Source organism: Esox lucius, chromosome 17 (assembly GCF_011004845.1).
Source record: "Esox lucius isolate fEsoLuc1 chromosome 17, fEsoLuc1.pri, whole genome shotgun sequence".
Lineage (NCBI taxonomy): Eukaryota > Metazoa > Chordata > Actinopteri > Esociformes > Esocidae > Esox > Esox lucius.
This window is the reverse complement of record NC_047585.1, coordinates 69,341-135,151: the sequence shown is the minus strand read 5'-3', so window position 1 is coordinate 135,151 and position 65,811 is coordinate 69,341. Positions and strand designations below refer to the sequence as shown.

Sequence of the window (65,811 nt, the reverse complement as noted above, 5' to 3'; positions counted from 1 at the left end):
AGCAGCGCACCCATCACTTACACACAGTTTTGAGTTAGTTATTATGATGTCTATATTAGCTTGTGGTTTTCACCTGCACCTCATGGGTTATTGTGTCAGTGTGTTGGACCATGTGGTGCCGCATTTATCAACGGCTTTATTAAAAGAGAACTAAAGTTTTTTCTGTTTTGTTTTATTACTTTTTGCCTAGCCTTTTATGCACTCGCTTTCCTCGCACCTCACAGAATAACATGTCACCACATAGAGGCACCTTTTTTACCCCATTTTGATCAGTTTGTTTGTTTTCAGGTTTTCTTTTCGTTTTCCCTGCACTGCCTAGTTCGAGATGAGTCAGAGTGGGCACAGGGATGGGGCTTGAGCCTCGGTTCATGAATCGGAGCTAGAGGATAGACAGCGTGCCATGAAGGAACAGATCGTCGGATTAGTTTCATCACCCAGTTTTGTGCCCTAGGCAGGGAACGGGCGCGGCCTTTGAGTATCAATCAATCAATCAATCAAATTTTATTTGTAAAGCGCCTTACAACAGCCAAAAGGTGCACAAGGCGCTTTCCATTAAAAGCTTCAGTAGACACCAGAATATAAAAAATATTAAAACATATAAAAATATAAGATAAATAAAGAAAATGTATATATACATATATATACACATACACCCGCATACACATATACACACACATACACACACATACACATAAAATATATAAAATGAGCAGTCGAGTCAGAGATTACGTGTTAAAAGCCTGTCTGAACAGATGTGTTTTCAACTGCGATTTAAAAACACTGAACACGGTAATGTTACGCAGGGATGGTGGTAAAGCGTTCCACAGAGTTGGGCCCTGAACTGCAAATGATCGGCCTCCAAACTTTTTGTATTTGAATTTGGGAACAACCAGTGAGGTGTGTTCAGAGGAGCGGAGAGCTCTAGCAGGTTGGTAGACCGTTACTAATTCGGCGAGGTAGGCCGGGGCCAGACCATTGATGGCCTTGAATGCAAACAGCAGGACCTTGTACTCCACCCTAAACCGCACCGGAAGCCAATGGAGCGAGCAGAGGACTGGGGTGATGTGTGAGCGTTTGGAGGTGTTTGAGAGGAGACGTGCTGCTGCATTTTGTCGATTGAGGAGTGATTTATTAAATCCAGTGTAGAGGGCATTACAGTAGTCAATCCTCGAGCTGATGAAGGCATGAATGGCTTTTTCAAGGTCAGCTTGGGACAAGAATGTTTTGACCTTACTAAGAAGCCTTAGCTGGTAAAAGCTCGCCTTAACAACCGCACTAATCTGTTTATCAAATTGCATACTTTTGTCAAAAATAACACCCAGGTTACGCACAGTGGGTGCAAACTGGGGTGTGAGAGGGCCAAAACTTGGAGAACTGCAGGGTGAATCCGGGCTAAACAGAATGTATTCAGTCTTACCTTCATTCAAGTGAAGGAAATTCTGAGAAAGCCACAGTTTAATGTCCTGAATGGAGTTATGGAGAGGGTCCAGCGCAGAACGATTGTTCAGAACCACAGGAAGGTAGATCTGAAGGTCGTCTGCATAGAAATGGAATTGAACGTTATGATTGGAGATGAGTTGACCAAGAGGCAGCATATAGAGTGAGAACAGAATAGGACCGAGAATGGAACCCTGAGGCACACCGGATGACAAAGGGGCAGCTGAGGAGGAAAAATCATTTAGCATAACTGAAAAAGTTCTGTCAATAAGATATGAAGAGAACCAATTGAGCACTGTGCCCTGCAGACCGACAACATGTTGAAGACGGGAGATGAGGATGGCATGATCCACAGTGTCAAATGCAGCGGTAAGGTCCAGTAACACCAAAACCACTGAGCTTTTACTGTCCAGGGCTCCGAGAATGTCATTATGGACCCTCAGTAACGCTGATTCGGTGCGATGTCTAGACCTGAAACCAGACTGAAATTTTTCCCCATGCCGTGCAGTTGGAGGTGAGACTGAAGCTGGGTGAAAACAAGCTTCTCCATCAGCTTGGACAGAAATGACAGGTGGGATATTGGGCGGAAATTGGACAGTATGGAGGGATCAAGGTTGGGTTTCTTGAGTATGTGCTGTCTTTCCGGACAGTGGCGGCGTCCAGTGGCTGGAATGAGCCGGCTCTACGGATCGCTTTTTGCCCGGGACTGCGGACTGATGTCAAAATGGAGCTGGCATGTGTCAGCAATTCCATGCCGCTGGACGTCTGCATTGCCCGGGCAATTGCTATCAACAGGCAGCTTTGGGACCGTGACCGTTGGGTGTGCTTTGCCTAAGCGCAGACACTGTGAAATTGAAATTTGCCTTTTAGTGTTATGGTGGTGGCTGGCACACTTGGAGGTATTCGCCTGATAACTTAGGATTGTATACGAGAATAATGTCCTACATTTACTCCGAGGGATAGATTGGCGATTGGTAATATAATGCTTTACTAAATTGGTAAAAATGGCCTCGTGGTTTCATTATAGCAGGTTGAAATATTGTGTTTCTCTCTCCTTGTATGGAGTAGAATGAAGAACCACATGGCGATAACATTAAGAACACGCGCTGTTTCCCATGAAGACTGGATTTGCATTCAATATAGTCATGGCCTGCAACAGTGTGCAAAATAGCCACGGCCCGTTTATTCTCCAAATAGCCAAAGCCCGTAAAATTAGACTGCATATTTTAAATGTTGAATTGGGTTTGGTTGAGTAATGTAGTTTGACTTTGTTTGTATTTACAATGATGAATGGGATGGCCTCTATCAACCTTTCCTATTACTACGGGTTCAATTAGGGTGTTCTGGCTGTTCTCACCTGTGGTAATTTCCCGACAGGAGTATATTCAGTTTTGGGTTGATCAAACGTTAAGTGCAAAGTAACTGTGTTTTCCTCTCAATAGCTTTCATGTCGAAATGTATGGTTTTGAAACATACTTGTAGTGAGTGTAGAGACCTAAAGTCATCCCCATTGTTACTGACTAGAACAATCTTGGTGTCGCTGCATGGAATATGCATGGAGGTTGTGATTTTGGTTTTGACTGATCACCACTATTTTGAATAACATGGACATGCATCAAAGTTGAGAAAATTCCCTAAACTTTAGGTGGTTAATTGAGTCATGATGTTTATTTTGTCATGACTTAGTTTGGCTTAGTCTGGGTGAGACAACTTAGTCCATAGGTTATATAGGTTATAATTCCTTCACACAGGCGACCATGTGGTACATTTCTTGTTTTTGGATTTTGTTTGTGGATGTTTTTATAATTTTCACATTTGTTTTTGATGGATATTCAGTTTGCGCCTCTTTACTGAATTAATGTTAGATTCTTCCCAACTGTTGGTTTTTCATGTCCCTCCTGTAATGGTTCTGCTTTCACGCATGGAGTCATTTTCCGTTGACTCTGTCATGAAAGCAGGGGGGGAATGTATGAAATTATTATCTATAATGAAAAAGAGTTGAACTTAGAGTTCAAAGTGAATTAAATAGGTATTTAAACATAAAGAATTTAGTTTTTCTGTTTCCATAGTTTTAACAGAAAATTGGCATCTGTTAAAATCAGCATCCCTTAGTGTCCAATCAGTGTTAGTCTAATTTAGGTTTTGTCACGTACCAGGTTGTGGTAGGACACAGGCGCAGAGTCCATGTTCCCAGTAGTCCATGTTTAATGAAAACAAAACTCAAACAAAACAAAAAGCAACCAGTGACGTGGGTTATCTCAAACAGGGACAAAACCAAAATGAACCACATACCATGGCCAACTCAATGAACTTAAATAGGGTCCCCAATTGGAGGCAATGACCAACACCTGCCTCCAATTGGGGAGACCAAAAAGGATTAGAGGTGGCTAGAAGCCACCTCCTGTCCTGTCCTGGCTATGCCCCGAGCCCAGCGCAGAGATGGCTAGGGGCAGACCCAGGATGTGACAGGTTTTTGGAAACTGTTTGATACAAAATCTAACATGGTTATGGTTGAGTAGAATACATCTTACCATTTTGATTTGATTTAGCTAAGAAATAACTAATTTCGTGGGATGAATAGTGACTATGGGATTGTTACTGTTCAGTTTGTTTGATATTTCATTAGAAGTAATATTAATCTCATGCATGGAATAAGTGTGTAAAAGGTGCAGGGAGCACATTTGGTTATTCCTTACATGTTGACTAAGTTTTGCTATGTTTAACTGAAACTGAGTAAGCAATTCTGCATCAAGTTATATTCTAGAAAACCAAGTTGAGAATCTTTACATTATCTAATTTGTAAAGAGAGGTGCAGACCCCATGGAGTGCACTACTCACTCACACAAATACCAGTGTGAGGTGGGGGGCTGTTTGAAATGGGTTTTTGACTTGTTTGAACTCTTTAGAAGAGAAACTTACTGGTGACATTATCAAAATTGGGTATTCTATTTCGGCTACATTGAATACTTGAAGGAATCGGGAATGTCAAGTCCATGTTCATCTCATCTCATCTTCATCCGCTTGAGATGAGATGAACATGGACTTGACATTCTCAAGTCCATGTTTATTTATATATTCAATGACTCTTCATAATTTTATACACATGTCCTAGTAGACAGAAATGCGGTTAACAGATGTTTCTTTAAGGTGTTTGCTGAGACAAAAAGGTTTGCTTGCTATTGCCTTGCTGAGTTGTTTCTCAAGATACCACCAATGTGTCCCTAAGGGGGTCCATTCATCAAGACTAGGGTCCGTTATCCTTAGGTCAGTAAACCAGCCCCCATACTCCAGGGTGAGCTCTGGGGAGATAGGGCATGAAGGGTGGGGGTCATGATTTATGACAGGATTACAGAGTGTCTTGATGTGTTAGGATAAATAAGAAGAGACTTGGAAAATGTCACACTGGGTTTCATCTTGTAGAGAAATTAGGCTAAATAACAGTTATGTTAGCTGACCTTCAAGATGGTGTGAAATGTTTTGATTTGCAATAAGGTATTTGATCATTTATGTGAAACAATGGTGAATTTGATTGTAGTTCCAAGACAACACAATCAGATGTAATTATATATCAACTGAGATCTGGTTAGGTGACCTGAGAATTGTTCATGATCTACTCTTTGAGAGTGATACTTCAGTGATACTTAAGTAAACTTAAATCTTAACTGATGATGAGTAATTGTGTTCTTCTGTTCTTTTTGTAGTTTTGTTAATTGTTGGTTGTTAAACCAACTATAGAAAAGAGTGGAATTGTTATTTTTCTACACTAACAGAACAGAAGCACCAGGGGCCCGTTCTTCGAACGTTGCTAACTCAGTTAGCTGGATTTGATTGTTGACGATTTGGCACGTTTGGTTCTTCGAAGCTCATCCTATACTTGCTGTCATAGCAACAGGTCCGTAAGCTTAAACCTGCTTGGGAGCAGGCTTATTTCATGTAAACAGGATTAGATTGAGGCTTTATAAGCGGAGGAGATAGGGTCTGTCGCAGCCATGTCTTGTCCGTTTTTACGCGAGCAACCTGTTGCAGAGAGTGCGAGAATAATTCGCAGAGCTTTTCAAATTAATCGGGTATTGCGGGATAGACAGGATCCTTTAGCCCAGCGCGAAAGTGTAATTGTTGAGAGATACCGTTTTTCTCGTTAGGGTGTCATTTACATCATTAATTTGTTGGAACCACACATTAAGTGTTCAACACGGAGGAGTCGGGCTTTAACAACTGCACAGACTGTGTGCATTGCCCTGAGATTCTTTGCGAGTGGCACTTTCCTTTATACTATTGGAGACGCAGAGAACTTGGTGAAAAGTGCTGTCTGTCGTGCCATTCGCAACGTTTACCTGGCACTCAAGCAGTTTTTAGGGGTTTTTGTGGTATTCCCAAGCCACTCAAGACCCCATGTTGTAAAGCAGATTTTTTTTGCTATTGCAGGTACATTTATAATTGTTAATGACATGCAATCATGACCATGCCAAAAAGTATGACTAACAGTATGTGTCATTCAGGCTTCCCTAACGTGATTGGTGCCATAGACTGCACACACATCCCCATCAAGGCCCCACCTGGCCCAAATGAAGGAGATTTTGTGAACCGAAAGGGGGTTCACAGTGTAAATGTGCAGGTATGTTACTATTACAATTTATAATATTCCAGATTAGTAATATATTACATTTAAAAAAAGGAATGAAATCAAAAAGTATGCAGTTGACTGACTAAAATCTCTCGGATGGTGTGTGACTCTATGTTCCATATTACAAATGTGGAAGCAAAATGGCCAGGATCAGTGCATGACTCAAGAGTCACATTTATGCACATTATTTGAACGTGGTAAGGGAACATAAATGTCAAGCTCACAGTATTACACACAGTTATGCTGAGCCTAACAAAACTGCATTTTTCCCTTATCCAGGGGATTTTGATGGGATCCTGCTTGGAGACAGGGGCTATGCCTGCAGGCAGTATTTTATGACGCCCTTCCCTGACCCAAACCCTGGACCACAAACCCGTTACAATGCAGCTCTAGCCAGGACAAGGGCACGCATTCAAATGACCTTTGGGCAACTAAAGGAAAGATTTCAGTGTCTGAAAAGTCTGAGGGTTGCACCTGACAGGGCCTGTGACATAAATGTTGCATGTACACAAGAAGGCTATATACAAATTAGTGTAAAGTCATTTATGCACTTACAGGTTCTTCCTCCAAAGGACAGTCTTCTGAGAGGGTTTCTTCGCTGTCCTGTGCAATGGAAATAAATGGGTATTACAGAGTGTTGCACTTTCTTCCCTTTATGCAAGTTTGAAAAAGTACACAACTTACTGCATATGCTTCAGCCACCACTTGCATGGGAACAGGTAAAAGTGTTGGTGTATTATGTAAAACTGCACAAAAGAGGGGAAGGATTGTCATTACAATTAACTACACTGTAAAAAATTTAATGTGATCAATAACTCATGGCAACATATTTTGTATTAACTAAAAGTTTAGAAGTTTTCACTTTCACAAAGAGTTGAAATGACTGTACCAGCCATTTGGATTATACTTCATTTAATGCAGCAACAAATAATTTTACAGTGTACTAAGAGAATTGAAAGCTCATTTAGCCTACCAGTAATGAAGGTGTTGCTGCTACTGGTCCCTGTCTTTGGGTCTGAGGAAGAGCTGCCCCCAAGGATGCCCTCCACAATGGTTCGGTTTTCATTCAATCCAAGGGCCAGCTCCTCTGCTGGGGTATATTGTGGTGGTGCAGGACCACCACCTGTTTTTTTTTTTTTTCAGCCTTTTTCTTGGTGGCTGTTATAAACAGACAAACACATTATTTAACAGTGGCTTTTAAAAAGAAGGAAAAAAAAGTGGCTTTTTAAAATGGAGACAGTATGAATTAAAGGCTACCATTTTGTAGAATATTCTTGTATTTCACTTTTACTTGTTCCCATGTTCTAGTGGGTCCAGTGGTGGCTCTGACATTACAGAGAGTAAATATTAAATTATTAAAATGCAAAAATACATACTGTAGAAAATGATAGAAACATCTACTATGGACAGCACTTACGCATTTAATTTGTCTGTTACTTTTTGCCAGCCCTCTCTCTCTCCCGGATCATGATTAGCACGATGATATCATCTTGGATGTGTCATTTGATCTCGGATCTAATAAGCAACGTACAAAGAACGGGCCCCAGGAGCTTACTGATGCCTTGATCCAGGTCTGGGAGATCCCCAAAGGACACCATCCACCGTCTCATCAGGAGCATGCCCAGACATTGTTGGGAGTGCATACAGGCAGGTGAGGGCCATACACACTATTGAGTTACATTATGAGTTGTCGTGATGAAATTCAGAAGTTGGAACAGCATGTGATTTCAATTGTTTACATAGATTTTCGGTGTGAGTTTGAATCCAGCCCTCAATCGGTTGGTGATTTTGGTTTCCATTGACCGTTGTCATTTAATTCACAACGAATTACACAAGATTTGTATCTATATTTAGTTCATGTGTGATTTTAGTGTTCCCTTAATTTTTTTGAGCAGTGTATTTAGGGGAGAAGCAGTCAGCTGGTATTCTGTCTATAATGGAGGAGCCATCACAGTCACCAGATCTCAACCCTATTGAGCTGTGGTGGGAGCAGCTTATCCGTATGGTACGTAAGAAGTGCCGATTAAGCCAATTCAACTTGTGGGAGGTGCTTCAGGAAGCATGGGATGAAATCTCTTCGGATTACCTCAACAAATTGACAACTAGAATGCGAAAGGTCTGCAAGGCTGTAATTTTAATTGAAAATGGAGGATACTTTGGTGAAAGCAAAGTTGGAAGGACAATTTTTATATCAATTAAAAATTATTTCTAACCTTGTCAATGACAACATTTTCATGGAAAACTAGGACATTTCTAAGTGACTCCAAACTTTTGAACAGTAGTGTACATGCACATATTAGACTGCTGTACTTCTTCAATGATGAAAATTGCTATAGACATTTTACAAATTATTACAGGTAGCGCCTATAAAAACATGCAACCAGATTTTAATGTTTTGTATTATTTCACAGTAGGCTATGACAAATCTATATGACAACAAATGTATAGTTCTGATACTGTGCCATGTTAACCCATGACTTGATATTCATGGGTTAACATGGCCACTTTCAGATATTGCAGCAATCAAAGAGTGGTCTTTGTTGGCTAAACTGTCATTATGTAACCTATTTCTTTTTTTACAATGTATTGTACTTGAGAAGTACAATACATTGTAATAGAAGTGTACCCTATTACTGTACATTGTGCCTTGATATGCACAAAGATGTAGACATAACCTTAATGTGTAGAATAATTAAATGAATAACATATTGCCTTAGCTGGTACAAGATTGTTCCTGGAAATTACATCATATACTGATCCGCACAGGAGTAAACAATGTAATCAGGCACATTTAGCTACCTCCAATGCATGCTCACCACACAAATATAACCCACCAGCATGGACCTTACTTACAATAATGACTTGTGAAATTTCTATCTACTATTAACCCCCAAAAAAGTAATTACTGTATTATTTACGCAAAATAAAATCAATCACGAGCTTGCAGATTGTTAGGAAACAATTTCAACTGATAAAGTTGAAAAAAAGTTTTGCTTTTACTTTTATTGTCCTTACAAGGTACCAACATAACTTAAAGTATTGGTGTTACACAGTGCACCCTGTTAAAAACTATTGGAGATTTAAACAATTAAGACTGAATTCACAGGCTCTTTAACTCACTAGTCTAGAACAAAAAATAAAACCAAAATCTAGCTCAATGGAGTTGTCCCAGTTGATTTTGGCCTATAGTGTTGTTTTAAAAGCTTCAAGGACATACTCAAATGACAGTCAAACATTCCTCTATGATGTTAAGTGACTAAAAATAACATTTCAGACAGGTGAGATAAAACTGAAATAATTATTAAACATGAACAAACCCATTACAATCTGTCACCAGGATTATATGAATCTAGCTTCCAAGAGCTTATAGTACAACTTATCACTTCGCTAATACAATAAATATTTGGCCATTAAAACAAAAATGTCAAAAATAGCAACCAAATAGTGCACGTGATCTTCTTAGTCTGAAGGGTTCTGAATGACGATGAGGAAATAGTCTTTATCTGTGGGGGAAAATAAAGAGTATTATTCTTAAGAGAAATAGATTACTGGGAAGAGATGACTACAGACAGAACCCATTGCCATACCCATTGGTAACACACCAGTGTGGTGTGCTACCCATTTACCAATGGTTATGGAAACTGCAATAGGCTGTACAGAAGCTGGTGCCAGACAGGAAGAGCAAAAGGTCTAACTCAAGCAAACATATATGTTGTAAAATACAGTCCTTCGATAAATCTCAGGTAGAAGCTTGTAAGATGTATGAAAAAGTTTGATGGAGCTTTGTATGTAAGGAGAGAGCAACGTTTTCTCGCTCAGTTACACTCCTACAGAAATGTACAGAATATCTTAATTAAATCAAGTTAATTACAATAAAATACAGCATTGAGAACACAGGACTAGATACGGTAGTACTACGTAAGCGAAAATCTGATATCAACTTTGGAGGGCACAAACACCAAAAGTAGTGCTGTAACACATAGCCTACGTTGTAAAGAGTTTAGTTCTGTTAAGTTTATCGCTAAACTTATCTTAGGGACTTCGAAGCACTACAGCTGCATCCTGACCTTGAAATAAATTGACAATGACAAAGATTCCATTTTTGACAATGCCACATAAATGGAATAGGTGCTAGGTAGCTTGGTAGCTAATGTATGCTTTAGTTTGCTCCATCAGTTTGCTTGCTAGCTCTGCAATTTCAGCTATTGTGTATGTGAACCCTGCAAACATAAAACAAAATCACTATGGCGCGTTTGACTCGATTAACCTTATGTTAGCAATATGCATTGAGTCCCTTTCAGACGGGAGACATGAACACTGTAACCTTGCCTGCTAAGGAACACTACATTGCATTGCTATCTTCTCTCAGTGACTCTAATTCAAACAGCCGCAAACACTGATGTTACTGTAGCTTGCTAGCAAACATCTGCTAACTGCTAAATAGTGACCTGTAATTCAATGTAGCAAAAATGAAGACTGTTGATTGTTATAAATGTGTTTTATTGTATTAAGTGATAGAATTAAAGAAATGTCTTTCATATCCTTTGAACTACTCACTGGAGGTCAGCCACCAACGACAGATGGTCAGATCCCAACACATGCACTATACCCAGTGTTGCCAGGATAACGCAAGAGAAACAAGCAACCGGGCACGGTCAAAAGAAGCCTAAAACAAGCCACTTGGGGCTGCAGACTTGGTGCTTTTACACACACCTAACACTAGAACCGGCAAGCCTTCAGACGAACATTAACAACCAGAACCGAACGCCGTTTGTCGTCATTTGTCTGCGAATCGGCCATATTAGCATACACATTCTCCTCCGCAGCATCAACATCCAGCCAGAGCATCAGTTCAGCTACTGGGTCGTCATCAAACTATTAGACTATTCTAAAAGATAATGAAAAGAATGAATTACAGAACTTGTTTGTTTTAAATGGTTACTGAAGTTGAAAAAAATACAAGAATGTGTTTGTATTGAAGGTCTCTCCCGGGGGTTTCTAGTGGGACTATTGAGTTGATTTCAACGCCAATGCATAGGTCTAGTGGTAAAGAATATCACTGGTATTTGGTTTTGTGAATAATTATTTAGCCTAATAGACATGTAGAATATTCATCTTCAGTAAAATAAGTTGAGATAATTCAAAGAGAGATGATAGGATGTGTGTGCGACAAAGTTTCTCTTTCTCTCCTAATATAAAAACAGTAACGTGTAGCCTTATACATTTGTTGAACTGGCAATTGGTTTTACATTTTAGATTTTACATTTGATGAATTAGCCTACAGAAGAATTGTGATGGCAATTTCAAAGGACAGTTTACAAAAATCCAACTTTATTACTTGGAAGGAGAGAGTACACAGTCATGAAGTAACCGTGGAGAGTCTCTAAATTAATACAGGACAATCAATCAATATTTACACAGAAAGAGGAGTGTGGTAAGATGTCCTATGTCAACAATACAGAAACTGTCACAATATAACCGTATACAGTTTAAGTTAAGGCTTACTATAACGTAACTACTGTATGTTGTAGGCAGCAAATGTGTTTGTCTATCCTGACCCAAAACGCATGAAAGGTTGCGTACTTCGAAAATTCACCAGAAACAGTCGCAATATAACCGTAAACTATTTGATTTCAGGCTTACTAAAATGTAGATATTGAAGGTTTTAACCAGCAAAGTTTTAGTCTATACGGAATAATTCATAATGCGTACTTCGCTTCGCCTGCCATCTTCAATGCTCTTCCCTCAGTAAGAGCATTGAAGATGGGTCATGGCTGGGTCTTCCAGCATGAAATTGGCCTGAAACACACAACCAGGGCAACTAAGGAGTGGCTCCGTAAGAAGCATCTCAAGGTCCTGGAGTGGCCTAGCCAGTCTCCAGACCTGAACCCAATAGAAAATCTTTGGAGGGAGCTGAAAGTCCATATTGCCCAGCAACAGCCCTGAAACCTGACAGATCTGGAGACGGTCGGTATGGAGGAGTGGGCCAAAATCCCTGCTGCAGTGTGTGCAAACCTGGTCAAGAACTACAGGAAACGTATGATATCTGTAATTACAAACAAAGGTTTCTGTACCTCACAGTTGAAGAGTACCTATGATCAAAATTACAGACATGCTTTGTAAGTGGGAAAAACTGTAAAATCGGAGGTGTATCAAATACTTGTTCTCCCCACTGTTGTTCACCACAAACGCAACATACATCCACAGATTTCAATGGGATTTTATTTTGTGATTTTTCTGCTATCTTCACTTAGCTACTGTTGCACTTAAGGCATTATTCTCATGGGCACCTGTATAAGCCCCTCACAAGCAATGCATTTGACTGGGTTAATGTGTTTTGAGGCATTATCCCAAGCAATGAATTTGACTGGGTTAACATGTTTTGAAACGTTACTCACAAAAACGTTTATCCCACCCCTTTGCAACAAAAGTCCTATAAGTATTCCCTAGCACTAGCGACATTCCAGGGCTGGTTTTAGAGGCACGGAAGGGAAAACAATCACAACTACTAGTAGCCCATAGATTTTCAGTAGGGAGCAGGGCTAGACAATAGATTAAAAAATTTAAGATTTTATTTGAACTTCAGGTCATGGTCAAAACAATACACAAGCCTGAAAAAAACACAACCCACTACAATATTTCCACGCAGCTTTCTGGGAAAAAAACAAGCCAAAAGTCAAATATAATAAGCAGACATTGCAACACCTGCATCATATTGCCACTGCTAAGGGCTCAGGGGTGGGAGGCAGTGGATCAAACCATTGCAAGGCAAAAGGGGGGTGGGGGGCGCAATCTTTTGATAAACAAAAATGCACTATTCAGTGTCTATATACAGAACAAGTTCTTTCATTGCGAATTATTAATATCATTAACATTACACAGATATGTTTAGTGATATATTTAGGGTGCAAAAAATATTTTTATAAAACCAGCTATTATTTTATGGCCTGCAAAAGTGGAATATGTTACGAAACATATCAGGCTTGAATGCCATGTGAGTTTGAAAACTCAAAGCGTTTTCAATGTGATCACAATGAACAAAAGTAAATCAATTTAGAGGTAGGACACCATTTTTGAAAGGCCATGTGGCTGTGAGACAGTAATAGAAGTTACCTGGAGCAATCATAATCTCATTCTTCTTGGAGCGGATTCTGAGGAAGGTGAGATCATTCTGAGGGTCAATATCCCTAACTGTGCTACGTGCCTTCATCACTAACTGATGAATGAGTCCAGCATATTGTACTGTGCTGCTGTTGTCCAGAGTGGTTTTGATCGGGATACCTGGTGGAGAATAACAACAGTGAATGCAAAAGGTCATTGTGCATAGTCTTTGGGAGATCATTGTAGTTAAATAATGAATTTCACCATGATTTAGCAAAAAAATAAAGTAAAAAGTAATAACAATAATAGCATAGTTAACCAGTTAAGAAATTAATAGTTGTAAAATAATTTCTAGTTTTGACTGTGGTTCTGAAACTAGCCATTTAAGCACCTTCAGCATTGACAATGATGATTCCTTGTACGCCTTTCTGACTTTGAATTCTCTTCAGTGTTTCCTCTACTTCAGCCTAAAAGAACAATTATTTTCAATATAATTGAATTATCATTTTGTCACAGTACTTATTGGAAGAAAACATCAATCAAGATTCCTATTATTAGACAGCACAACAAAACCACGAAGGTTAATGACCTAACTAGCTTGCTGAATTCAGCAGGCCAACTTAGCTAGTTCGAAAGTGAACGTTGGGCTAGGTCCATGGTGGCTAAACAGTTAATCGTTTGTAAATTTAAACAGATAAACGACTCATAATATCATGTCGTTACAGTACAAGTTGAAGGGTTAACATCATTAGCGAGCAGCAACCTAAGTTAGCTATGGCAACGCCCAGCTGGTCGCTAACGTTACTATTATATTTTGCAATACAATACTACTAACTAAACAGAGAATCTAAGCAGAGAATGTAATCGACAACAATATGAATTTAAGGACTGCACTTGCCATTTTGACAGCGTAGTTTGAGTCCAAGAAATGTAGCAAGAAAGCTAACTGACTAAACAGAAAACAATCAGATCTGATCACAAGATCAGCGTCTTGTGAGCAACATTAAAGAAACACTTCCGGGTCAAGAAAATCTGGAATTTTTCAAAATAAAAGAGACCAACGTATTACTTTAAAACTGCTAAATGGAGTTTATTCATTGTTTAAGAAAATGTACCTCTCAAAACATTGACAACAATTCAAATATGATCATATTTAAGAGTAATTTCGTTAAAAAGTGGGTATCAAAACACATTCCAAGAGCAGAATTAAGACAATGCCATGACTGAATATGGAATACATATTGCTTCATAGCTCATAAACTATTAAATATTCCACAGAGAAAGCAATGTAGGAAATGTTCAGGAGAATGCGTAGAGTAAGACAAACCTGTCTAATCATGGGAAATGGTGTGCTACTTCAAGCAACACAATATTTCCACACCCTCTTTTTCCACAATGTAACTCAATGGATATGAAATACATATTGACTCATACAGAAAAAACTATTCTATAAGCCACAGTGAAGGTATTGTAGGAAAGGTCAAGGAGACTATATACAGTGATTATATGCAAAATAATTAAGGGGCAATGTGTATTTGCAATTGTTGCTGATGTTTTACCCCGCCCATCCCATTGGCCACAATGTAACTCAATGGAAATGAAATACATATTGACTCATACAGAAAAAACTATTCTATATGCCGCTGTAAATGTATCGTAGAAAATGTTCAAGAGTGGATCGTGTGACTATATGCAAAAAAATCAAGGGCCACTGTGTATTTGCAATTGTTGCTGGCAATTTCGTCCGCCCATCCCATTGACCACATTCCAGATTGCTGAATAGTCTTCAATTTAGATCCATTATTCCTTTTGTTAATGGAGGTGATAATCCCCACTTGGTGATTACTTAAGAATTCAGCCAACGATCTAATGTAGTTGACTTATATTAACTGGTCATTAGCCTGTTGTACCACCTTTAGAGATGTAGATGTAGTATTTTATCTGTAAAAATATAAAATGTATCTTTAATGTGGGAATGTGATACTGAAAAGGACTGTTTGCATACTTTCTTTGTAAGAAATGTTGTTGTTACAGTTTTTTTTTTTCAGAACAGTACCAAAATGCCTTAACTACTGAAAACACCAACATGTAATTATATTGCAACTACCAAAGTACCAAGCAATTCTGCAATATGTAGTGTAATTACCAGTTGAACTAAATTATGCAAAATCTAGCTCACTGCTCAGCATTTTTCTACATTTCTTATTAAATGTAAATTGTTATTCAGCTTCATTTGAGGTTTCACTTCTTTATCAGGTTGGCAATTTCTTTTCAATTTGTTGGTGTTGCTGTGTGATTCATGTTGGTATGCATGTGTTGTTAATTTAATTTGTTTGGGCAATATTCTGACTGATTGAATGACTTGTATTGCCAAAATGTAGAGACTGAAAAGGAATACACACAGCTTCCCCTTACTGGCTAATTTAGATGATTTACAATAAAACTCTTAAAAAGTATTCACAGCAAATATTTGCCACATGGAGTAAAATGCCAGCAACATTTGCAAATACACAGTGCCCCTTGAATGTTCTGCATATAATCAATTTATAGAGTCTCCTGAACATTTCCTACAATACATTCACTGCGGCGTATAGTATAGTTTTTTGTATTGTAGGAAATGTTCAGGAGACTCTATAGCAGGGGTGGGCAATATTTTTCACTTGGTGGCCACACTGAAAATGCCAGAGTGCTTTGTGGGCCAGATTACATTTTTAACCAACATGCCTAAAAATCACACAACATAGCTAACTGTGTTAACTTGCATATTAAATGTATGCATATTCATTTTCCATGCAACACCATTTTCATAATTGAACTTAATTTACTTTAACAATGTTTTTACTATTATTTTCTGTTATTATGGCAGGCAAATACCTAAAAAATCCCTTTTTAGGGTTATTACTCAACAGAAATGTTGCAACACATATTTGCCTTAAAAAAACTTTCAACGCAACAGAGGAAGCTACATTACATAATGTATAGTGTATAACCGTTATATAGGTATAATAGTTATTAGGGCATGAAATCACTCAAATGTTGATATAATTGCGGTCATCTAACTTCATACAGTATATTTTTGTACTAAGTGCTTTTAACGACAGCGATTCAAGCAGCCCAGACCCAAGAAATCAACTTTTAGGGCTACTCACTCAATATGAACTCGTATGGGCATTGATGTGAAGTCAGGAGTAATTTCTGTTGAAGCAGGGTGCGATACTGCTGCAAGATGTTCATCAGTGAGGCTGCGTCTGCGCTTGGACTTGTTGAATTGTAGCATTGGGTGACATTTTTTGTATTTCGCTGCATGCTTGCTCTGGAAGTGCCTCTGCAAATTGTACTCTTTAAAAACTGTGACGTTAGCTTAACATATTAAGCAAGTTGTTTTACCTGCGACATCTCCAAATAAATATTTTCCTGTCAATAGTTTTTTAAATACCCTACTTTTGTAATCAACTTTTCTTAGGCTCATTTCCAGATATAGCTAGCCATCAATTGCGTATAGTACGGATTTTGGTGCTGGTATATAAAGTAATGTAACCTGCGGACCTCGTCAGGTATTTTTTATTATTTTAAAAGTTTTGGATGTATCGTGGGCCAGATAGAATGACTCAACGGGCCAGATCAGGCCCGGGGGCCTTATCTTGCAAAGGTCTGCTCTATAGAGTGATTGTATGCAAAGGGGCACAGTGTGTTTGCAATAGTTGCTGGCATTTTCATCCGCCCATACCATTGGCCACATTCCAAATTGCTGAATTGCCTTAAATTTGGATCCATTATTCCTTTTGTTAATGGAGGTGATTACTTGATGATTACTTAACACCTAATGAAGTTGTCATTGACTTACATTAACTGATCAGGTTATTTTATGTGAAAAAATATAAACATTTTCAATGTGTGAATGGGATACTGAAAAGAAAGGGAATGTTTGCATTCTTTCTTTGTAAGAAATATTGTTGTTGTTCCAGTTTTTAGCTACATCAGAACATTGCCAAAATTACTTAACTACTGAAAACACTAACATGTTATTATATTCCAACTACTAAAGTACCAATCTATTCTGCAAAATTACCAGTTGAACTAAATTATGCAAAATCTTGTTCAGCATTTGTCCAAATTGTAATTTCTTAGAAAATTCTAAATGTTGTTACTTCAGCTTCATGACTGGGTTTCTGTTTGCAGTTCTATACATACAAAACATTCGGATGACTTTTGCACTTTTTATCAGTTTTATACTTAATTTGACTATAAAATTAACTTGTGCTAGTTATCCCAATCGTCCTTTCAATTGCCACGTAGCATCTCGTTCACAAATCTCTAATTTGATAGGCATGTAAAATGGGAGGGTTTGTCCAGATGACCAGGTTATTAGGACAAACCAAAATTTGGAGACAATCCTTGCTTGGATCAGCTTACATTTGTACTGAATCACTGTTAATAAATTTCCTCAGTGACTTTTGAAGAGGCTTTGATTCTTTGTCATCATCATCATTTTCTTCCGCTTATCCGGGGCCAGGTCGCGGGGGCAGCAGTCTAAGCAGAGATGCCCAGACTTCCCTCTCCCTAAACACTTCCTCCTGCTCTTCCGGGGGGACACCGAGGCGTTCCGGAGGCATCCGAAACAGATGCCTGTTATGGAGCTTTTTGACTAAGGTGCATTTGAGAAATGTCTGTCTTTCCATTGGCTGGTATGTAGATCTTTACTTTGATTGTGACACACATGTCTGTATAATATCAGAGGATTATTAGGTATTTGGGCCATGTCCTCCTGCCTAGACAAAGAAGGGTGTCAGTCTTTTGATCCTCAGGAATGTGGTCCTTGGGGGGATCTTTAGGTAAACACAACAGTAAACATTATGGCCGGAAGGATAAGGTGGGGGAGGAAAGCATTTGACTTGTGTGACAGAACAAAGGGAATGTGTTTTATTGACAGGACAGATGGCAGCATCTTACCACACCCCTTTTTCTATGTGATATATACGGTTGAATGAGCTATATGGAGTTAGAAACTCCTCGGATGATTATGTATGTAAGCATTTGTCTCTTATTTGCAAATAATAAATGAACTGTTAGAATGTGCCAAGAGTATTTCGTCTCTGTACTTCCTTCTTAAAGAGTTCTGATCGATAAAATTACCATCAAATGCCCAAGCCACCTCAGCTGACCCCTCTCGATGTGGAGGAGCAGCGGATCTACTTTGAGCTCCTCCCTTATAACACTGTGCAAAAGCCTGCAGCTGTTCCTGAATCAACGGCGGAAAAGCCACCGAAGCTGTCTCAAAACAGTCCCCCTCCTGCCCGGAAGTTTTATCCTTCACTCGTGGCCGACCTTGGTGCGACATCCCCAATTGCTGGGAGGACCAGGAGCGTCACGACATCTGGGAAGCCTGAAGGTCATTTCCCGATGGTAGAAGTTGCGAATCCGGCCGCAGGAGCTGAAGGCAACACGCCCCCAACTATTTTAGTCTACCGCCCATGGTCTCCTGCCGACCTGAGAGACATAGCCGGTTCGCTGCCCAACCCGGAGAAAGAAGGTGGAGAGGAATTCAATCGTGTTTTCCTCCAGATGCTTGACCAATATAAACCAAATATAGTTGAAGTAGAAATGGTAATGATGAAAGCATTACAGTTACGGTGGGGTAGGGTGAAAGGAGACTGGCCCGTGCATAATGGCCAGTATAATTGGGCCGTTGGTTCTCAATACAGGCTGATAATCATGGCGCTGTGTGGACGGATAGGTGTTTTTTTCCCTAGACGGATGAACTGGGAGAAAATTTCTGACTGCAAACAGAAACAGGGAGAAAAAGTTACAGACTATCGTAATAGATTTGAGAAAGAATTCGAAATTCACAGTGGAATGGGCCGCAAGCCAGATGGAGGTAATGATTCTCCCTGGGAACAACAGTGTAAGATGAGACTGTTTGCGGGTCTGCTCCCAACATTACAGAAACATGTAAAGGAGCACTGTGTGGCCTTGGACGAGGGCCACATGGAAATCGTTTGGCCATATATCAAGCATGCTGAAAAAGTCTGCGAGGACCAAGAGGACAAGAGACAAACCGATAAAGGGAAACATGAAACAAAATTACAGATGGCCCAACTAGGTTTTTACAGCGGCTATGACCAAAGAGGCCGAGGACGGGGCAGAGCGAGAGGACGAACACAGACTAGAGGCAGAGGACGAGGGTCTGCTAACCGAAACAACTATGACAAAGGTTGCCATCGGTGTGGCTCGATTAAACATTGGGTACGCGATTGTCCTGAAAAAGACACAAGGGAAGATGGACAAAACAATAGAGACAATTTTAATTCCAGTGGATTTACAGTGAACAATCCAAGGGGAACTCGGAGAAACAAAGGCTACCAGGAGGAGGGGTTTTGACGCTCGGAGGGGGCAGGACATGACCCATCTACCGGTAGGATCAATCCATTACATGACCCCGCATATATTGATGTTATGCAGACACTTAATGTACAAGCATTTAGAGAACACGTAGAGTACCAAGTTAAACCCACAATGTTTCTTACAATTAATGGTAAACAGATAGAATTTTTGGTTGATTCTGGAGCTGGATATTCTGTCCTTAGAGCCCAGGAATGGGATCCGCTTCCGAAATTGAGTGGTAGAACTATAATTACGGTAGGGGCTAGTGGAGGACAGACTACGGAGCGATTTACTACCCCTCTGTCGGTTGTAGACGACGAGGGCCAGCGTTATCCGAGACATTCATTTTTGTTTTCCAATTGTTGTCCAGTTAATTTGTTAGCTAGGGACTTGGTGAGCAGCCTGTTGATTATTGTTATTCATGGGATTTAGGGAAACCAACATGAGTTTGTAAATAAGGCGATGAATAGAGTAGAGATGGGTTCAGCTCTGTTTATGGATATGGGCGACTTGCGTTGCTCAGTGAAAGTTTCAGAAAGTCAGGATGTTGGTTTTGAGAATGTGTGGTTTGGTGATGGTAAAAGTGATTTTTTGACGGGTGAATATATCCAAATTATTTAGGCTAACCTACACCAAGCGAGTAGGAGCACGCGGCTTCATTGTAAGGATGCAAATGATCCTGGTGCAGACAGACTGTCGCACTGAGGAGGATGAAGTCAGATCAGGTATGACCTGTACTCCCTTACCTTCAGGTTTCTCTATTCGTATTGACGCGGTGGTTAACTATATCCCATGGGAGAGATATATGAATTTAGATTCAATGACCATCAATTTACATAATTGTTCTACTCCAGCTATACCTGAGAAACTCAGGTTGCGTGATTGTGCTCAGATTTGGTCATGTTGAAGTCTAACACTTCCCCGAGTTGGTTTGTTGGAAAGGAGAATAAAACATCAGGAGTCAGGTCAATTACCGTATCATATGTCCATTTATTACAGAAGCTTCTGGAGACACGTGTCGCCGCACAATGTCTAAGGATCAACATTCAACAGATCATTTTATACTTCTACTATGCCCAAAAAGATAGAGTCGTTAAATTCACAGAACAAGTGTGCTATTGGTCCAGTTCCAATTCTATTCCTTATAAGGATAAACACAAACATCTTCTTGTCTCCTCCTGGTTTCTGTCTGGCCTGTCAGACTATGTGTGTGTGTCTCTAACCTGTGTCCTGTTTCTCAAAAGACAGACATACTAAATCTTTCTCTCCCCGGCAACTGCTTAAACAGGGTTTCCTATTCTCCTACTTGCTCCTTCAGTTTCGGTTCATATTACAAACATTTAATATTTTGTTTCATTGGTTACAACAGCTTATAACAGTTCACTAACTTATACAATCAATACATCTACAATTCCCCCTTTTGATCTCTCCCCAGAGAGATCACCCCTATTCGCCAAGCTCCAGTTCTCCCAGGTCATGCTGCTCCAGTAGAGGCATCAGCATCCCTGATGGCGATCCTGGAGCCTTCTCAATGGCTGTAGAGATCACTCTCATGGCAAGCCCTCTTATGCATGGGATACAACAACACCCACAAGTAACCATTATAGCACCAAATGTAGAAAGCGATAAAAGAACAGACATTATCAAACCTCTCCACTGGCCGAACATCGAGATCATCCATTCCTCCAGCGGATTATCTATCCCAGAATGCTCGTATGCGACCCCTTGACATAGTCCAATTCAATCCCCCAAATTTCCTAAAACAGGTGTCCTCAGGTGGGGTCGCGAACCTCTTCGCTGGGGGAATGAAGACCCGATGCCAACCTGGGAAACCTGTAACAACACACAACACACATATCATTATTCCACCAATTCCCATATACCATTTTATTCTACTATCATCTCCCCGGACCTTTCTCTGTAACCCTGTCATCTTGGTACGAGTGGTAGCCACTCGGTGTCCTATAACCCCTTTTGTTACAGTATTCTTCAGTTCTTTCCCCTAAGAGTCTATTCCCCTGACGCCGTCCTTTGTCTCCTTCACTCGCTCGTAGTCCCGCCGTGTCCTGGGGTCCGCTCCTGGCACCGGTCCGGCTGGTGTCGGTCCTTCTTCCGTCCACGCGGGGGAAAGCTCCTCCTTTCCGGTTTGGATGAGGTCCGTTAACGACTTTCCTGGCTCCTGCGCTGGTGTACAATGACTCCAACGGTACCACGTCTCTCCTTTGTTCCTCAGGCGGACCGCATGACTCGTTCTCTCCACCACCTGATGAGGACCCGTCCACCTTGGCTCCGACCACTTTCGCTTGATGACCTTCAGCAACACCCACTCCGCCTGGGGCAGGTTCTGGTCCAGCGGGTGCAGGTCCCTCCGTTCTCCGACTCTATTGGTGAATTCTGAAACGAGAGCTCGCAATTCATCAAAATACACTTTATGGTCTTTGGGCCACTTTTCCCCTTCCGGGACCGCAGGCCCCGCGGCTGATCCTGGAAACTGTCTCCCTGTCAGCAGCTCGTATGGGGTGAACCCAGTGGTCTGATTTAACGAGCACCGAATCGTCGTGAGTGCCAGTGGCAGTGCATCCACCCAGTTCAATTTAGTCTGTGCACATATCTTAGCCAACTTGTTTTTTAAGTTTTGGTTCATCCTTTCTACCTTTCCCTGGGACTGTGGGTGGTACACAGTGCCAAAAGCATGTTTTAGGCCCAATAATCTCTCTACCTTCTGTAAATCACTGTTCTTAAAGTGAGTCCCATTGTCTGACCTAATTTTCTCTGGGAAGCCGTGTCTGGGAATGTACTGGTTCACTAAACACTTGATCACTGTCTGACTGTCCTCCCTTCTTGCCGGCCAGGCTTCTGGCCACCCTGTGAACTTGTCCACACACACTAACCCCCGTATAGTTTCCCCCATGTCCGTATAGTCTATCACTATATCTTGTCCAGGTCTCGTCATCATGGGGAACGCCCCCATCTCAGGTTTAATCGTTGGTTTTGGATTGTGGTGAGTGCAGATGGTGCATGTCCTAGTGTAGTTGCGTACCATGCCTACCATAAACGGGCGCCACCAGTGGCACAAGTTTCTTCAAATTTGAGCCGGCCCTACATGGCCCAGCCCATGGGCTTCTGCAAATGTATCTCCTTGCATAGCTGGTGGAAGTATTACTCTACCGTCTGGCCCTCTACAGAGCCCTCGCGTCTCTGTTGCTCCTCTCTGTCGCCAAATTGTTTTCTCTTGTGGGGAAGCCCCCTTTTGATGTCTCACTAGCTCGTCTCTCTCAGGGACTTCTCCCCACCCCACTTCCTCTTCTGCTCTTACCACCATCACTCGCGGAGTGTACCCTGCTGCCTGTTTTGCTGCTGTGTCTGCCGCTTAATTTCCCTGAGCTACTGCACTATTTGAGTTATCGTGTCCTTTGCATTTTATGACGGCTACCTTTTCGGGCAGGTCCAGGGCCTCGGCTAGTTCTCTCATCTCCGTCTTATGTTTAATCGGTTTGTCCCCTGCTGTTCTAAACCCAGCTTTTAACCACTGTCCGAATTCCACGTGCACTGCGCCTACCGCGTATGCCGAATCTGTGTAAATGTTTACTCTCTTCCCCTTGGCCTGCCTGAGTGCCTCTATCACTGCTCTCACTTCTGCTCTCTGATCTGACTGCAGCCCCTGGAGCCTCTCTGCTTTCACTGTGACTAAACCCTCTGGTGTTAGTTTCACTACCGCAAAGGCCGCCCTCAGCCCATCTCATTCATGTCTGAAACAGCACCCATTTATGAAGAGGTCTTCTGCCCCTAGGAGGGGTTCTGCCTCCAGATCGGTTCGTGTCTTACTCTCCCTCACTACCTCTTGCGCGCACTCATGTGGCAGCCCCGTCCCCATCCGGTCTGCCATATTTATCCCCTCGTGTGTGAAAGTCAAATTTGGAGCCCTGAGAATTTTACTTAGGTGTTGTTGCCTGAGGGAAGTCATGGTGAAAATCTGTGAGTTTACATACGCCACTACACTGTGTGTTGTGAGTATCTGTAGTTGATGTCCCATCACTATGTGTGCGCATTTTTGAATGAGTCTCGCTACCCCTGCGGCGTGCTGTCTACAGGTGGGGTGCCTTTTTCGGTTTTATCAAATCCTACGCTTATGTACAAGATGATGTTCCTATCTCCCCCTTTTTTCTGAAACAGGACCCCGTTCATGACTGGACCTGTTTCAGAAACATCTAGAAAAAAGGGTTTTGTGTAGTCAGGTATGGCCAGATCAGCTGCGGTGGCTAGTTGTTGTTTCAGCAAAATGAAGGCCTGGTCGGCCGGGCAAGTTCAATTGATAGTGGCTTTAAGTTTACGCATTCCCTGCTCCTTAACTAGCACTCTAAGTGGCTCTTTGAGCCCTGAATAGTTTGGGATGTAATTGCGGCTGTACCCCGTGAGCCCCAGGAATGATAGCATTTCCTGAACAGTAGTGGGTTTAGGATGGTGGAGGATGGTTGTGCGGTGAGCTGGGGAAAGCCCCGCTCCCTTCTGCGAGATTACTCTGCCCAGAAAGGAGACCTGCGTCCTTACCAGCTGTAGCTTTTCTTTCGACACCTTGAACCCTTTCTCAGCCAGTCTGGTGAGGACCGTCATTGTAGCTTGGAAGCAGGCGGCCACTGTCGGGGCCGCCAGCAGCAGGTCGTCTACATACTGGACCAAAGTTACCCCTGTCGGCAGGCAGCATCCCTGCAGCGCTTCTCTCAGTACCTGGGGTACTGAGAGAATATACCAGGGGAAAGCGCGAACCCCAGTGGTAGTCTCGTGTACCGCCATTGCCGACCCCTATGTGTGAAAGAAAAAATATCACGAAGTTCCTCTGCTAGTGGGAGACAGAAAAAAGCGTTAGCCAGGTCAATGCAGGTGAACCATTTTTGATCCGGGGTCAAATTAGTGAGTGCTACATACGGGTTAGGTACCGGTATAATGGGTGTGAGTAAAATGTTGTTTTTAGCTCTGAGATCATGGGCCATACGGTAGTTCCCTGTCCCTTTCTTTTCTACCGGGAGGATAGGTGTGTTCCACGCGGAACCTGACTCCTCTAACACCCCTGTGGGCCACAAACCATTCAATGTCACATCTAACCCTTCCTCTGCCTCTGGTTTGTGTGGGTATTGGGGCAGCCATATGGGCTCTCCCGGTCCGATTTTAAAGGTGACCGGTGGGCAATCGGTGAGCCCCACATCCGTGGGGCCCTTGGACCACAGTGAGTCAGGTAACTCATTAAGTCTGGCTGTGGCTACAGGGTGATCCATCTTCTCCCTCCCATGATCCCGAGTTATCTCCCTTCGCTCTAAATATACCCAATCTGTCCCTGGTGCCTCTAACCGATACGTCTTACAGCTGGGTGAGTACCATACGTTTGGCGCCTGAGTGAGTGTCCAATCAGTGCATTCAACCGCCCTTTTAACCATGGGCCCCAGGTCTTTTGCTTGGTGTTTAGGATGCAGTGCCAGTGACACATGTGGGACGGACTCCTCCGCCATCATGTACCACTGATCCTGCTCCTCTGTCAACTGTACATCTGCCGCTACCCCTTCAGGGCCTACATATATGAATTTAGACCCGACCTGCCACGTGTCCCCACACACTACATCCCCAAACCCCTCTCTATACACCTCATCGCCCTGCCGATCATAAAATAGGGTTACATGTGGGGGGTCTGGCGGAGGAAAGTACGGCTCGAGGAGGGAGATCCACGGCCTCCATTTAAAGTACTGGGACAAAATACCCTGTTTGTCCGGCTTTTCCGGTGTCAATAGTCCCCAGTATATCTCTGCTATTTCACCCTTCACCGGTTGTACCAGGTACTGCCCTTTGCGTGTGGTTTCAGGTCCGCACACCGCCGATGTCCCGTCTGGTAACGTGACAGTTAGTCCATCTGGAGAACATAAGATATTAGCCCCCAGTTTTATCAACAAGTCTCTCCCCAATAAGTTCACTGGTGTGTTTGTCGACACCACATACGGATGGCTGAGGGCCTGTTTACCCAGTATCGTTTTAAGAGGAAATGTCACTGGCAAAGTCTGTCCCACTCCTTCAAACCCCACAACTTCCACTGTCTTGGAGGATAGTAGTCCTGTGACGGGGGGGGGCGGTGATGGTGGAAAAAGTGGCACCTGTGTCGACCAGAAAGGGGAAGTCCTTCCTGTCGACATTCAGGGACAGCATAGGGTCTGCCCTTCCCCCGCTGTCCCCTCCCCTCCCTGTAGACCGTCATGCCTGGTCCCACCCTCCCTCATAAGAGAGTGGGTATTGTCCAGGTGCGCTAGGTGGTGGGACGGCGTGTGGGTTGGGAACTGGAGCTGCCCCTTGGTTTGGGTATCCTCTGCCCCCTGCAGTGTTCTGTGGACACTCTCTGGACCAGTGGTTTGGGTCACCACACGTAAAGCAGGCTCCGTATGGGACTTGGGCTCCTGGAGCCCCTCTGCCTCTACCCCGCCCCCTCCCCCTACCATAACCTCCCCTCTGATTCCCTGGTCGATAGGGCGCGGTGAATGCCCCCCGGCTACCGTGAGGTTGGGGTGCCCATGTGGGAACAGGGTATAAATCGGGTGTGTCAGGTTCTCCTGAGCCTAGGGCTGCCATCTGTCTGTGTTTCTTTTTCCCTTCATTGAGCCTCCCTTTGGCTTCACCCAGCTGTAAGTGCAACAGGTTCTCTTTCAGTCCCTGTATCTGTTTGTCTTTCTCTGTCTCCACATCTTTAGCCCTCTGTAAATGATGCACTTTGGGTCTTTCCCATACGTGTGATTCACTACCCGGCAAGTCAGGATTTGCCATCATTGCCTCTTTTATTTTCTCTGGAAGTCCCTCTAAGACCGCCCTTCTAAACCACTCCTGCTGCAGACCCCCCTTCCCCGGGTGGTGCCCTGTGTGTTTGGCCCATGTGTCCTTACATGCTTCTAGATACTGTCTAGGGTGTTGCTCTTTTTCCCAAGGTAACTTGGGCATCGGGGCCCCAGTGGGCAAGGGAAATCATTCCCTCAGGGCCGTGGCTATTCGCCCGACCACCTGACTGAAAGGAGTGTCGTCAGGGCTCCGCCTAGTGGCGGCCCCTTTTTCTATCTCAGTCATAGCCTGGGCGGACACGGCTCGGGCGGCTACTGCCCTCCAGTCCCCCAGTGCCAACATTTGACCAGCTGTGAGTTTATCAAATTGTGACAACCATAGTCCACCTCCCTCTCCCATCGGGGGTAATTTATCTACCAGTGCCTGTGCGTCTCCCAGCCCCAATGGTTTATATCGCGGTTCGCCGCCTCCCACTCTAAAGAGAGGCAGCTGAAACCCCATTACAACCAGCTTCCCCTGCTTGTGACCGCGTATACATTTTATTTTGAGTCTTTTGAATTGATTCTACTGCGTCATGGTGTAGTTTATGTTCTGGTGGGGGCGTACGCGGCAGAGGGTATACGTCTACGTCTCCCTTACTCCCGTCTCCACTACTGTCTGTGTCGGGGTCTTCGTCTGAGTCAGTCCATCTCCCTACTGCATTGCCCGTGAGTACCACCCGTCCTCTATGTGAATTTCTTTTTTTTCTGCCTAGTTCTGGTCCTTCTCACTGTGTCACTATCGTCCGACCCTGACCTTGAGTCCTCACCTACCCTGCCTTTAGTACGGCCTGACCTTCTCTTTATGGCCCCTGTAATCTCATCTTGTTTATTCTTTCCTAGTCGTCTCCTCTCATCGTATATTCCGTACTCTCTCACGGCCCTTGCCTTGAACGGTTTCACCTCCCCCTCAGTGTCTGTTTCGCTCTGTGACTCCGCCTTCCTACTCAAATTTCTCTTATCTTGCTTTCCTGTGACTTGAGTTATGGGCTTGCTATTCTGTGTGTTGTGATGGCAATTTCTAAAATCCAAATAGTTGTATGAAAATGGTAGGTAAGACAGGAGAAATCAATTGCGCAATAAACGGTTTTAATCTTGCTTGCAAGGAGAAAGTATACAGGTTACAAAGTAACAGTGGATAGTCATACCATACCATACCATACCATCTCCTTCCGCTTATCCGGGGCCGGGTCGCGGTGGCAGCAGTCTAAGCAGGGATGCCCAGACTTCCCTCTCCCCAGACACTTCCTCTAGCTCTTCCGGGGCGACACCGATGCGTTCCCAGGCCAGCCGGGAGACATAGTCCCTCCAGCGTGTCCTAGGTCTTCCCCGGGGTCTCCTCCCGGTGGGACGGGACCGGAACACCTTCCCAGGAAGGCGTTCCGGAGGCATCCGAAAAAGATGCCCAAGCCATCTCAGCTGACCCCTCTCGATGTGGAGGAGCAGCGGCTCTACTCTGAGCTCCTCCCGGGTGACCGAGCTTCTCACCCTATCTCTAAGGGATCGCCCGGCCACCCTGCGGAGAAAGCTCATTTCGGCCGCCTGTATCCGGGATCTTGTCCTTTCGGTCATGACCCAAAGCTCATGACCATAGGTGAGAGTAGGAACGTAGATTGACTGGTAAATCGAGAGCTTCGCCTTGAGGCTCAGCTCTTTCTTCACCACGACAGACCGATACATCGACTGCATTACTGCAGAAGCTGCACCGATCCGTCTGTCAATCTCCCGTTCCATCCTTCCCTCACTCGTGAACAAGACCCCTAGATACTTAAACTCCTCCACTTGAGGCAGGCACTCTCCACCAACCTGAAGTGGGCAAGCCACCCTTTTCCGACTGAGGACCATGGCCTCGGATTTGGAGGTACTGATTTTCATCCCCACCGCTTCACACTCGGCTGCAAACCGTCCCAGTGGATAGTCTCTAAATAAAAACATCATTTCGACAGTATTTATTACATAGGAAAAGGGGTGTGGTAAGATGCTGCCATCTGTTTCATGTCAATCAAACACCTTTCCCTTTGTTCTATCACACAAGTCAAATGCTATCTTCCCCCACCTTATCCTTCCTGCCATAATGTTTACTGTAGTGTTTACCCAAAGGGGCAAACTGACCTTACTCCCCCTGTTGTGTATCTTCTCCTATCCTGTCCTAAAACCCATTGATCTCCATCTGGACAGACAATAGATGCCCCCTATGCAAATACCAGATCCCACACATTCCTGTACCTAGAATACATTGTATATAGAAATTTCCACAACAGTGTCTAAAGACAATATACCACTCTGTAAACGTAACACTGGATATAATGGTGCCCGGTCCGTACCAAGCCCCAAGTCATCTTCATATGCTGGGGGTTCTATCTCTCCTCCCTCTTTTTCCTCCTTAATTTTCTGTCCCTTTTTCTCTTTGTTCAAATGGTCTACGCCCTGACACCACACTGCTAATTTACACCATTCTTTTCTGTGCATTTCCCATTCCTTCTCCTTTTCTCTATATCTCCCTCTCTTGACCAAATTTGCTATTTCCTTCTTGTCTCTAACTCTATCTCGATTTTTGGAACACTCCTTCTCCTTATTCCACAAAATAATGGTCTCCTTTCCTCCATCCTTAATCCTGCCTCACTCACCACTTGTCGCAATTTCTCTTCTATCCCTTCTTTTTCTTTCTGAATTGGGTCCATCCTGCCTACAACAGTCATTACATTTGCCACCTGTATCCCCAATTGTTTCCACTTTCCCGTGCCTGGACCCCACCCATCGTCATCAACTTCTCTCTCAAACTCCCCGTCCATTTCAACCTGACTTACGTTACTGTGAGTCCCAGACTCAGAATAATTAACAAATGATTTAACGGGTCCCTGACCCAACACTTTTTGGGACTTAAACCCAGTTCTCTTATAAAAATTCTGGGAGTTCAGAACTCCCTGGGCCTCTAACCCAGCAGAACCTTTACACACAATAAGTATTTCGAGGTGCCCCTAAGTCCTCGGACCTCTAACCCGACTGGTTGCCAAGACTCTAACTCGCAACTCTCCACCGTCCCCGTCGGGAAGTGGCGTAGGGTAGTCAACCCTAGAACGATTAACGGGCCTCTAACCCGACTTACAGTGAGACTCTAACTCACACACCGGTAACGGGCCTCTAACCCGACTTATAGTGAGACTCTAACTCACAGACCGTTCCTCTGACCCCCTGAATTTAAACCAGTCCCACTACGTTTTTCACAGGTCCACAATTTAGTTCATAGCCAATATGCAGATTTAGATATAACAGGCTCTGCTTACCTTTATCATGAGCTGGCTCTGAACCTGTGAATCTCGCGTAGGTTGTGTGGACCAGATCGAATTCCTTCTCCTCTTTCCAATCCTGGACGAGCCCCCAAAATTGTTGAAGTCTAACACTTCCCCGAGTTGGTTTGTTGGAAAGGAGAATAAAACACCAGGAGTCAGGTCAATTACCGTATCATATGTCCATTTATTACAGAAGCTTCTGGAGACACGTGTCGCCGCACAATGTCTAAGGATCAACATTCAACAGATCATTTTATACTTCTACTACGCCCAAAAAGATAGATTCTTTAAATTCACAGAACAAGTGTGCTATTGGTCCAGTTCCAATTCTATTCCTTATAAGGATAAACGCAAAGATCTTCTTGTCTCCTCCTGGTTTCTGTCTGGCCTGTCAGACTATGTGTGTGTGTCTCTAACCTGTGTCCTGTTTCTCAAAAGACAGACATACTGCTTAAACAGGGTTTCCTATTCTCCTACTTGCTCCTTCAGTTTCGGTTCATTTTACAAACATTTAATATTTTGTTTCATTGGTTACAACAGCTCATAACAGTTCACTAACTTATACAATCAATACATCTACAATTACCAATACCTGTTTATGAATTGCATAATGTCTCACTCTGTATTACAGGTGCTTCAGGAGCCACACAGAGTTTAGGATAAAGTGATCGCTCCACCACAACTCAAACCAACTTCACGACTCTAGGGGCTTTGCCGGAGCAGGTCTACATAGTCTGTGGAGGGAAAGCATACAGTTGCATTCCTAGAGACGCAGGTGGAGTATGCTATATGGCGTACTTGGTCCCTTTGATTAGGCAAGCAGATCACAGGGAAATGGCAGCCTTATATCAGTCCCAATTTCGCCATAAGAGAACACTTACTAGAACTCAACGTATATTTAGTGTTCTGATCCCAGGATATGGTACATACACCTCACAGGAAGAGATAATGGCTCTGTCCAAAGTGTTGGAGAAACACATGAATTTGACAACTGACACAATTGCGGCAATAGGCACGGAGCTGAGTGAAACCTGTTCAGTTGCTCTGCAGAACAGAATGGCCCTAGATATGATTTTGGCTTCTCAGGGCGGTGTCTGTAAGGTGGTGGGATCTGAATGTTGTACATACATTTCAGATGCATCAGAAAAAGGTAATTAATTTAGTCCAAGAAACTAATAAAGGAATAGAAGAGCTTCATACAGTTCATGGGTGGGACCCATTCTCAGGACTTTCCTCTATGGTTGGTCCCTGGGGGATGACAATATACAAGTTATTGACTACTGCTTTAGCCGCCATTGCCTTTTTGTTAGTTTGTGGTATATTTTTGTCTTGTTTAATAAAAGTGTGTGTTTCTAAGTTTGCAACACAGGTAATGGTCCAGCAGCATGTAAATGAGGATTCCGATGTTTCAGAGATGTTCCAGTTCCCAAATTACTGGGATGATGATGATGATATCATAAAAGATCATGTTGTTCAAGAGCATTGTTTGTTGTAGTCTGAAGCTTAATGAATAGATGTAAATGGTCTGATTGGTTAAACGTTGCATGTTTGTATTACATGACATTTTATGATATAGGGCGGATTGTCAGGGAAATTTCTTACACTGATGTGTTCTTACTGATTAAAGGACTGAGTCCCCATGTTTAGATAAGTAAAGGAATGTAGGTAGAGTGGGGTCTGGTGTTTGACTCAGGGAGACATCCTTGAACAGCATCCTTGACCGGCACTAGTGGATTAGTTACTCGTAAATGAGTTAATCTGTATAACACTTTTAGGGTCTATCCTTGGGTGTCCAGACATTGTGACTCCTAAAAGGTTGAAAAGGTTTACCATGTGAATGTGTTACCACACCTCTTTTTACTCTTCTTTAAATGATGATGCTTGTCCTGTTTTACTTTAGAGATTATTCATTGTTACTTTGTAACCTGTGTATTCTCTCCTTGCAAGAATAAACTGATTATTGTGCATTTGAGTTTTCCTCTGTCTTACCTACCATTTTCGTAAATAGTTTGGACTTTAGAAATTGCCATCACACTGTGGCTAGAAATTCTGTCCATAAAAATTACGAACAGAACCGGCGACAAAGAGCAGCCCTGCCGGAGTCCAACATGCACTGGGAACAAGTCTGACTTACTGCCGGCAATGCGGACCAAGCTCCTGCTTCGGTCGTACAGGGACCTGACAGCCCTTAGCAAAGGACCCAGGACCCCATATTCCCGAAGAACTCTCCACAGGATGCCGCGAGGGACATAGTCGAATGCCTTCTCCAAATCCCCAAAACACATGTGGATTGGTTGGGAGAACTCCCATGAACCCTCCAGCACCCCATAGAGGGTATAGAGCTGGTCCAGTGTTCCACGGCCCGGACGAAAACCACACTGTTCCTCCTGAATCTGAGGTTCTACTATCGGCCGTATTCTCCTCTCTAGTACCCTAGCATAGACATTCCCGGGGAGGCTGAGAAGTGTGATCCCCCTATAGTTGGAACACACCCTCCGGTCCCCCTTCTTAAAAAGAGGGACCACCACCCCGGTCTGCCATCCCAGAGGCACTGTCCCCGACTGCCACTCGATGTTGCACAGGCGTGTCAACCAAGACAGCCCCACAACATTCAGAGACTTGAGGTACTCAAGTCTCTGGACTTGCCACCGAGGAGTTTCTAGACTACCTCTGTGACTTCAGCCCGGGTGATGGATGAGTCCACCTCTGAGCCCTCATCCTCTGCTTCCCTGACAGCGGGATTGAGGAGATCCTCGAAGTACTCCTTCCACCGCCCGACGACATCCCCAGTTGAGGTCAACAGCTGCCCACCTCTACTGTAAACAGCGTTGGTAGGGCACTGTTTCCCTCTCCTGAGGTGCCGGACGGTTTGCCAGAATCTCTTCGAGGCCAGCCGATAGTACTTCTCCATGGTTTCACCGAACTCCTCCCAGGCCCGAGTTTTTGCCTCCACAACCACCCGGGCTGCAGTCCGCTTGGCCTGCCGGTACCCGTCAGCTGCCTCAGGAGCCCCACAAGCCAACCAGGCCTGATAAGACTCCTTCAGCTTGACGGCATCCCTTACTTTCGGTGTCCACCACCGGGTTCGGGGATTGCTGCCTCGACAGGCACCGGAGATCTTACGGCCACAGCTCAGAGCGGCCGCTTCGACAATGGCGGTGGAGAACATGGTCCACTCGGACTCAATATCTCCAGCCTCCCTCGTGATCCAGTCGAAGCTCTGCCAGAGGTGGGAGTTAAAGATCTCTCTGACAGGAGACTTGGCCAGACGTTCCCAGCAGACCCTTACAGTATGCTTGTGGCTGCCGAGTCTGTCCAGCTTCCTCCACCACCATCGGATCCAACTCACCACCAGGTGGTGATCAGTTGACAGCTCCGCCCCTCTCTTCACCCGTTTCCAAGACATACGGCCGCAGGTCAGATGAAACGACAACAAAATCGATCCTCGACCTAGGGCCTAGGGTGTCCTGGTGCCACGTGCACTGATGGACACCCTTATGCTTGAACATGGTGTTCATTATGGACAAACTGTGACTAGCACAGAAGTCCAATAACTGAACACTTTTCGGGTTCAGATCAGGGGGGCCGTTCCTCCCAATCACGCCCCTCCAGGTGTCACTGTCGTTGCCCACGTGGGCGTTGAAGTCCCCCAGTAGAACGATAGAGTCCCCAGTCGGAGCACTTTCCAGCACCCCTCCCAGATACTCCAAGAAGGGCGGGTACACTGCACTGCCGTTCGGCCCGTAGGCACAAACAACAGTGAGAGACATATCCCCGACCCGTAGGCGCAGGGAAACGACCCTCTCGTTCACCGGTGTAAACTCCAACACATGGCGGCAGAGCTGGGGAGCTATAAGCAAACCCACACCAGCCTGCCGCCTCTCACCATGCGCAACTCCAGAGTGGTGAAGACTCCATCCTCTCTCAAGGAGTGTGGTTCCAGAGCCCAAGCCGTGCGCAGAGGTGATCCCGACTACCTCTAGTCGGAACCTCTCAACCTCTTGCACGATCTCAGGCTCCTTCCCCGCCAGCGAGGTGAAATTCCACGTCCCTAGATTCTGTGTCCTCTCCGCACCGGCCCCTTATGGTCCCTCCTGCAGGTGGTGAGCCCACGGGAAGGTGGCCCCATGTCGCTCCGTTGGGCTGAGCCCGTTACGAGCCCCAACCCAGGGCCTGGCTCCAGGGTGGGGCCCCGGCTGCCCCATCCCGGGCAACGTCACGGACCTTAAAATGTTTCTCATCATTAAGGGGTTTTAAACCGCTCTTAGTCTGACCCGTCGCCCAGGGTCTGTTTGCCTTGGGAGACCCTACCAGGGGCATATAGCCCCAGACAACATAGCTCCTAGGGTCACTCGGGTACTCAAACCCCTCCACCACGTTAAGGTGGCAGTTCATGGAGGGGCTTTTTGATTCAGTTCAATTAATCAATTTAGAAAAAAAGGAGTCAATCATTCATTCAGGAGATGTCCACACACTCTATAAAAGCCCCGAATTCAACTGGACAATAGGCTTACGGCCACAACTCCTTCAGCACGCCTGATCTCGGAAGCTAAGCAGGGTCGGGCCTTGTTAGTAATTTGATGGGAGACCTCCTGGGAATACCAGGTGTGCTGTAAGCCATTATGATTCAGTTCAATGAATCAATTTTGAATAAAAGGAGTCAATCATTCATTCTGGAGATGTCCACACACTCTATAAAAGGCCGGAATGCAACCGGCCAATAGGTTTACAGCCACACCTCCCTCCGCCCGCCCAATCTCAACTGATCTCAGAAGCTAAGCAGGGTCAGGCCTGCTTAATACTTGGATGGGAGACCGCTTGGGAATCTCAGGTGTGCTGTAAGCCATTGTGATTCAGTTCATTTAATCAATTTAGAAAAAAAGGAGTCAATCATTCTTTTAGGACATGTCCACACACTCTATAAAAGGCCCAAATTCAAACTGTCAATAGGCTTACGGCCATACCTCCCTGAGCACGCCCGATCTCGTCTGATCTCGGAAGCTAAGCAGGGTCGGGCCCGGTTAGTACTTGGATGGGAGACCGCCTGGGAATACCAGGTGCTGTAAGCCTTTTTGATTGGGGTCAATTAATTTGTGAAAAAAATCCTGTCAATCATTCCTTTAGGACATGTCCACACACTCTATAAAAGGCCCAAATTCAAACTGTCTAATAGGCTTACGGCCACACCTCCCTGAGCACTGCCCGATCTCGTCTGATCTCGGAAGCTAAGCAGGGTCGGGCCCGGTTAGTACTTGGATGGGAGACCGCCTGGGAATACCAGGTGCTGTAAGCCTTTTTGATTGGGGTCAATTAATTTGGGAAAAAAATCCTGTCAATCATTCTTTTAGGACATGTCCACACACTCTATAAAAGGCCCAAATTCAAACTGTCAATAGGCTTACGGCCACACCTCCCTGAGCACGCCCGATCTCGTCTGATCTCGGAAGCTAAGCAGGGTCGGGCCCGGTTAGTACTTGGATGGGAGACCGCCTGGGAATACCAGGTGCTGTAAGCCTTTTTGATTGGGGTCAATTAATTTGGGAAAAAAATCCTGTCAATCATTCTTTTAGGACATGTCCACACACTCTATAAAAGGCCCAAATTCAAACTGTCCATAGGCTTACGGCCACACCTCCCTGAGCACGCCCGATCTCGTCTGATCTCGGAAGCTAAGCAGGGTCGGGCCCGGTTAGTACTTGGATGGGAGACCGCCTGGGAATACCAGGTGCTGTAAGCCTTTTTGATTGGGGTCAATTAATTTAGTGAAAAAAATCCTGTCAATCATTCCTTTAGGACATGTCCACACACTCTATAAAAGGCCCAAATTCAAACTGCTAATAGGCTTACGGCCACACCTCCCTGAGCACGCCCGATCTCGTCTGATCTCGGAAGCTAAGCAGGGTCGGGCCCGGTTAATACTTGGATGGGAGACCGCCTGGGAATACCAGGTGCTGTAAGCCTTTTTGATTGAGCTCAATTAATTTTTGAAACAAATCCTGTCAATCATTCTTTTAGGACATGTCCACACACTCTGTAAAAGGCCCAAATTCAAACGGTCAATAGGCTTACGGCCATACCTATCTGAGCACGCCCGATCTCGTCTGATCTCGGAAGCTAAGCAGGGTCGGGCCCGGTTAGTACTTGGATGGGAGACCGCCTGGGAATACCAGGTGCTGTAAGCCTTTTTGATTGGGGTCAATTAATTTGGGAAAAAATCCTGTCAATCATTCTTTTAGGACATGTCCACACACTCTATAAAAGGCCCAAATTCAAACTGTCCATAGGCTTACGGCCACACCTCCCTGAGCACGCCCGATCTCGTCTGATCTCGGAAGCTAAGCAGGGTCGGGCCCGGTTAGTACTTGGATGGGAGACCGCCTGGGAATACCAGGTGCTGTAAGCCTTTTTGATTGGGGTCAATTAATTTTGGAAAAAAATCCTGTCAATCATTCTTTTAGGACATGTCCACACACTCTATAAAAGGCCCAAATTCAAACTGTCAATAGGCTTACGGCCACACCTCCCCGAGCACTCCCACTGTTTCCTGGTTGAAGGCAACTGTGGTTTGTTGTGGTGGTGTTTCTTTGGCTTGCACTCTGCAGTTTACTGTGGCTTTCTTTGTGAGTTTTTTTTTTTCCAGTTTGTTTTCTGCAGGAATTTTGAGGAACTTGACCCGATTGGATTGTATTATTTGTTGACGGAGCCCTCCTCCTCGCGGCCTTGGCCGGTTGGGGTGGCTTTTGCATGGGTATACGTTTTCCCAATTTGAGTCTGTGGCCTGTGTAAAATGGCTGCTATCTCTGCGCCTGCTGTGAAAATGGCTGAACGTGACGGAGTGGATTCAATGAGGAAAAAGGAGAATACGTACAAGAGGGGCTTAACTGTCGCAGTGGAAATAATGGGAGAAGTGAAATTGAGCATGATGGAGTTACTGCGGGGGATAAAAGAAGCATGTGGTCTTGTGACGGGATGTCGCTTCAAAGGAAATCAGAAGTATGAAATAACGATGTCGCACTTACGGGGGAAGGAGAAACTGATGGATGGCCTTAAGATTAAGAACTGTAGGGTGATGGCGAAGGATATTTCCGCTGATGAGCTTGTGGTGTCGTTTCTCAATCTGCCGGTCTACATTATGGACGGGGAGATCTGGGCGAAGCTGAAGTTGTGGGGTGTCTCGGCTGTGTCCCCGATTAAAAGGAGATTTTGGCCTGACACGGAGGTTGCGGATGGAACACGTTTTTGCAAGGTGAAATTCACAGAGACAGTACGCTCCCTTCCGTACTCCGCAAAATTTGAGACACTGGAAGGCACAGAATATTTTTGTGTCATCCATGACAGGCAGGTGAAGGTGTGCCGGATTTGCATTCAACCTGGACATGTGGTTAGGGAATGTCCGGAGTTTGTGTGTCATCGATGCCGTGGGCAGGGTCATTATGCGAGGGAGTGTGGAGCGAATGATGGAGGAAGGTGTGCCGATTGCGGGGCTAAGGGCGCACAGTGCGGCTGCAGAGCAGGCGGGAGCGAGACTGGCACCGAAGCGCAGGAGTACACCGGCGGTGTAGCGGCTGAAAGTGAGATGGAGGAGTCGAGCGGGGAAATGTGCACGGGTGAGGATGGCCATGGACCTGTAACCAGGGAGGACAACTGCAATGCCCACCGACGGGGCCCAGTGGAAGAAGAGGACGGGGCAGAAGAGCACATCGGTGCCAGCCTGGACGAGGGGGTCCCGGAGGAGTGCTACGGTGACGAGGGAGGGCCTGACCGAGGTGTTGTTGCAGTGCCTGGGGAAGGGTCCTCTGGAGTGGCTGGTAGCGGGATCCTGAGACCATCCTCTGAGGTTCAAGGTGCTCACTGGGCAGTCGGGCAGGCTGGAGGAGGAGCGGAGGCATGGAACGAGTCGGGAGACGTAATAACGATGGAGGATGTTAATTTGGTCCGGTCGAAAAGACCAGAGAAATGGAAGACAGTAGCTGCTAAGAAGTCGAGGACACGTCCAGCATGATGTGGTGGTTTAGATTCATTTACCTTATCATGGTTTGTGTGATCTCTTTTAATGCGAATGGATTGAGAAACATGGACAAATTTGAACTGATGGCGGTCATGCTTCAAGCGGACACACTGGACAGCTGCTACAATGGACGATGTCAAGGTAAAATGGAATGATTTAATTTTCATTAATAATGGTAGTGAACGAACATGTGGGGTTGCTATATTAGTGAAGAAGGATGTAGTTAAGAATGTTAGGCAGCTATACGCAGATGAGGGGGGTCGACTACTGGTGGTTCAGTTTGATTATCAGGATGTTCAGTATGTATTAGTGAATGTATATGCACCGAATGTTGAGTCGGATCGTGCTGTGTTTTTTCAAATGCTTAGATCACTGTGTGCGGGGAATTGTATATTTGTGGGTGACTCGATGCACCCAGGGGCTCAGTGTTTCGCTCGGATTCATCTAGAACGGTGATGGTGAATGTGATGAAAGTTAAATGTCTTTGAGTGATGTGTGGCGTGATCAACTTCCTAGTAAGAGAGAATTTTCAAGACGACAGGTGGCATTGGACCACTTTAAACAGAGTCGCTTGGATTTCTGCCAGGCCTCTAGGGGGGTGGTAAAATACATAGGTGATGTGAGCTATACATTTAATTCACTGAGTGACCACGCATCACTTGGGTTTAACCTGGGCAGGCCTGTTCACGGTAGAGGGGTGGGGTCTGGTGTTTGAATGCCAGTTTACTTCAGGAGGGACACTATGTGGAGTTAATTACGGACTGCATACGAGATGGGTTAGTGCATGTTGAGGGGCGGAGCAATATTGGAGAGTGGTGGGAGATGCTGAAGGAGAGAATTAAGAGGTTGTCTATTAAATATGCCAGTAAGAGGAACTTTCTGCTAAAGAGGGAGGGTGAGGAGTTACGCAAGCAGCTTGAGATTGAACTTGAGAAGGCAGAAAGCAAAAATTATTATGATGTCACCGGGTTTCTTCATGCTCAGGCTGCAGTCAATGAGTATGAAAGGGTTAGATGTAGGGGTGCTATAGTGAGGAGTAGAGTTCAGTATGCATTGGAGGGGGAGAGGTGCACTGGAGAAAAAGAAAAAGGTTAGGGAATATATTATAGAGCTGGAGAATGGGAAGGGGGAGAAGTTCACTGACCTGGTGGGGATTTTGGACACGGTGGAGTGTTTTTACAGAGATTTGTATAGAAGGAAGTGTCCAGATAAGGCATTTATTGACAAAATGTTGGGTCATGTTAACGTTAGAATATCAAATGGGGAAAGGGCTATATGTGATGCAGATCTCACGGTCAAAGAGATACGGGAGGCTATTTCCTCATTGAATGATAATAAGCGTCCAGGAACTGATGGGTTGACGGGGGGATTTTATAAAACATTTGCTGACGTTCTGACGTCTGTGTTATTAAGAGTGTATCAGTATATGGAGCAGAGTACAGATGTCCCTGAGTCACTGGCCACAGGCCTGATAACCATTTTATATAAAAACAAAGGGAGCAAGGGAAAGCTGGATAACTACAGGCCTTTGAGTCTTTTGAATGTAGATTATAAGATTCTAGCTAGTGTTGGGATGGAAAGCTCATAGAAGAACCCCCTGACCTAACCTAGAACGAGTGGTATAAATGGAAATATTTATCGCCTTTATGGATTACATAGGTGACACGAAATATGGCAGGTGCTGCCCTCCATATTCCATGTCCCTTTCAATCAAACAGTGTTTTTTTTCAGATAATGTCTTGAGATGTTTCCTGTCACTTTTCCACCAACACTTTCAACAGGTTCACCTCATTTCAGAGTAGATTGTAATAAAAAAAAAAAAAATATATATATAAATATATATATATATTTCTGTCAATAACTGGGACAGACTATGCCCACATGTTCATGGAAAGTGATTCTCAAAAATAACTCTAAAAAGGTAGAGGACCCGGTGGGAACTGAACCACCACCCCTGGCATGGAACGCCCACAGAAGAACCCCCTGACCTAACCTAAAGCAAGTGGTATAATTGAAAATATTTGTCGCCTTTATGGATTACATAGGTGACACGAAATATGGCAGGTGCTGCCCTCCATATTCCATGTCCCTGTCAATCAAACAGAGTTTTTTTTTTCAGATAATGTCTTGAGATGTTTCCTGTCACTTTTTCACCAACACTTTCAACAGGTTCACCTCATTTCAGAGTAGATTGTAATAAAAAAAAAATATATATATATATTTCTGTCAATAACTGGGACAGACTATGCCCACATGTTCATGGAAAGTGATTCTCAAAAATAACTCTAAAAAGGTAGAGGACCCGGTGGGAACTGAACCTCCACCCTTGGGATGGAATGCTCATAGAAGAACCCCCTGACCTAACCTAGAACGAGTGGCATAACAGGAAATATTTGTCGCCTTTATGGATTACATGGGTGACACGAAATATGGCAGGTGCTGCCCTCCATATTCCATGTCCCTATCAATCAAACAATGTGTTTTTTCAGATAATGTCTTGAGATGTTTCCTGTCACTTTTTCACCAACACTTTCAACAGGAAAGTACGGCTCGAGGAGGGAGATCCACGGCCTCCACTTGAAGTACTGGGACAAAATACCCTGTTTGTCCGGCTTTTCCGGTATCAATAGTTCACAGTATATTTCCGCTATTTCACCCTTCACCGGTTGTACCAGGTACTGCCCTTTGCGTGTGGTTTCAGGTCCGCACACCGCCGACGTCCCGTCTGGTAACGTGACAGTTAGTCCATCTGGAGAACATAAGATGTTAGCCCCCAGGTTTATGAACATGTCTCTCCCCAATAAGTTCACTGGTGTGTTTGCCGACACCACATACGGATGGCTGAGGGCCTGTTTACCCAGTATCTTTTTAAGAGGAAACGTCACTGGCAAAGTCTGTCCCACCCCTTCAAACCCCACAACTTCCACTGTCTTGGAGGATAGTAGTCCTGTGGCTGGAGGGGCGGTGATGGTGGAAAAAGTGGCACCTGTGTCAACCAGAAAGGGGAAGTCCTTCCCGTCGACATTCAGGGACAGCATAGGGTCTGCCTTTCCCCCGTTGTCCCCTCCCCTCCCTGTAGACCGTCATTCCTGGTCCCACCCTCCGTCATAAGAGAGTGGGTACTGACCAGGTGCACTAGGTGGTGGGACGTCGTGTGGGTTGGGAACTGGAGCTGCCCCTTGGTATGGGTATCCTCTGCCCCTTGCAGCGTTCTGTGGGCTCTCTCTGGACCAGTGGTTCGGGTCACCATATGTAAAGCAGGCTCTGTATGGGACTTGGGCTCCTGGAGCCCCTCTGCCTCTACCCCGCCCCCTCCCTCTACCGTAACCTCCCCTCGGAGTCCCTGGTCGATAGGGCGCGGTGAATGCCCTCCGGCCACCGTGAGGTTGGGGTGCCCATGTGGGAACAGGGTATAAGTCGGGTGTGTCAGGTTCTCCCGAGCCTAGAGCTACCATCTGTCTGTGTTTCTTTTTCCCTTCATTGAACCTCACTTTGGCTTCACCAAAGTGAGCTGTAAGCGCAACAGTTTCTCTTTCAGTTCCTGTATCTGTTTGTCTTTCTCTGTCTCCTCGTCTTTAGCCCTCTGTAAATGATGCACTACATGTCTTTCCCATACGTGTGATTCACTACCCGGCAAGTCAGGATTTGCCATCATTGCCTCTTTTATTTTCTCTGGAAGTCCCTCTAAGACCGCCCTTCTAAACCACTCCTGCTGCAGACCTCCCTTCCCCGGGTGGTGCCCTGTGTGTTCGGTCCATGTTTCTTTACATGCTTCTAGATACTGTCTAGGGTGTTGGTCTTTTTCCCAAGGTAACTTGGGCATCGGGAGCGTCCACCAATGCATTAACTCAGTCCCGTGGAGAATCCCCGGGCCCTCACCTCTCATTTAGGCCCAGTGGTTGTGTTGTGCCAAGTCTGGCAATCCAGATTTTCTCAGCCCTCCGTCTCTGGGCCGTAGACCACCTGGGGATGGCCTCCAGGACCACGGCCTACAGGTGGGCCCAGCCCTGTGTCATGAAGTGCTGAGTAAGGGGGACACCAGTGCTCTTCCCTCTGGTGATGTTATATCTGTGCTGGGTAAACCTGGTGAGCAGGTTGTTACCAGTCTCACCCACATATTGTAGTTTACAATGCCTGCAACTGATTAGGTAGATGCAGTTCCTAGTCAGAGCACTGGTGTCCCTCTGTGTTCTGAAAACCTCCTTGGTGGAGTTGTTAGTAACCCATTGTTTGTGTCTGTAAAAGTTGCCCTTACCAGCTGTTCTTTTGGGAGCCGAGAGGGGTCTAATTTTATCCTGTAAATTTTTGTTCCTTCTATAGGCCGCTATCAGGCTGTGATCAGGGAGCAGTTGTGATTAAGTTATTCCTGAGCACCCTGAGCAGCCGGACCGTGTGGGGTGAAAAAGTGGCAATGACTGGCAATATTGTATCAACAATTTGTGGTTTGGGGTCTAAATAGGATTTGAGGGCTTTTCTGAACATGGTATGGGTGTAGCCCCTAGTGATTAGTGCCGAAAATAAGGTTTTGGTAGCCAATTCAAAGTCTTCCTCCCTCGTGCATATCCTATGAAATCTCAAAAGCTGAGATTTGAGTAGGCCTGCATAGGTATGCTGGGGGTGGAAGCTTGACCTATATAGTAGGGCATGAGTGTCTGTTTCCTTGAAGTACACTTTAATGTCCAATCTGCCAGTCTCTTTAAAATTGGGGCCCTTACATACTGTTGTGTCCAAAAAGTCTACTGCAGTGTCACTGCTTGTGGATTTAACCTTAATGGAGGGGTTGTGGCTGTTCAGGGTGCTCAGGAAAACCGCGAACTCCTCTTTAGTATGTGTCCAGATGCCCCAAATATCATCCAGATATCTATAAAATTGAGTTGGTCGTTTTGGGCAGGCAGCCAGGGCAGAAGCCTCCCACTCAGCCATAAAAATGTTGGCATAAGCGGGAGCAAACTTCTTGCCCATGGCGGTGCCTTTAATTTGGAGGAAATAGTTACCATCAAATTCAAAATCATTTCGGCGCCAGATTAATTTCCAATAATTCTAACAATTCTTTGTATTTATGGAATATGTTCCTGATGGTCTGGATGCCCTCCTGGATGTCTATGTTTGTATATAGGCTGTCAACATCCATGGTGAATAGGAGGGCATCAGGTGGAATAATGAGGTTTTTGACAATTTGCACAAAATGATAAGTGTCTTTAACATAGCTGGGATGATGAATGGACAGAGGGTTCAAAAAGGAATCAATGTACTCTGCTGTATAGTATGTCTCGCTGTCACAGTCTGACACAATGGGCCTACCTGGGGGAATCTCCCCGGATCTGTTCCATGAAGGCCTAGGTTTATGTATTTTGGGGAGCATGTAAAACAGCCTGGCTCTGGGTTCAGAGTTCCCCCGCAGGTAGAGAAGTTGTTCATGGTTAATGAACCTTTTTGTAAGTAATGATTTTAAGATTTTGTCCACCTTGGAGATGGTGTCCTTGAAGATAGGTTTGGGCAACTTTGTGTAGTATGTTGTGTCCTGTAGTTGCCTGTATGCCTCCCAGAGATATTGCTCCCTATCCATAATCACAATGGCACTGCCCTTATCTGCTGGTTTGATAATGATGTTCTTGTTGTTTACTAGGGCCTTATGTGCTTCTATTTCCCATTGATTTAAATTTGGGTTTAACCTGCCAATTTGAAACTCATTATGGAAGTACTCTAAGTCTGATGTGATCAGGTTCAGTACACTGGGTGGCATAGCATCTCTGGGAGGGACCCAGGTCGACCTATGAGTAAAGGATGGTGGTGTGGAGTCCGGTTGATTCCTGTAGTAGACGGCCAGCCTGAGCCTCCTGTGGCACTGCTGAATGTCGTACCTGATTTGGCTTCTGGTTTTAAGGCTGTTGTGGCCGTCCACTACAGGGATGAAGGTTAGTCCCCTGCACAAAAGAGAGAGTTGTGCCCCTGTAGGGGTGAAACAGTTAGACAAATTAAAAACATTCTTGTCCCCCGTCTCATTACTCGTTCACGGGGCTCACATGTTTAAGTACTCAACCCAATGATCGAGGAGGCGCCTCGCCGTGTGTTGGGACCAGTGGACCTTCTCTGTGTCAAAGAGTTCCTCTGGCAGTTTCGGGATGGCGAGGAGGTGCTGGGAGATGTAGTCATTCAGTCTGGTAAGGTTGTCCCTCTCTCGTTTGGGCAAATCTGGGGAGAAATTGATTAGGGGGACCAGTACCTGGGCGTTGGGGCATGCCTTTTTGGCCATTCTGATGGCCCCTTGTAATTGTCTGATAGAGGTCTTTTCCGGGCACTGCGCTTTGTTGTTGTTGATCCCAAACTCCAGGACGAGTTTCTGGACCGTGGGGGAGGCCTGAGATTTGGCCAAGATGGACTCCGCATGTCTGAAGGTGGCCCCGGGGTAGCTGTCGATCTAGAGGTCCTGGTGGGTGAAGGGGGGCATCCTGTAGACGTTCGAGTCCCCCATGATGATTGTCTTTTGTTTGTGGTGGATTCTCCAGTCCTTTATTTTGTTCAAGGTGTTGAGGTGTCGGAAGGGCCTCCTGGTCACCAGGGTGGAGATCTTAGCCGGCCTACTGAAAGAGAGACTGGTCTGGGCCGCTGTCACAGTCTGGGGTGGTGTGGGGAGAATGGGGGGGTGATGCGAGTGTACCTCCACCAGTGGTAAGTCTTGAGGGGAGGGGGGAGCTGTGTCCGGGACTAGGGTGACCGGCCGTGTCTCCTCCTCGTCAGATTCTTCATCTGATGTCTGAATTGTGCATTCTCCCATTGTCATGTTGACCCTCCTGGTTCTCTGCTCCTTAGGTGCCTGTGAGAGGGATAGAACAGAAGCAGAGCGGGCGGGGAGAGAGATGATTGGGAGGACAGGCGAGGAAGGGAGAGAGGAGGGAGATGGTATGGGGGTGTCCTCTTCCCGTTGGCGGTCTTGGTGCCCCACAGGTGACCAGTCTGATGCGGGGACCGTCATTGTGCCCTTCTCCACCTGTTGGGAGGCAGCCGGAACTGGGAGGGGTCTCTGTAGTGCTGTGGCAGTTGGCTGTGGGGTGGTGTCCCTGATCGGTGGTGGAGTCACCGCTGCTCCCTGTGCCTCTGGTTCTGGCTGTGTAGTAGGTGTTGTGGACATTTCTTAATACAATGTATTCTCACTGATTAAAATACTAAGTCCCACTGTTAAGATAGGTACAGGAATGTGTGGGATCTGGTATTTGCATAGGGGACATCTATTGTCTGTCCAGATGCAGATCAATGGGTTTTAGGACAGGATAGGAGAAGATACAACAGGGGGCAGTAAGGTCAGTTGGCCCCTTTGGGTAAACACTACAGTAAACATTATGGCAGGAAGGATAAGGTGGGGGAAGATAGCATTTGACTTGTGTGATAGAACAAAGGGAAAGGTGTTTGATTGACATGAGACAGATGGCAGCATCTTACCACACCCCTTTTCCTATGTAATAAATACTGTCGAAATGATGTTTTTATTTAGAGACTATCCACTGTTACTTTGTAACCTGTATACTTTCTCCTTGCAAGCAAGATTAAAACCGTTTATTGCGCAATTGATTTCTCCTGTCTTACCTACCATTTTCATAGAACTATTTGGATTTTAGAAATTGCCATCACATAGGGTGAGTGGTGGTCGGGCTGACCACCTTCTGTTGGAGGGTCTCCCTTACTTGGTTCAGGGTGGTCGTCCTGAGCTTACAGCCAAACTGTTTTTTTGCCCATTTTGAGGCAATGTCTAAATTGTGGGACCAGTCCCAAGCCTCCAATTGAATTAAAACCTGCGTAATATTGTCAATGTCCTCCTTATATAGTGGTCCCTCAGAATAATGAGCGTAGTGTGGGACCAATTCATTGCGTTTCCCTGGATGAGGGATAGTGTTACGCCGTAGGGGCAGCAGGTTTTATGGAGGTAGCCAGATTAGTCATCATCTTAGTAATAGAGGCGGGCGGCTGGTCCGCCGTTACGTTAGCCAAATGGTGCGTGGCTTTTATCAGTCTGAATATGGCCCTAGTTTTAAGGGTAAAATTAGCCTCATCTACCGTAGGTTTGCTAGGTGGTGAGGTTCTCCTCGCCGGTCCCCGTCATCCCCGTTGTGGTTGACGTATCCTAGGAGCAGCGGGGGCTGGTTGACGTCCTGGACGGTGATGGCTGGGACCCCTTCTCGGTTGGGTGTAGGGGTGGTTCTCCTCCCGGCGGGGTTCGTAGTAGCTGTGCATTCGTTGAGCCCTGGCGAAGCTCCGTGGCGCTACTTGGCTAACGGGAGGTCTGGCGGTGCGCGGGCGTCCCTCCCGTACCACTTACGCGTAGCTGCGTTCCCCATAGTTGTGGTTCCTCTTTACCTGTCTCCTCGGAGAGTACAAGGGTCTGCGCCGCGTTAAGTTGTCTGCCATATAGGAGTGTTGGTAGTCCAGGGATTCCCTTCGCCAGCTAGCCATGTTGGGCGCGTTGCAATAACCGGATTGTTAAACTCACTTTTAATAGATTCAAATAAAAGCGAAAAAAACTCTGTGATGATCTGATTCTTTTGTTTATTTTTATTTTATTTTACAAAAGAAAGCAACGTTTCGACCATAGCATGGTCTTCATCAGGCTATAAGGTAAGTATCTCAGGTAGGTGCGAGATGGAGAGTGCCGGCTAACTGCCAATGGACACAGCATATACCCTGGTGTGGTCTCACCTCATTGGTCCTCATATGATGCACAATGCACTTGTCATTTGAAATTTGAAAATTGGCCAATCCCCACAAACTATCGGGTCAAATCACATCTTATAGGTAAGTGTTATATATACATGTTAAATTAAAAAAATAACAGTTTTAAATCCCAGTGTCCCCAGTCCCATACAAAAATTGGTAAATTAATAAATAAATAATAAAGGTATAATACCCAGTCCTATCCATAAGTCCATAGGACATGAAATCTAAAAGAATATAATAAAACAATAAAAAACTAATAAAGAAATAATAAGAGAAATTGAAAGAAAACAGAAGTACCCCATATATGGTGCCCAAGTGGGCCTAATAGTTTCCCTAGTAGGGTTGTGGGTCAGGGTCAAGGGTTCTAGGGTTCAGTCTGAGCTAGAGGTTAGGGTTAGATATGGAGTTAACTGGGTTAGGGTTAGGGTTAAGGCCTAGGGCAGGGTTGTATTCAGGGCTGCTCCTCCCTCCCTGGGAGGGTTAAGGTGAGGTATAGGGGGGACGGTTAGGGTTAGATATGGGGTTAGGGTTAGGGCTTAGGGCCAGGTTAAACTGCCCTTCTTCTCTGTGCGTGCCCCAGAAGGGTTAAGGTGAGGTATGGGGAGGACGGTTAAGGTTAGGTAAGGGCAGGAGTTGGTTAGGGTTAGATATGGGGCCCTCTGGGTTAAGGTTAGGGTTAGGGTTTCGGGCCAGGTTAGATTAGTGATTGCCCATTCCCTCTGTGTGTGCCCCAGGAGGGTTAAGGTGAGGCATGGGGGGGACGGTTAAGGTTAGGTAAGGGCAGGGGATGGTTAAGGTTTGATATGGGGCCCGAGGTTAAGATTAGGCACACAGGTGTAGGAAAATAATAAATGAATTACCAGGATATGACAAAGTATAAGCAGTCTCCATATATTCTTTCAGCACTTACTCAGAAAAAGCCTTAAACAGATATCACAGAGTATAAACTTGTAGTAATTGTATATTTTATCTCTATAAACAATGTAATATATAACCCTAACCCATGTATAGAGGAGAACTCCAATATTGTGAATTCAGATGAAAGAGACCCTGAAATGTATACAGAGGTCAAAGGTTTTAAAGGCTTACAGCACCTGGTATTCCCAGGCGGTCTCCCATCCAAGTACTAACCGGGCCCGACCCTGCTTAGCTTCCGAGATCAGACGAGATTGGGTGTGCTCAGGGAGGTGTGGCCGTAAGCCTTTAAAATTTGGAAGCGGTGGGAGGTTAGGGTTAGGTTAGGATTAGGGTTAGGGTTAGAGTTAGGGTTAGGGTTAGGGTTAGGGTTAAGGTTAGGGTTGGGATTAGGATTATGGTTAGGATTATGGTTAGGATAAGGATTCGGATAAGGATTATGGTTAGGATTAGGATTACGGTTAGGATTAGGATCCTGGTTTGGATTAGGTCCTGGATTTGGTCGCTACATTGCTCTGGAATAGGGAACTTGTATTAGGATGTATTACTTCAGGTAGTGAAGAAAAGGTTCACATTAAGAATCCAGATTGGTACAATGCTCTCCAACAACATACATGCCAGTTAGGTCGAATATTGTGAATAGGTCCTCAACAGCAGTCAATGTACACATCCAAACGACAAGCAATTCAAGAACAAACTCAAATGAATGGAAATTCTTAAGACATTGAAATTGATGATATTGTTGCTCTAGAAGCATGAACACATGGAATTCATCGTTATAGAAAAGGTTTTAATGCCAATATGTCATATGTGGGCCCCACTTGACTATGCCATTAAATGTGTACATAAACTAGTATTTAAAACACTTACAAGGGATGAAGATAGTCTGACATGGTGATGCTACATAGAAGTGTATAAACCTGTATTCAATCAGTCATAGTTGAAGAATTGATGGTGAAACTGTGTTTTTCCTTGATCAAAAGAGAGTGCACTCAAATGGAATTTTATCATTTCAAATGAAAGTAAATGAATAGAATTCAACAGTCCTATCATGAGTCTTAACCCAGATTTCATACATGGAAGCGCACAAGTGCAAACCAACAACATACATGCCAGTTAGGTCGAATATTGTGAATAGGTCCTCAACAGCAGTCAATGTACACATCCAAACGACAAGCAATTCAAGAACAAACTCAAATGAATGGAAATTCTTAAGACATTGAAATTGATGATATTGTTGCTCTAGAAGCATGAACACATGGAATTCATCGTTATAGAAAAGGTTTTAATGCCAATATGTCATATGTGGGCCCCACTTGACTATGCCATTAAATGTGTACATAAACTAGTATTTAACCCTTGTGTCGCCCTTGAGTTCCGCGCGTACCCCCCGTGTCCTGCGGGTCAGATTGCACCTTGCAGTGTACACGCCAACTCTATCGTGTCAGGGAGACCCCAGGGGCGAGGGCAGGGTGCTGTCTAACGGCGGATCGGGGCGACCCCAGGGGCGAGGGCAGGGTGCTGTCTAACGGCGGGTCGGAGAGACCCCAGGGCGAGGGCAGGGTGGCGGGATAACCGTGGGTCGGAGGGACCCCAGGGGCGAGGGCAGGGTACTGTCTAACGGCGGATCGGGGAGACCCCAGGGTGAGGGGAACTGGTATGCTAACCGTGGGTCGGAGAGACCCCAGGGCGAGCGTAGGGTGGCGGGATAACCGTGGGTCGGAGAGACCCCAGGGGCGTGGGCAGGGTACTGTCTAACGGCAGATCGGGGAGACCCCAGGGCGAGGGGAACTAGTATGCTAACCATGGGTCGGAGAGACCCTAGGGCGAGGGGAGGGTGCGGGATAACCGTGGGTCGGAGAGACCCGAGGGCGAGGGGAACTGGTATGCTAACCGTGGGTCGGAGAGACCCCAGGGCGAGGGCAGGGTGGCGGGATGAATCGGTGGGGTCAGAGGGACCCCAGGGGCTGAACAAACACCCCACGCGCCCCGGGTCAGTCCTTCTCTTCTTGTGTAAACCCCCAATCGGGGCACGTGGGACAGTAGGCGTGCGTGCAGCGTTTGCATACGTATCTCTTACACCCGCTGCACACCGTGTGGGTTTTACAGTCTTTCTTGGGCGGGCAGCTCTGACACCTCTTCCTCTTACTGGCAGGGGCAGGGCCAGGGGCACGGGCAGCGGCTTCCAGGCCCTCGGGGCGAACCCCGGCTCTAGCGCTCTGCGCGGCTTTCACGAGCGCCGCGGACGAGTGTGTGCGCGGGATACGCACCCTTCTTTCCATGAGCGGCGTCACGAGAGCTTTCCCCAGCTGCTCCAGGAAGACCCTCCTCTTGTTCCTCTTACGGGTCATCCAGCCGGGGTTGAGCTCCCTCCATATCACGAAGGCGTTGTACGCGGAGACGTCGATTATGTTGTGGAAGACCGCCAGGGGCCAGCGGGCCGTCATCCGCCGGCAGCTGTAGGTTCCGACCACCTTGTCTAGGTTGTCCACCCCTCCTTTGTTGCTGTTGTAGTCCAGGATGAGGGCGGGTTTCCTGTCCTGGCGCTCGCTCACCGACGCGTCCGTGTGCAGCGTGCTCAGCAGTAACACGTTCTTGCTTCTCTTGGGCACGTAGGACACTAGAGTGGCGCTCGGGGTGAACGCGAACCTGGACGAGAACACCTCTCGGGCCTTGGTCGCGAGCAGCGCGGCAGGGAGCTCGGGCTTGTTCTTGCGAACCGTGCCCACCATCGTGAGCCCCCGGGCCAGGAGCCGCTGTCCCAGTTCGTAGGAGGTGAAGAAATTGTCGCACGTCACGTTGTGCCCCCTGAGCCCCTCTGTCACATCGAGCACCACCCGCATGCCCTGGTTCTTCTCCGGGCCGCCCGCGGCTGGCTTCCCGGTGTACACTTGCATCTTCCACGCGTAGCTGGATTTAGCGTCGCACGCCACCCACGACTTGATCCCGTACCTCGCGGGCTTGTTGGGCATGTACTGGCGGAAAGGGCAACGACCTGGGGACGGGGGGAGAGACGAGGAGAGACGGTCATCATGACGACGACGATGATGATGATCATGATGATAGTCACCGGGTGTCGGGCGGCCGTAGGTTTTTCCTACAAATGCGCCTCTGCCGCTAGCGTGCGTGAGCGCGTGCGTTACCCACCTCTGAACGGGACCAGTTGCTCGTCCACCGTCACGTGAGGGCCCGGGTTGTAGAGGAACGGGAGCCGCTCGGACCACTTGTCCCAGACCTCTCGTAAGGCCGCGAGTTTGTCCGTGGCGCGTCTCTCCGGGCGCGACTCGCGGTCGTCGAATCGCAGCAGCCTCGAGTAAGTGTGAAAGAGTTTCAGAGGCATGGTGGCGCGGAATACGGGCCTTCCGCTCTCCGCGTCCCACAGACTGGCCGCGGCCTCGCCTCGGGACCTGAATACGCCCGCCAGGATCAGCAGCCCCACGTACGCGCGCAGGTCGATCGCGTCCATCGCCTTCCAGCCGTCTCCGTATTTCCGAGAGCCCTCCAGGTTTGTCATCTCCAGGACCACGCTCTCTATCGCGGGTGTGATGAACAGCCGGAATGCGGAGGCTACGTCCCGCACGCGGGAGACGGCGTTCTCCGTGGGGCCCGGGGGCATCGTGGCCGCCACGTTCGGTCGTGACGGCCTGCCCTGTTTGGGATACGCGACTGAGGACCACGCGATCGTTCCGTTTTTCGACCGGAACGTATCTCTCTCCACCCCGGGAGCGTATTGCTCTTGTTCCTGGTCCGACGACGAGGAGGAGGACGAGGCCTCGTCCTCCGGCTCGTGTTCCTGGTTGTCTTCTTCCTCTGACGCTTCCTCCTGTTCCTCGCCATCCTCCTGTTCCCCGTCCTCCTCCTGTTCTAGAACCTGTTTCGCGGTGCCCCTGGCGGCTCCGGGCATCGCTTCCCAGCCCTCCTCTGGCACGTTCTCCCGTTTTTCCTCGTCCTCCTCCTGTTCCTCGTCGTCCTCGTCCTCCTCCTCCGGGACGGGCGGGCGATTAGCCAACATCCGTTCTAGAACCTGTTTCGCGGTGCACCTGGCGGCTCCGGGCATCGCTTCAGAGCCCCGGACGCCGAGCGGGCCGCATGCCTCCGGAACCTGTTTCCCCAGGCGCCTAGCTGCTCCTGACATCGCTTCCGAGTACCGGACAGCGAACGTCCGAGCGGGATGCGCACACGCGCCGCTGGGTGGGGGGACGGGACCAATGTTAGTATCTGTTTCTCGCGCTCCGTACACCCTCCGCTGGGGCCCTAGGGTGGGTCGTGCGCGCTGCCGATTTGCTCCTGTCTGTGACACCCGAAGGCGAGGGCGAGAGGCGAAGAGACCCTGAGGCGACGAACCTCCTCTCGTGTCTGAGAGACCCCTAAGGCAGAGGGGACACCCTTGTGTCAGAGAGACCCTAAGGCAGAGGGGAACGCCGGCGGCGAAACCTCCTCTCGTGTCTGAGAGACCCCTAAGGCAGAGGGGACACCCTTGTGTCAGAGAGACCCTAAGGCAGAGGGGAACGCCGGCGGCGAAACCTCCTCTCGTGTCTGAGAGACCCCTAAGGCAGAGGGGACACCCTTGTGTCAGAGAGACCCGAAGGCAATGCGAGCGACGAAACCTCCTCTCGTGTCTGAGAGACCCCTAAGGCAGAGGGGACACCCTTGTGTCAGAGAGACCCGAAGGCAATGCGAGCGGCGACCCTCCTCTCGTGTCTGAGAGACCCTAAGGCAGAGGGGACACCCTTGTGTCAGAGAGACCCTAAGGCAATGCGAGAGGGGGACCCTCCTCTCGTGTCTGAGAGACCCTTAGGCAGAGGGGACACCCTTGTGTCAGAGAGACCCTAAGGCAATGCGAGAGGGGGACCCTCCTCTCGTGTCTGAGAGACCCTCGAGGCGGAGGGGACACCCTTGTGTCAGAGAGACCCTAAGGCAATGCGAGAGGGGGACCCTCCTCTCGTGTCTGAGAGACCCTCGAGGCGGAGGGGACACCCTTGTGTCAGAGAGACCCGAAGGCAATGCGAGCGGCGAAACCTCCTCTCGTGTCTGAGAGACCCCTAAGGCAGAGGGGACACCCTTGTGTCAGAGAGACCCGAAGGCAATGCGAGCGGCGACCCTCCTCTGGTGTCTGAGAGACCCTAAGGCAGAGGGGACACCCTTGTGTCAGAGAGACCCTAAGGCAATGCGAGAGGGGGACCCTCCTCTCGTGTCTGAGAGACCCTTAGGCAGAGGGGACACCCTTGTGTCAGAGAGACCCTAAGGCAATGCGAGAGGGGGACCCTCCTCTCGTGTCTGAGAGACCCTCGAGGCGGAGGGGACACCCTTGTGTCAGAGAGACCCTAAGGCAATGCGAGAGGGGGACCCTCCTCTCGTGTCTGAGAGACCCTCGAGGCGGAGGGGACACCCTTGTGTCAGAGAGACCCGAAGGCAATGCGAGCGGCGAAACCTCCTCTCGTGTCTGAGAGACCCCTAAGGCAGAGGGGACACCCTTGTGTCAGAGAGACCCGAAGGCAATGCGAGCGGCGACCCTCCTCTCGTGTCTGAGAGACCCTAAGGCAGAGGGGACACCCTTGTGTCAGAGAGACCCTAAGGCAATGCGAGAGGGGGACCCTCCTCTCGTGTCTGAGAGACCCTTAGGCAGAGGGGACACCCTTGTGTCAGAGAGACCCTAAGGCAATGCGAGAGGGGGACCCTCCTCTCGTGTCTGAGAGACCCTCGAGGCGGAGGGGACACCCTTGTGTCAGAGAGACCCTAAGGCAATGCGAGAGGGGGACCCTCCTCTCGTGTCTGAGAGACCCTCGAGGCGGAGGGGACACCCTTGTGTCAGAGAGACCCTAAGGCAATGCGAGTGGACCATGTTCTCCACCGCCATTGTCAAAGCGGCCCCTCGGAGCTGTGGGCGTAAGGTCTCCGGTGCCTGTCGAGGCAGCAATCCCCGAACCCGGTGGTGGACACCGGAAGTAAGGGATGCCGTCAAGCTGAAGAAGGAGTCCTATCAGGCAAACCGTCCGCCGCCTCAGGAGAGGGAAACAGTGCCCTACCAACGCTGTTTACAGTAGAGGTGGGCAGCTGTTGACCTCAACTGGGGATGTCGTTGGGCGGTGGAAGGAGTACTTCGAGAATCTCCTCAATCCCGCCGTCACGTCTTCAATTGAGGAAGCAGAGGATGAGGGCTCAGAGGTGGACTCGTCCATCACCCGGGCTGAAGTCACAGAGGTCGTAAAGAAACTCCTCGGTGGCAAGGCACCGGGGGTGGATGAGATCTGCCCTGAGTACCTCAAGTCTCTGGATGTTGTGGGGCTGTCTTGGTTGACACGATGTTGTGGGGCTGTCACAGGTCCAGAGCATGGCTCACTCCAATTATGGATGACAACCATGCGTTTGGTTAAAAATGTAAGTCAGAAAGTGCTTACTGGCAGTAAATTCAACTTCTTAAGAGGAGTAGCAGCCCTTAGTATCATCTGCAACATCCCTTGAGCAGATCGTGCTATTGTGCCATCAAGTGGACATTGTAAATCGTTGCAACTTCCATCAAAGTTGAGGTTTTTTTAATCAGGTACTGGCATGAATAAATGTTTCTTTCTCTACTTACCATTTTGTGTGGAATCAATAACACTGTCTATATGCACCTATTATTTTATAAATACCATGAATATTGTCTGTTTTTAATCATTGAACCTACATTCTGTGTAGTTGTTGTTGTTGTTGTTAACAGGCATAGGCAGGTCCCAACTGTAAAAGAGACTTTGCTTGCTCTCAGACTGTGTTGTTCCTTGTTCAAAGGAACACAGTGTTGCCTTTAAAGGGTACCGGAGCCCAGGGACATTTCAATGCAGGCTGCCTGTCTATGGAGGTCAAGAGCAGGGAATATTACCCATGAGCAGGGAATGACCTGGTCTAATAAACACAATCTTTATTTAACTGATATCAACAAACCAAATCTTCTAATGTTTCCAAATGACGGATATCTACAAATGGTGTATTAGTACAAGGCAGGGGCGGCGCCAGCCGATGTTTTGAGTGTAGCCCCGAATCTCAAATGAGGGAATTTTATTTTTATTTTTTATTTTTTTTAAGCCTATGTAAACCCGCGCAATCATAAGTTGTCCTATTTCGTTGCGCTTTGGCTTTGCACGTACTGCATACAGCCTGTAAAAATATACCTTAAAAATAATCTAGCCATATAGGCCTACATTACTTTGCTGCCGTTTCTTCCTCCCTTTTGAATATGTAGCAGGTAGGGGAGGGGCTAGCCTAGTAGCAAAGTCAAGTGTCTGAGCGTGCGTTTTAATAACGACAGACAGTGAGCGGGAAATGAAAAATGAAGCAAACAAGACTTTGGGGATTCTTTGGAAAGAAGTCAGTGGGTAAGAAATGAATTCAGTTTTTTTATCCTTTAAATCTAAAGATCATCTTCTGGCTGTCTTTCACTGTATGTCTATTTGTTAACTTCTGTAGCTAGTTATTAGGCTACTAGCATCACTTGTATGTTACTAGTAGCATCTGATATAAGTTAGTATGATACTAGCAAGCGATAGAAGATTGCTCAATCAAATATAAAATAATGTGATCATCATCATCAATCATTAAACAGTGTGTAAATCAAAAGTAAAAAAAAAAACGCTTAATATTACCAAATGAAATGAAGGGTAAGTTAACCCACAAATAGCCTATAACAACTGTCTGTGAAGGTTTGGACTTTGGACTCGATCTACTCCATCTGTGTTTTTTATTATTATTCTGAATCCATTCTGAATCTGATCAAGGTGTAGTCTTTAACTTTTTTTGTTTAAAATGTTGCCTTTCTTTATGAAAGTTACCAACAATCAAGTGTTGATAAAAAAAATGCAACATGAAGCTAATGAAATGTTTTTAAAATTAAGGTACAGTTAAAGTTTTTTTTTTAATGAAAATAAATCTTTTTTTTTATAAAAAAATATCTACATTTAAACATAATAGTATACTGTGCAAGTGCAAACATAATACAAAATAGTGAACTATAAGTATATTTTTATGTTGACTTGCAAGTATACTCCCTGCTGAAAAATCCAGCTAAAACCAGCCTAAGCTGGTTGGCTGGTCTTAGCTGGTTTAAGCTGGAAGTAGCTGGTATATCAGGTTGGTTTTAGGGGGGTTTTGAACATTTTTTAGCTTGTCTTAGCTGGTCAGGCTGGAAGACCAGCTAAAACCAGCTAGGTCAGGCTGGAAGACCAGCTAAAACCAGCTAGGCCAGGCTGGGAGACCATCTTAAACCAGCTAAGACCAGCCAACCAGCTTAGGCTGGTTTTAGCTGGATTTTTCAGCAGGGCTTGCAGTATACACTACTAAACTAATAGTTTACTGAAAGTACACTTCAGTGTGTACTTTCATAAACAAAAAATACTACTTGTATTAAAATAGTAAACTACTACTAGTATACTTAAAAGTTAACTTGTAGTACTGATGCATTACAAATGAGAAACCTAGGCATAGTTGTGTGTACTTAAAGTCTACTACTTTTACACTTTAAACTTAAATGTATACTTTTATATGTTAAAAGTAGGCCAATTTAGTCCCAAGCAGTATTGAAATAGTACACATTGTCAAGTTAAGTCACCTTCATTTATATAGCGCTTTTAACAGTGTAGGCTGTTTCAAAGCAGCTTTACAGATACAAATGGATAATACTTGGTATTATCAAGCTAATTATCTAGCTTGGTATTATCTAGTTTTTTCTAGATAAAGTTAGTTGTGATTAATTCACTTCCGTCACAATGTTCATTACCGTAATAACTAGGTTTATTTCTAGTGCAAAAAGACAATGCAGAAACGTCCAAGTTTGGTAAGGCTAATCAAAATAGGAGTTTAAATTGATTAAATTAGATTAGTGTCCCCAACTAAGCAAGCCAAAGCCACATTGATATTGGTATACTTAAAATATACTTGAACATTACTTAAGTATACTTCTTCATAAAATGAACTTGAAGTATACTTCTTTTTCATAACGGTAGCTTACGAAAAAGTTTTATCCATAGTTTTATCCCACTTTACTGAATACTTTCCATGTTTATCAGATTCTGTTTTCTCTAATGATATAACCAATAAGCATTAACATAAAATGTATGTGTGACTTATGTGTTATTAGTTTGTAGTAAATATACACTTATACACATGGTTTTGTAGAGGGTAGCAAAGATGAGCTGCAGACTGATGAGGAGGAGCCAGCAGCAGCTGTGCCAGGATCAGACATGGAAACTGGTAACAATAAATCAATTTTACTTTGGAGAAAGTTAAAAGTGAAACTTTGTTTATCCAAATGATCCTAATGAAAGGTTTTTGACAGATGTACATTGAGAATTATATACAGTTCGATGCCATGTGTCAATGAACTTTTACTAAAGTAATTAATGTATTGCTTTAACTTAGTTGTTGTTTGAACCTGAAGTTGTTTGAAACTGATTGGCAATTAGTTATGTGTCGTATCTGTTCTTTTGCATCACAGATGATTCAGGGAGGAGAGAGGCTAAGTTAGCTGAGGTCGCTAGTACTGTAATGGAAGATTTAGGGACTGTAGAAACAGGCCCAGCCAGAGCAAAATTAAAATAATACCCTCTCACCACCTTTGGACTACAGAGAAGGTCCTTCCAGCAAAAATGGTTTGAGACATTTGACTGGTTAGAGTACTCTGCTAGGCGAAATGCAGCCTTCTGCTTTGCATGCAGGCTCTTTGGGAAACAAGTGTCTAGAGTTAACAAAGATGTGATAACCAGCTCTGTTGGATTTTCAAACTGGAAACGAGCCTTGGACAGCTTTAGAGAGCACGATAGTAGCTCAGGACACAAAGATTCAATGCTTGCTTGGAAGACTTACAAAGCCAGTTTATCACAAGGCAGTGTAGTTGAGAGAATGCATGTGGCCAATGTTGACCAGATAATTGAAAGAAGAGAATACCTTCGTCGTGTCACTGCTGTCGTTAGCTTTTTGGGAAAGCAAGGCCTCACATTCCGTGGCCATGATGAGAAAGAGTCCTCTGACAATCAGGGAAATTTCTTAGAGATGATGAAATTTCTAGAGGAATTCGACCCCTTTCTCCAAAGCTACACACCTCCTGTCCATTCCACATATCTCTCTTCAGGCTCACAGAATGAAATGATAGTGTTGTGCAGTGGAAGTTACTGCATCCATCATTAAAGAGATGAAGCATTCAAAAATGTATGCAGTGATGGCTGATGAGGCTCGAGATGGTCATGTGGAACAGCTTGCTGTGTGTGTTCGTTATGTGGGATATGAGAACAATGTCAAAGAAAGTTTTCTGGAACTTGCAAGTCTGAAGTCTTTCGATGCACATTCCATTACAGAGGCCATTGAAGAAGTTCTCAAATCCAAAGGCCTGCAAGACCTGCAATGTGTTGCTCAGTCTTACGATGGGGCCTCCGTCATGAGCGGTGCTGTTCGGGGTGTTCAGGCTCAATTCCGTGTGAAGCATCCAGAAGCAGTGTATGTGCACTGCTATGCACATGAACTGAATTTGGTGCTTTGTCACACTTGCAGGGCTGTGCCAGAAGCCATTGATTTCTTCGATACACTGGAGAGTGTGTACTCTTTCTTCAGTGTGTCGTTAGTTAATCATCATTCTTTCTCAGACATGCAAAAAGCCTTGGGCTTGGAGAAGAGTGAGCTTGTTCAACTCTCAAAGACACGATGGGCATGCCAGCTCATGTCAGTCACTGCCATAATTGCAAATCTGCCAGCATTGTTAAAGTGCCTCAAAGAATTGACCAAAACTACCACAGCAATTGGACTGCTTTCCAAACTTTCAAGACTTTCAAATGTATATATGCTTGTGATGTTTAAAGCTTTGCTGTCCACTACAGAGGGACTTCACAAGTACCTTCAAAAAGAGGATGTAGACTTAGCACAAGCTACTTGGTATAAAGATGCGGTACTTGAAACACTTCGGTCCTTGAGGACAGAGGAAATGGCAGAGAAATTATATAATCAGGCCAGAGAAATTCTTGACGCCAACCATCTGTCAGAGACCCCAGCTCCAGGAGGTTCTCAAAAACGCAAGCAGAGGCGATTAGATGATTATGTGGTAGAGTCCACCACTGGCACAAGGGCTTATGTGAGTGCTGGGGATGAGGTAAGAAATCACATATTTTACCCATGCCTTGACAGAATGGTTAGTGAGCTGGAGGGGAGATTTTGTGGTGTTGGTGCAGAGCTAATGAAAGGCAACAAAGCTTGCCATCCAGCAGCAAATTACTTCCTGTGTGAAGAATCATTAGAGCTGATTGCTAAACACTATAACATGAAGGTCAGTAAAGAAGAGGTTGCGGTGGCTAGACAGTTCCTGATCAAAAGAAGAGATGAAGGTGTCATTTCAGATATGGCAAGTGTATACAAGCTCCTTGACCCTGACATGTTCCCAAGCCTGAGATCAGTCTTTCAAGCAGCACTAACGATTCCTGTCAGCAGCTGCTGTTGCAAAAGATCATTCAGTGCTCTGCGTCGCCTACACACATGGTTGAGAAGAACCATGGGTCAGCAGAGGCTCAATTACCTGGCAGTCATGTCCATTGAGAGGGGAATTGTGTGTGTCACAGACCATTACAGTGTCATGAACCGATTTGCAATGCTCAAACCAAGAAAATACCCTTTAATGATACCCAGCCAGCAAGTGATGAGAAAGACAAAAGCAAGTGATGAGAAAGACAAAAGCAAGTGATGTGAAAGACTACAGCAGGTGATGAGAAAGACTACAGCAGGTGATGAGAAAGACTACAGCAGGTGGATGAGAGAGTAATATAACAAATATAGAAGGACATACCAGATAGACAGCAAGAGTTGAATAGTGTATGTTGTATGTTGACTCTGTGTATGTGTATTGAGCATAATGTAAAGATGTACTGTATATTGTTATCATGCTCAGTTGAGCAATGGTTATGTTTTCCATATCCAAAACAAAGGTTATGCTCAGTTGAGCACTGAGAGGATGTTAGCCTGCCTTGAATATAATGTTAAAGATTTATTTTGACTGAAAGTAAAGTGTTACTGTAATAAAAAAAAATCTTCAAGTGATCCCTGTATTTGCATAAAATGCTCTGGGCTAAGCCCCGGATGTCCTTCAATGCTGGAAACGCCCCTGGTACAAGGGGAGGGGCATATAACCACACAAAGGAATTGTATACTTCTCTATGTAGTAGGCAGTTTCAAGCAACCGTGTACACACATTTGTACAGAGTCACAAAGAACAAAATGTAAACTTGTACACATTAAACATCATTTTTTTGATATATACTGCATTAATATGCCGAAAGCTCTATCTTCACACCGCTGAGATGACAATGTCACTCATTTAGCCATAAAAGATTTCTTCCTTCCCCACCAAATGATTTCCTTGTAACACCATAATCCCATAAGAGCTCTTCATTCACCTGAATATCTCGTAGGGCTAGGAAGAGTAAGGATTCCCTGGGTCCACCTGGAAGGTTCATGGTGAATCTGTGGCTGCATGTTGCATTTTTTACGGGAATGGTTCAATCTCCTTCCAAATGTGTCTATCTGGGTGACCGTCACATGGGAATTTCTGTGCATCAATGCACAGGGGCTCACTTCCCTTGCCTTTGAAGAAGAACATGTAGGACATATCTGTGAGGCTCTCCATCCTCTTCTCCCCTTCAAGCCTGGAGATTACTTCACCATGGTAGTCGCAAACAATTTGGTTCCGGGAGAAGGGCATGGTAGCAATGACACCTGTGTACAGAGTAAAGTATTTTCATATTTATTTATCTCAACAAAAGGTAAAAAGTGTGCAGTACACTGGCACTTTCATCAAGACATGGGAGAAACCATATATTGCCCTGTAGAGGAGGAGATTCACCGTCTCCAGTCACACTACAACTGTTCAAAGAACTGTCATGAAAATGTTTACTTACCTTTGCCCTCAAAGTTTTTGAGAGCCAGCCCTTTCCATTTCTGCTCAGTGATGGAATGGATAATGGAAACATAATTTTCTATATGTTTTCGTGGATGGTCCAATTGGACTGGGGTAACCCAAGCCTCCAGAACATGAGCCACAGACGGTATGTTAGTTGTCCATGAGGTCTGGCCTTTTATGACACGTTGTACTCTAGTTTCCTGGGGTTTGGCACCTGACCTTTCCATGGAGTGGTCTATTAAGGAAAAGTTAATTCCATAGCATAAACATGACACAAAATCACATGAACCTGTCATGCATATACAATAGCTGAAAAGCACTTACCAAGTATATACTGTATACGCTGCTTATACTGAATCCACCTCCAGTAGAAGTAATGGCTGCGGTACGGGTCAAATCCTGTTTTTGTAACCTGTTGTTCAGTAGGTGGACTTCCTTCCAGGGTTACAGGGAAAATGTCCTTAAATGCGTCCCAATATCTTGGTACAATCGATGACTGAGATGTACTGTAAGATTAAATCAAAATCTGGGTTAGGTTTAACCCTACACCTGTTTACCACACACTCCATTTGATCATATTTTCTGGGTACCTCTCCTGCCCCTCCTGTGCCTTAGAAATAGTGTACCCTGATGATAAAATGTGAGTTAGCCGAATTAAAAAATTATATCAGAGGTCATATCACATCAGTTTAAATATAATCAAATTAGCATTGGATTTAATTAAACAACAAAAAATACTTTCCTTGAATTCAGTAACAGTTCTTGGACTTTGATGGTGGGCCCAAATCATGATTGCAACACAGTAATGCCAAAAGGCCGTTTTCCGTTTCTGTGAAAATGTCCACCATGTCCCCCTTTGCCAGACTAAGAACAAGGCTGTCCTTGGCACTGTGGTAAATAAAGGGAAAAATGTACAATAACCAACATAATTGGTGAAAGGAATGTCCACTAAATGGCACAATAATACTGAATCTGCTCAAGGGATGTTGCAGTTGATGATAAGATATACCCATATTAAGAAGTTGAATTAACTGCCAGTTAGCACTTTCTGACTTACATTTCTAACTTAACGCATAATTGTCATTCCAAAACAAACTGATCACATACCATCAACATACAATACATATGTACCTTTTAGTTTGCCTCGTGGGAAAATCGGTAAGAAAAAAACCCTTTTCCAGAAAATATTCAGCCAAAGAATTGCACGACGGGTCCTTCACAATTTCCTTGACCTCGTTGGTTTGCCCACTTCCTCTGTGATTGCTTTGCCCTCATGATTTCTCGTTGAATAGTCTCAGCGTTATCATGTTTCATGCAGGTCTTTTTGAGATGGGCAGAAATGCTTTCCTGTGGCTTGGGGCATATGAGACAGAACACCACATTTCTGTCTGTAGGGTTCCTATATTCAGAAAATACACACACACAATAATTTTGACTTGATAACATTGATGGTCATGTGTTACTTTAAAGCTATCGTCGTTTTTTACATAGAAAAGTCTAATAAATGCTATACAGTCACACACACTAATTTTAATTAGTACTTACATCTTTCACCAAGGTTATCGTCTTTACTTCTTAAATCCTCTTGTGTCTGCTCCACTTCTTTCTGCTCTGATGAGATTTCATCAACCATCTCAATGCCAGTAATCTATGACACTGCAGCTATGCATTGACATTGGGAAAAAAAAGTCCTGGCGGCTCTAGTGTTAATGCCTACATCTCGCAAAAATATAAATCATATCTACACAATATCTACACTTTGATCTGTGAACATTGGTTGGTTTTACTTTCTACTACATGAAAATAATGTCAAAACTAAAACAAACTATGAATGGATTAAGATGTGAAGAATTCAACTTTGTTATATTCTCATTTTAAAGTTATTTCAAGCGTAATAACTAAAAAATGCTATAGCCTGTATTTTTTTGAAGTATTCTTTTGGATGTCTGTTACTGACAAAAAAGATGACTTTAAACAAATTAAAATCAGCAAGTCAAGCAAGTTTCAGGTGGACGGTAAACCTTTTATGACATAAGACCAGTAATCAGTGCAAAGTTTCCTTTTCAGTGCTATATGGCCCATTTTGATTAAGTGCCCACTTACAGTCTCTTTCCAAAATAAAGGGTTAGAGTGACCTGCTGTGATAAGGGGAAGCAAAGGTATTCAAAGATAGACAATCTGTAACTGTGGCAAGAGACAGAGACTCACAAGGTCATCACACCTTTCAATTGTTACAGTTCCCCTGACACCCCTTGGTACTTAAAATATAAGAGAGCAAATTGCAAAACATTGAAAATGTACTAATCAGATATACAGTATGACACTCCCTTCATATATTCCATGTTGATTTGTCTCAAAATTTACTTTATTAATAAGATCTCAGATACTGGGCCAACATGCAGGTTGACATTCAAAGCAACATAACAGATTCATTTTAAAAAGCATTTTAAAGGGCCTCTTTTGTTTGTAAATTTTGTATACATTTGGTAGCAGTACAAAAGGATTGAACAAGGCAAAATAGTTAACTATCTAGTCTGTACATTTTATATTTAATGTCCGTTCCAATGTTATTTTTTTCTATTCTTTTTCACAGACAACATTGTTAACTATATTGCCTTTTATTGTACCATACCATCTTCTTCCGCTTCATCCGGGGCCGGGTCGCGGGGGCAGCAGTCTAAGCAGGGATGCCCAGACTTCCCTCTCCCCAGACACTTCCTCTAGCTCTTCCGGGGGGACACCGAGGCGTTCCCAGGCCAGCCGGGAGACATAGTCCCTCCAGCGTGTCCTAGGTCTTCCCCGGGGTCTCCTCCCGGTGGGACGGGACCGGAACACCTTCCCAGGAAGGCGTTCCGGAGGCATCCGAAACAGATGCCCAGGCCACCTCAGCTGACCCCTCTCGATGTGGAGGAGCAGCGGCTCTACTCTGAGCTCCTCCCGGGTGACCGAGCTTCTCACCCTATCTCCCAGCCAATCGCCCAGCCACCCTGCGTAGAAAGCTCATTTTGCCCGCCTGTACCCAAAGCTCAAGACCATAGGTGAGAGTAGGAACATAGATTGACTGGTAAATCGAGAGCTTCGCCTTGTGGCGAAGCTCTTTCTTCACCACGACCGACCGATACATCGACCGCATTACTGCAAAAGCTGCACCGATCCGTCTGTCAATCTCCCGTTCCATCCTTCCCTCACTCGTGAACAAGACCCCTAGATACTTAAACTCCTCCACTTGAGGCAGGCACTCTCCACCAACCTGAAGTGGACAAGCCACCCTTTTCCGACTGAGGACCATGGCCTCGGTTTTGGAGGTACTGATTCTAATCCCCACCGATTCACACTTGGCTGCAAACCGTCCCAGTGCATGCTGAAGGTCCTGGTTTGAAGGGGCCAACACGACAACATCATCTGCAAAGAGCAGAGACGAAATTGTGTGGTCCCCAAACCTGACACCCTCCGGCCCCTGGCTGCGCCTAGAAATTCTGTCCATAAAAATTACGAACAGAACCGGTGACAAAGGGCAGCCCTGCCGGAGTCCAACATGCACTGGGAACAAGTCTGACTTACTGCCGGCAATGCGGACCAAGCTCCTGCTTCGGTTGTACAGGGACCTGACAGCCCTTAGCAAAGGACCCAGGACCCCATATTCCCGAAGCACCCTCCACAAGATGCCGTGAGGGACACAGTCGAATGCCTTCTCCAGAGCCCAAGCCGTGCGTAGAGGTTATCCCGACTACCTCTAATCGGAACCTCTCAACCTCACGCACTAACTCAGGCTCCTTCCCCGCCAGCGAGGTGACATTCCACGTCCCTAGAGCCAGTTTCCGTGTGTCCAGAGATCGGGTTGTCTAGGCCCCTGCCTTCGATTGCCGCCCGATCCTCTTCGCACCGGCCCCTTATGGTCCCTCCTGTGGGTGGTGAGCCCACGGGAGGGCGGCCCCACGTTGCCGGCCGGGCCCCATGGAGGAAGTCCCAGCCACCAGGCGCTCGCATACGAGCCCCAACCCCGGGCCTGGCTCCAGGGTGGGGCCCCGGCTGCGCCATACCAGGCGACGTCATGGTACTCAAAATTTTATACATCATTAAGGGGGTTTTGAACTGCTCTTAGTCTGACCCGTCGCCTAAGACCTGTTTGCCTTGGGAGACCCTACCAGGGGCATATAGCCCCAGAAAACGTAGCTCCTAGGGTCACTCGGGTACTCAAACCCCTCCACCACGTTAAGGTGGCAGTTCTTGGAGGGGTGTAAGTGTAAATAGGTGTAAACTCACATAAATGGTCCATGAACATGAGTTCTTCTTTAGAAAATGCTTGGCCATATGCTCATAGTCCAGTTCAAATCCTTCCACTGAATACGAAGATTGGCTGGTTGGTAGTGGGAATCCCTCAATGTCACAGTTTGTGACGATTGCAATTGCTGGGTTGTTGTTCCTGAGGTCCCTTAATTTTTTTTTAACTGCCTTTTTTCTCATCTCTTCGAGCTGTTCCTCTAGTTCCGATGGCTGAAACCAACAGGGAACATAGACGTATGGATATGTCATTCAAATTAACGTGATAAACCAAATTAACCTGATAAACCAATATCATTAATAACTTCAAATGAAAGAGAAATACAAGTAGCTACTTACACTTAACTTGTGCACATCTTTCAGGTGCCGCAAACCTCTAACCACTTTCTTGTGGCACATTGGGCACGGTGTGTCCTTGAGGCTTATCCTGCTATGTGCGTAAGCCAGGATGATGGCCCTTTCCTCCCTGTTCTGGATGTTGTGTTTAATCTTCAGGTGTGACCGGAGGACCACATATTTTTTTGTGCAAAATGGGCAGACAATCATTACTTCATTATACAAGCTTACCCTGATGAAGGAGAATTAGTGGGAGATTCAGTGATGATTCGGATTCCGGAGCCAAGACTAATTTACATTGGAAAGGGCTACGGACAGTCCAGGATGCAATCTCCCTCCCCCTCACATACACAAACTGAAGACAGGAGAGGAAAATAACTAACTTTGCAGGTTTTACACATGTTCCCATCAATAGATTAAATATTGAGATATGAAAGGATAAATGCATGTGACTAAGTGACTATACCATTTTAGTGGTAATTTAAATGAATAACAAAATACACTCACCTAAAGGATTATTAGGAACACCATACTAATACTGTGTTTGACCCTCTTTCGCCTTCAGAACTGCCTTAATTCTACGTGGCATTGATTCAACAAGGTTCTGAAAGCATTCTTTAGAAATGTTGGCCCATATTGATAGTATAGCATATTGCAGTTAATGGAGATTTGTGGGATGCACATCCAGGGCACGAAGCTCCCGTTCCACCACATTCCAAAGATGCTCTATTGGGTTGAGATCTGGTGACTGTGGGGGCCATTTCAGTACAGTGAACTCATTGTCATGTTCAAGAAACCAATTTGAAATGATTCAAGCTTTGTGACATGATGCATTATCCTGCTGGAAGTAGCCATCAGAGGATGGGTACATGGTGGTCATAAAGGGATGGACATGGTCAGAAACAATGCTCAGGTAGGCCGTGGCATTTAAACGATGCCCAATTGGCACTAAGGGGCCTAAAGTGTGCCAAGAAAACATCCCCCAC

At 45.5% G+C, this 65,811-nt stretch overlaps 2 protein-coding genes and 8 non-coding genes across 10 annotated transcripts; 7 read left to right on the top strand and 3 right to left on the bottom strand.

Annotated features, from left to right (window-relative positions):
* Window positions 1–9,035: 9,035 nt before the first annotated feature.
* Window positions 9,036–14,157, bottom strand: dynlrb1 (dynein, light chain, roadblock-type 1). Its single transcript, NM_001311032.1, is given in 4 exon segments — window positions 9,036–9,564; window positions 13,175–13,342; window positions 13,554–13,629; window positions 14,061–14,157. Coding segments are annotated over 4 exon segments (291 nt in total). The 5' UTR covers window positions 14,064–14,157; the 3' UTR covers window positions 9,036–9,520.
* A 20,468-nt stretch (window positions 14,158–34,625) lies between these two features.
* LOC114835759 lies at window positions 34,626–34,744 on the top strand. The gene has a single exon (XR_003779526.2). It is a non-coding gene; the product is annotated as a 5S ribosomal RNA (ribosomal RNA).
* A 104-nt stretch (window positions 34,745–34,848) lies between these two features.
* LOC114835758 lies at window positions 34,849–34,968 on the top strand. Its single transcript, XR_003779525.2, has one exon. It is a non-coding gene; the product is annotated as a 5S ribosomal RNA (ribosomal RNA).
* A 103-nt stretch (window positions 34,969–35,071) lies between these two features.
* Window positions 35,072–35,190, top strand: LOC114833688. Its single transcript, XR_003779552.1, has one exon. It is a non-coding gene; the product is annotated as a 5S ribosomal RNA (ribosomal RNA).
* A 103-nt stretch (window positions 35,191–35,293) lies between these two features.
* Window positions 35,294–35,412, top strand: LOC114833679. Its single transcript, XR_003778561.2, has one exon. It is a non-coding gene; the product is annotated as a 5S ribosomal RNA (ribosomal RNA).
* A 104-nt stretch (window positions 35,413–35,516) lies between these two features.
* Window positions 35,517–35,635, top strand: LOC114835779. The gene has a single exon (XR_003778617.2). It is a non-coding gene; the product is annotated as a 5S ribosomal RNA (ribosomal RNA).
* Window positions 35,636–35,738: 103 nt separating this feature from the next.
* LOC114837738 lies at window positions 35,739–35,857 on the top strand. Its single transcript, XR_003781156.2, has one exon. It is a non-coding gene; the product is annotated as a 5S ribosomal RNA (ribosomal RNA).
* A 102-nt stretch (window positions 35,858–35,959) lies between these two features.
* Window positions 35,960–36,078, top strand: LOC114837740. The gene has a single exon (XR_004574714.1). It is a non-coding gene; the product is annotated as a 5S ribosomal RNA (ribosomal RNA).
* Window positions 36,079–47,471: 11,393 nt separating this feature from the next.
* Window positions 47,472–47,590, bottom strand: LOC114837737. The gene has a single exon (XR_003781155.2). It is a non-coding gene; the product is annotated as a 5S ribosomal RNA (ribosomal RNA).
* A 1,708-nt stretch (window positions 47,591–49,298) lies between these two features.
* LOC114832249 (piggyBac transposable element-derived protein 4-like) lies at window positions 49,299–51,208 on the bottom strand. Its single transcript, XM_034287169.1, has 2 exons — window positions 50,452–51,208; window positions 49,299–50,299 (listed from the first exon to the last, which is right to left on the bottom strand). The coding sequence occupies exons 1-2, from the start codon at window positions 51,206–51,208 to the stop codon at window positions 49,299–49,301; spliced, it is 1,758 nt and encodes a 585-aa protein (XP_034143060.1).
* Window positions 51,209–65,811: the final 14,603 nt, after the last annotated feature.

What these genes read in the sequence shown, in the direction of transcription:
- LOC114832249 (XM_034287169.1), bottom strand. Translation starts at nt 51,208, where the DNA reads ATGCCCGGAGCCGCCAGGGGCACCGCGAAACAGGTTCTAGAACAGGAG. An exon ending in GCAACTGGTCCCGTTCAGAG is followed by an intron (nt 50,300 to 50,451) that starts GTGGGTAACGCA and finishes CCCCGTCCCCAG; the next exon opens with GTCGTTGCCCTTTCCGCCAG.